This window comes from Nicotiana sylvestris, chromosome 6, assembly GCF_000393655.2.
Source record: "Nicotiana sylvestris chromosome 6, ASM39365v2, whole genome shotgun sequence".
Classification (NCBI taxonomy): Eukaryota; Viridiplantae; Streptophyta; class Magnoliopsida; order Solanales; family Solanaceae; genus Nicotiana; species Nicotiana sylvestris.
In genome coordinates, this window is record NC_091062.1 from 198064950 (window position 1) to 198125897 (window position 60948).

A 60948-nucleotide genomic window follows, 5' to 3' on the forward strand; every position below is an offset into this window, starting at 1 on the left:
TGAGACCACAGAAACGAACACGTAGAAGCCATAGTTTGAGGGTGTTGTAGAGAGGATTTGAGAGAAGGGGATTCAGAGGCGGTGTATGGTGGAAAATGGTAGGGTTTAGGGGGTCATTTGGGATTAATTAAGGTAAGGGGTCTGGTGGCCGTTGATCATTTTGATCAACGGCCTGGATTGAAAGGGTAAGTGGGGCGGTTTAAAGAATAGGGTTTGGGTTGGTTTAGATTGTAATTGGGTCGGGGTAATTGGTCTTCAAATTGGATTCAATTGGGGTTCAAAATCAGGCTATAACTGAAATAAAATGGGGCTAACATTTAAATAGCCAATTTTCCTATTTGATTTATAAAAAATAATAAAATAGCTTTTTTAAATAAATTAAAGGTACTAAAATAATTTATGGTCCATAATTATCAAATTAAAAATACTGGACTTAATTTTTATAGATATAAACACAATTAAATCTAAAGGAGGCTAGAATTGCAATTATATGCAATTTAGCCTTAAAAATACTAAATCAATTATAAAAAATATGCAAAAAATATATTATCTATATTTTAGTATAAATATAAGAATCCAATAAATGAATCACCAAAAATTATAATTTTGGAAATATTACTGGGTTTGTTATGAGTAAAACAAGGGAATAAATTGGTTTTAAAATCTTTAAAAATTATGAAAAAAATAATAATAACACAATTGGACATACTTATATATGCCTACATATAATGTTTTGAAAGTATTTTTCATATAAAAAATATACAGGAAAAATTGGGTATTAACAACTGCTCATCTTTACCCGGGAAGGATGAAAGAGTTGTCGGGTAAAGATATGATGGCCAATTTTGACCGAGCGAAACGGTTTGAAGAGGTTTAGGCCGCGCCCTAGCTTCTGGGCTACCTACATATCCCTGGTTTTATAAAAATCAGGCCATATGTAGTTCGGGATCCGTCGGCGGTGTATGCCGATGGAGCCTTTCGAGAACGGACGCAATATCTGGGACGGGGGAATGGTTAAGGTTTGATATGGCTCCGGGAACTGGAGCGGGATCGCTCCTGCCGAGATGGTCGTTTCTCGCCGGTTTACCTATAAATAAGCAATACAAGCATATATTGTGCGTAAGTTTAAATATGATGCAATTTCCTATCGGACCATGAAGGTTGTCTTTGGACGGTTAGGATGACGTCCTTAGACCATGGTGTCCTGGGCCATGAAACGTATAATAAAGGATTCACAGGCCATGAAATGATGCTCTCGGGCTATGAGGATGATGCCTCCGAACCATGATGCCTTTGAATAATGATATGCAAAATATTAAAAGGGGTCATCAGGCCATGACATGGTGTTCTCGGGCTATGAAAATGGTGCCTCCGAACGATGATGCCTTTGGATAATTTGGCGATCTTTCAGCCCATGAGATACAGTATTTGGCGATCTTTCAGCCCATGCAAATGCAGTAGGTGGCGATCTTTCAGCCATGCAAATGTAGATGAAGTGGCGATCTTTCAGCCATACAGATGTAGATAAAGTGGTGATCTTTCAGCCATGAAAATATAGATAAAGTGGCGATCTTTCAGCCATGCAAATGTGGATGAATTGGAGATCTTTTAACCATGCAAATGTAGATGAAGTGGCGATCTTTCAACCATGCAATGCAGTAGGTGGCGATCTTTCAGCCATGCAAATGTAGATAAGGTGGCGATCTTTCAGCCATGCGAATGTAAATGAGGTGGCGATCTTTCAGCCATGCAAATATAGATAAGGTGGCGATCTTTCAGCCATGCGAATGTATGAGGTGGCGATCTTTCAGCCATGCAATGCAGATGAGGTGGCGATCTTTCAGCCATGCAATGCAGTAGGTGGCAATCTTTTAGCCATACAAATGTAGATAAGGTGGCGATCTTTCAGCCATGCAAATGTAAATAAGGTGGTGATCTTTTAGCCATGCAATGCAGATGGAGATAGATTTTAGTCTCGGAAGGCAGAATGGTAGCCTTATGCAATGCAGAAATGTAGATGGAGACAGTGTTTAGTCTAAGAAGGTAGAATGGTAGCCTTATGTAATGCAGAAATGCAGATGGAGACAGTGTTTAGTCTCAGAAGGCAGAATAGTAGCCTTATGCAATGCAAAAATGCAGATGGAGACAGTGTTTAGTCTCGGAAGGCAGAATGGTAGCCTTATGCAAGAAATAAAATAGCAAACAGTAACAGAGCTCTCTTAGCTGATAGTGGATTGCAATATTGTGATTGCTGGGGACATTGTGACATATGGAACGTCACCGGTATGTATGGATGGAAAATATAAGTAAGTGCGACAATTCTGAGGGTTGTATTCCTGAACGATGTTTGTCTCGTGAGTGTATAGTATGTCTGATGCTTTCGTAATCCAAGTGCCTACATCCAAAGAAAAGTCGTGATTTTTGTAAAGGGGGAGGGTTAGTTCGTATCCCCACTGGCTCTGTTTGACCTGCTCGGCTTTGATCTGGTGATAATATATGTGTCATTGGGGTAGCGTTGCTAAACAAGGCGATTTCAGTAATAAACATGCATGATTTTGTAAAAAGTATGACATAAGTATGTAATTAAGAAACAACTTTTAGATAAACCGACACTCGTGACGTGGTTCAAGACATTGTAACCTCTCTTGCTACGGAATTTTGAGGGGCCTCCTTAAAATTCTGCCCCAGTTTAATGGGTTGATATTTTTGACTATTGCTTGCGATGATTGGCTGGAATTGCTTCGGAATTTTTAGGGTCCTCCTCAAAATTCTGCCCCAGTTTCCAATCGCGGGGGGGGGGAGATGAAATTTTATTGAATTATGATTGAACCCATAGGGCTGCCTACGTATCCTCTCTTAAACGGGAATCAGGTCAAGCGTAGTTCAGTTTACATCATATAAGGGAAGCATAAAGATTACACATAGTAACGCTTGACTGCATCTGAATTAATCAGCTTTTGGCCAAACTTCTCCGTCCATTTCTACAAGTATGAGGGCTCCTCCTGTCAGAACCCAGTGAACCATGTATGGAACCTGCCAGTTTGGAGAGAATTTCCCCTTGGCTTCATCTTGATGCGGAAAAATTCTCTTTAACACCAGATGCCCCAGTGTGAACTATGTTGGCTTGACTCTTTTGTTGAAGGCTCTAGACATTCTGTTATGATAGAATTGACCGTGGCAAACTGCATTCATTCTCTTTCCATCTATAAGGACTAGTTGCTCATAACAAATTTTTACCCACTCTGCGTCGTCGAGCTCAGATTCTTGTATGATCCTTAGGGAAGGAATTTCTACCTCAGTTTTTTGCCCCAGTTTTTGATTGCGAGGGGGGAAGTGAAAATTTTATTGAATTGTGACCGAACCCATAGGGCTGCCTACGTATCCCCTCTTAAAAGAGAATTAGGTCAGTCGTAGTTCAATTTACATCATATAAAGGAAGCATAAAGATTACACATAGTAACGCTTGACTGCATCTGAATTAATCGGCTTTGGCCAAACGTCTTCGTCCATTTCTGCAAGTATGAGGGCTCCTCCTATCAGAACCCGGTGAACCATGTATGGACCCTGCCAGTTGGGAGAGAACTTCCCTTTGGCTTCATCTTGATGTGGAAAATTTTTCTTTAACACCAGATGCCCAGGTGTGAACTGTCTTGGCTTGACTCTTTTGTTGAAGGCTTTGGACATTCTGTTCTGATAGAGTTGACCATGGCAAACTGCATTCATTCTCTTTCCATCTATAAGGGCTAGTTGCTCATAACGACTTTTCGCCTATTCTGCGTCGTCGAGCTCAGCTTCTTGTATGATCCTTAGGGAAGGAATTTCTACCTCGGCAGGAATGACGGCTTCCGTACCATAGACCAGCATATAGGGGGTTGCCCCGGTTGATGTGCGGACTATGGTGTCAATACCCTAATATAGCAAATGATAACTTCTCGTGCCACTATTTATGCTTCTCTATCATTTTCCTCAATATCTTCTTGATATTCTTGTTGGCGGCTTTCACAGCTCCATTCATTTGAGGCCCGTAGGCTGTGGAATTCTTCTATCTGATCTTGAAAGTTTCACACATAGCTTTCATCAAGTCACTATTGAGGTTGGAGTCATTATCAGTAATGATCGACTCTGGAATCCCGAATCAACAAACAATGCGGTCACGGACAAAGTCTGCCACAACTTTCTTAGTTACTGCTCTGTAAGATGCTGCTTCTACCCACTTGGTGAAATAGTCGATGGCTACTAAGATAAACATGTGTCCATTGGAGGCGACAGGCTCGATTGGTCCAATAATGTCCATTCCCCAAGCGGCGAATGGCCACGGTGAGCTTGTTACATTAAGCTCATTTGGAGGTACCTTTATCATGCCTGCATGTATCTGACAGCGGTGGCATTTCCGGACATACTGGATGCAGTCCGTTTCCATAGTCATCCAAAAGTAACCAGCCCGGAGTATCTTCTTTGCTAAGATAAAATCGTTCATATGTGGACCGCAGGTCCCAGCATGAAACACTTCTAGTAGCTTGTATGCTTCCTTTGCATCGACACACCTTAGTAATCCTAAATCAGGAGTCCTCCTATACAGGATTCCTCCGCTGTGAAAGAAGTTGTTGGAAAATCTCCGAAGTGTGCGTTTCTAAGTAGGATTTTCAAGTTCTGGGTATTCGCCTTTTGCCAAATATTCCTTGATATCATAAAACCAAGGCTTTTCATCTGCTTTTTCTTCGACGTAGGCACAATAAGCTGGCTGATCGTGGATCTTTACTGGAATGGGATCAATGAAGTTTTTGTCTAGATGTTGTATCATAGATGACAAGGTAGCCAATGCATCAGTGAACTCATTATAGACTCTAGGAACATGTTGGAACTCCGTTTTTGTGAACCTCTTCCTCAATTCATGTACATGATGCAGATACGGGAGTATCTTGGAGTTCTTGGTCGCCCATTCTTCTCGGACCTGATGTATGAGTAGGTCTAAATCTCTGATCACTAACAACTCTTGAATGTTCCTATCAATGGCCATCTTGAGCCCTAGGATGCAAGCTTCGTATTCAGCCATGTTGTTGGTACACGGGAACCTGAGTTTTGCAGACGCCGAATAATGCTAACCGGTTTATGATACCAGGACTGCTCCTATGCCGACTCCTTTGAAATTTGTTGCTCCATCGAAAAACAATTTCCAACCATCATAGGATTCTGCAATGTCCTCTCCTATGAACGATACCTCTTCATCAGGAAAATATGTTTTCAGGGGTTCGTATTCTCCATCCACGGGATTTTTAGCAAGGTGATCTGCCAATGTCTGTCCTTTGATCACTTTCTGCATTATGTAAACAATGTCGAACTCACTCAACAGGATTTGCCACTTGGATAGCTTTCCAGTGGGCATGGGCTTCTGAAAGATATACTTCAAAGGATCCATCCTTGATATGAGATATGTAGTATAGGCACAAAAGTAATGCCTCAGTTTCTAAGCTACCCAAGTCAAGGCACAACAGGTGCGCTCTAACAGAGAATACCGGGCCTCATACGGGGTGGACTTCTTACTGAGGTAATAAATGGCCTGCTCCTTCCTCCATGTTTCATCATGCTGCCCCAGAACGCAACTGAAAGCTCCATCCAATTCTGCAAGGTAGAGGAATAAGGGTCTACCTGGCTCAGGCGGGACTAAGACTGGTGGTGTTGACATGTATTCCTTGATTTTGTCGAAAGCCTTTTGGTAGTCATCAGTCCATTTGATAGTGGCGTCCTTCTTCAACATCTTAAAGATCGATTCACAGATAATTGTAGATTGTGCTATGAACCGGCTGATGTAGTTAAGCCTTCCCAAGAAACTCATCATATCCTTCTTGTTCTTTGGCGGTGGCAATTCTTGAATAGCTTTGACTTTTGATGGATCCAGCTCTATTCCTCGCGCGACTCACAATAAACCCAAGTAATTTTCCAGCAGAAACCCCAAATGCGCACTTTGCAGGATTCAGTTTTAGGTTGTACCTTCGCAGTCTATTGAAGAACTTCCTCAAATCTTCCATGTGATTGGTGGCTCTCTTGGACTTAATGATGACATAGTCTACATATACCTCAATCTCCTTGTGTATCATATCGTGGAAAATGGTGGTCATGGCCCTCATGTAGGTGGCCCCTACATTTTTCAACCCAAACTGTATCATCTTGTAACAATACATTCCACACGGCGTAATAAAAGTCGTTTTCTCAACATCTTCTTCATCCATCCAGATCTGATGATAACTAGCGAAATAATCTACAAATGATTGCAACTCGTGCTTGGCGTAATTGTCGATCAGGATGTGTATGTTTGGTAAAGGAAAATCGTCTTTTGGACTGGCCCGATTGAGATCCCGATAGTCGACACAGACTCTGACCTTCCCATCCTTTTTTGGCACTGGTACAATGTTGGCTAACCATGTCGGGTATTCTACTACCCTGAGAACCTTAGCTTTGACCTGCTTAGTGACTTCTTCCTTGATTTAGACTCATATCAGGCTTGAACTTTCTGAGCTTTTGCTTTACCGGAGGATATGTTGGATCGGTTGGAAATTTGTGAGCCACAATAGAGGTACTCAGACCAGTCATATCATCATACGACCAGGCGAATATGTCCCCATATTCTCTTAGAAATTCTCTGTATTCCTTCTTCTCTAACGGCGATAAGTGAGCGCTGATTCGTGTTTCTTTGATATTTTCTGCATCTCCCAAGTTAACAACTTCTGTCCCATTCAAGTTGGACTTAGGTCTGTTCTCAAAATTCTCAACTTCCTTAACAATCTCTTCTGGTATATCATCTTCCTCTGAATCTATGTCTGTTTGTTGCGTTGTCTCATCGCATGTCACAGTCATTGGTTCATTAAGATAAATAATAGTAATGTTGTATAGGTAAAGTAAGGAGGAAAAATAATAATGAGCGTCGAATCATAAGAAAAGTTAAAATGCTTTAATAAATTGCGTAACTGTTTTGGAACATTGGAGATCTCTGCGGGAATTAAAATGCAAAAGAAAATCATTTAGTAAATAAAACAGTGCATGATGCCTGTTTTAGCCTTGCTACCCCGAGGCTCGTCGGGCTATGGTTGTCCGGATGGTCCAGTTATTGAGGCGTGCCTCTCTGCTTACAGCCTTTATGGAAAGGCCTTCCTCCCCCTCCTCCTCGAGAACAACATAACAGTCCATGTCATTGTCTTCTAAGAATAAGTTCTTTATCGTTGCCAGTGCTTCTTCTTCATCTGACCCATAAATAATATCGGCCAATTGGAAGGTTTGCTCCAGATGTGGTATTGACTGCTCCAGTGGATAGTAAGAATCGCGCCATGGTGGCGACCAGTTGTTGAATTCTTCCCAGGTGTACTCTTATCCCAGACCGAAAATGGTGCCATGTTTCTTGAGTTTCATGGGCTTAGTGATTCCTTGGAGGTTCTTGCCGAGCCCCTTACCAAGTTCGTACCCACTCCAATTCAGTATACTTTCGATCTTGTTATCCCACTATTTGTTTTTGTCAACAGCATTTACCCGTTCAATGTGATGGTAGGTCACTCCACCCAGCTTCTTTCTTCCTTCGATTGACGGAATGGTCTGGCGATTGTATATAGAGTTGTTACCGTCCTCGTGAATGATCACTTCTTGATGATTCCATTCAAATTTTACTGCTTGATATAGTGTCGATGCTACGGCCCCAGCGGCATGGATCCATGGCCGACCTAACAGCAGATTGTAAGATGCTGGCACGTCTATCACCTGGAAATCAACGCCAAAACATGTTGGCCCCATTTGTAAGCATAGACTAACCTCTCCAATGGTGGACCTTTGAGAACCATCAAAAGCTTTCATATTGATGGCTCTGTCTTTTATCTCGTGTAGTCCCTTACCCAACTTCTTGAGTGTTACTAGTGGCAAATGTTGAGACTTGGACCCCCCTCGATCAGGATCCTGGTGATGAAGTAGTCCTCGCATTGCATAGTGATGTGTAGTGCTTTGTTGTATCCCAACCCTTCAGGTGGTAGCTCGTCCTCGTGAAAAGTGATCTTATGGCTCTCCAACACTTGTCCTAACATGTTAGACATTTCTCTGCCAGTGATGTTGCTTGGTACGTATGCCTCACTTAGTACCTTTAGCAGAGCATTTTTGTGTGCCTTAGAGTTTTGTTGTAAAGCAAGAATAGAGATTTGCGCCGATGTTTTGTTCAACTGGTCGATGACCGAGTATTCCTTGGCATGTATCTTTCTCTAAAGATCGTCTAGACCTGTCTTAATAATGGGTGGCCGGTTAGAGGCCTGCTTGCTTGAGTCGGCTAGGTGTTTCGGGGTATAAACCCTAATAATTCTCATCATACCCTGTGCGACAACGGTCTCTTCGAACCTGACCTTGCCTTTCCTCCTGCCTCGGCTATATAGTCCTAGGGTACAACCTTTGTATGGAATGGTGTCATGGTCGACATCACCACTGGGATCGGCGTGATTCTCCTTACTTTGAACAGGGCATGTGCCTTGGGCGACAAGACTGCAACTTCAAACGGTGTGGGTACATTTGCCGGAGACACAAATTCAACCTCAATTGGCGTTGGTGCCTTTGTGGATGACATTGCTTCAAATTCAAGCAGCATATACATATTTACCTCAGCGTCCCCAGATGGCTGAATCTGGACTATGATCGGACTAAGAGTAACTATTGACTTCTTTGGGTGATCTCCTTCCGCAAGAAATAGAAGTTTCTTTCAGTCTATATTTTCAAAGAGAGACGTAGAAGTCAAAAAGAAAGACTTTCAGTAACACTTATTCCAACAACACTGAAATGGATATCGTATAACCCGATTGATCCCTCGGGATCCCAATCATCGTCTATTTCAATCATGTGAACGTCTCCACCCTTATGGTCTGGCAGGGGGTTATTGCGGACATTCGTAGTGGGTTCTTTTGCCACAATAATCTTGTTATCGATTAAAGCCTGGATCTTGTCCTTCAAAGAACGACATTCGTCGATGGTGTGTCCCTTCATGCCGGAATGGTATGCACAGGATTTGTTCGGGTTAACCCACTGAGAAGGGTTCTCAGGAGTTGCAGTAGGGATAGGGGTGACATAACCAGCAGCCTTGAGTCCTTCGTACAATTTGTCAATAGGTTCAGTAATGGCTATGTATTGTTTTGGGGGTCGTGATCAAAATTTGGTCGAGGTCTAAGGAAGTTTTAGCGTGTAGAAGGTGATTGATAGTGGGATGGTTGAGTATTGTAGGTTTGGTAGACATGTGCGGGTTGAGAATATCTGGGTGAAGTAGGCTGATATGTGGGAGGTGGAGACGATTGATAGTGGGTGGTGGAGTCTGGTAAGAGGGTGAGGGTGCTTGGTAGTTCGGTGTAGGCTGATATGTGAGTGGAGGCATTGGGTAGGTTTGGTATTTGATAGGAGATTTGGTTCTCTGCGTAACCATTACGGCTCCTACGTCTCTTTTCTTGGACACTCTACCTAACTGTAAAGGCTTATTTGTAGCTTGCAAAGCCTCGAAGTTCGTAACCATACCGCTTTTGATGCCCTCTTCAATCTTTTCTCCCAGATTGATAATGTCAGAAAATTTGTGGCTCTCGATCATTATTAGTCGTTCATAATACTGCGGGTCTTGAGCCCGGACAAAGAATTTGTTCATCTATTCCTCTTCTAAGGTAGGTCTGACCTTAGCAGCTTCGGACCTCCAGCGAGTAGCATAATCGCGAAATGTTTCTGTGGGCTTCTTCTTGAGATTCTGAATATAGAACACATCCAGCGCATTCTTTGTGTTGAACCTGAACCTGTCCATAAAGTCAGACGCCATGCTTACCCAGTTTGACCATTTCTTTGGATCTTGGCTAATATAACAAGACAAAACATCTCGCTTTAAACTCCTCATGAACAGCTTCATGCGGATTCTTTCGTCTTTCCCTACTCCGACCAGCTTGTCACAGTACGTTCTAAAATGGACCCTTGGATCCCCTGTACCATCAAATATCTCGAACTTAGGAGGTTTGCACCCCTCGGGGAATTCGACATCGGGTTGTATGCAAAGATCTTCATAGTTCAGCCCCTCAATTCCCTTGCTTCCTTCAACGCCTTGAATCCGGCTAGTCAATTTCTTAAGTTCCTCAGCCAGGTTCCTGATGAGCAAATCCTTATCATCAGACTCGAGTGTGCTTAAGATAAGTTGGGTGGAGTGTGGCATGGTCTCCACGTAGATGGGGGTGTTATGGTGGGAGTGGAAGTGGTCATTTGTGGAGTTTTTCAGTTCTGGGATGAGTAAGAGGGTGTTGTTTGAGGTATGTCAGGTTTTGCAGTGATGGTGAGGAGCGGGATGGTTCTATTGCTTTGGGATATTTTGTGGAGGTGTAGGGTTCTAAGAATTTGGGAAATTGATATCTGGAGTGGTGAGGGAAAATGACAGATTTGCCAGATTCCGAACCTGATCAAGTTCTTCTTGGAATTTCAGCAGTTTTGTTCAAGTTGGGATGTATTTTCCTTAGGAACCTGAGTACCATGACCATGAGTGGCCTCTACCCATTCAGTTGAATTCTCCTTTCTGACATTGTTCAAATCTTCTATCTTCCCTTTGTTCTTGTTTTTGACAGGACTAAGAGGAGGAGTGGGTGGAGGGCCCCTGGATCTCGTGGAATATGATGATGTTGCCAGAGTGCACGAACTAACCTTTGGGGAAGGGGAATAATAAAACAAAAAGATAACAAGTTAGTGAGGTTTATAAAAAGTATTGCAATATTTAAACACATAGTGCGAAAATGTAAATCGTGTCCTAATTTGGGGACCTCCTTGTGCCCGAGGTAGGCCTAGCGACAAATTAATTTGGAGAACTCAGAATGCTAAATGCCTCATTTTATTGATAGAAAATAAGACGAATCCCAAATCAACACTAAATAAACAAGAAATGAAAATCACTAATGGCCATTGACCTTATTACATTTTATAAAACGAAAAGAAAAGCTCTTATCTACTTGGTCCCAGAAGGACCTTCCTCAGGTTGAATGCTCTCGTTGATCAAATCCTCTAGTTCGCGTAGGTTCACCAGTAAAAGTGCCTTTGCCAGGTGTTCTCCTTCGTTTCCTTCAGCGTTCTGGTAGTCGGTGACTCTCTTCCTCACTTATCCTTCTAATTCCAGCAGACTGTATTCCAGATATTCCAACTTTTTGCTAGCTCTGGCGGCCCTCTCTTTCCACTCATTGATTTGGTCATCTGATGGAAGACTCCTCCACCAGTCTAGCAAGAGTGGGGGCGTGCTAACCATACTGAAACTGGGGACCTCATTCTTCATTTTCTGCAAGACAAATAAGGTTAGGCCCTTACCCCCACCAGACTCGACTATTTAACATCAACAATTAGCATAAAGCATTTAGTTCTCCAAATAAATGCACAGAACGTGATGTGTCCATTTGGGTTTTAGGGAAACCCAGTGGACTTTGGACAAGGCTATCTTAAAGGATCATTATGTGGACAACATAACTGACCCAACTAGGTTTGACCATGATGCATGCATAATTCGAAGAGAGTAAGGTTTCTATGGGGTTTTAGACTCGTACCTTTGAGCGACAACTCAAGGGGGAAAGGCACGGAACCGTCGACTACACCGTTGATCGACTGGTTTTACCTCAAATATTCCTCTTTCCGAATTTAGGGGGTAATAATATAGGAAGAGCGCAACCACTCATTATAAGCGTTGCTATGGTATTTGTTTGGCACGAGTAGAGTATGATGTTGAGAATGATTATGCAATAATTAAAAGCATGTTGGCACATATTTGCACGTTAAGAAAGCAGTAAATACAATAGTTTCATAATTTAAAGCAGTAATAAAGGAAAGAAACAAAAGACAAGTCAGTCACGCCCCCTTTTTCTCGCGAAATCGGGTTTATGACATTTGGTATAGGATAACTCGTTCCTTTTGGGAACTGGGTTTTGCATTTTGAAGAGTCGCCACCTAATGATTTAAGGTGCATTAGGACACCAATAGGGTTCAATTCTAAGTTTCGTTGGAATAACCAGAGATAAGGTAAGGGCTTGAAATTATCCCAAGGGGAAGGTGTTAAGCACCCCTCATGATCCACTAGTGTGGTTTCCGGCCAGACAGTTTATTGTGAATTTAGCAAATAAACAAGTATGGGCTAAAATATTAGAGGATTTAAATTTAAACACATAAAAGAGAGAACAATTAAAAAAGAGTTTTAAAAAAAGAGTTTGCAAATAAAGGGAAAGGGGGTCCTAGGATTATATTTAATATGAATCACACCAATGCAATACCCGGTATGACACTCCTCAAAAAAAGGGATACATGTGGTATTAACGCACCGGTCATCATATCCATATCTACCCTTCCCACCCCGTTAAGGTATTAAAGTGCGGATTGGTCTCGATTACTATTGCATGCTATTTACCCGTCCCATTCCTATCAGTCCTGGAGGAGCTTAGGACTACTATTCTTAAAGGGGAGGGATATTAGGCTGATTTTTTGGTTTCAAAAGGGTAAAAATCTAAGGCGACATACAAAACACATATACTGCATGTTGGGGAAGCATATAAACAGGTAAAGGCCCATGTACACCTCTTCAAACAAAATACATAAATAGCATGACTTGCACATACTTTTTTTAGGTCTGATTAAAATACCAAAGACGAGGGTAGTTTGATTATCGAGGCAGATCAGTTTATTACATAAGTTAGATAAGAAGTCTGAATCAGGCATGTCTGCTGGTTGTTGCAATTAACAAAGAGGACTCAATTTTATGGTTATTACTCTAAGGCTTGCCTAAGTGTTTTAGATGAGGTCCTATAGACATGATATCTAATTGATTCAGAATATGGCGAAACAGTAACAACTTAAAGCGAATTGTTTAAGATCCTATAGGCATGCTTGCTAAACCTCGTTAAATAGAGAAGGAAAGTTGTTTAAAACTGGTTCAAAATCGAACTAATTTTAAATTAAACTAGTTTTAGATTCTGTAGGTGATGGTATCTAATATTGTTGATTTTAATCCCTAGAGGCATGATATCTAACATTGAATGGTGAATAGAAAACGAACCATAATTTTTCTTGGGAATCCCTATAGGCATGATTTCTATATGTTATACTGATTTCAACCTTATGAGCATGATACTTACTTATATCCATTTAGAACTTAAAGCATGATATCTAAGTGGCATGCAGAATATAAATAAGTCCTATATGCAGGTTATCTACGTGTGAAGTTGATCATGAAGAAATTAAGATAAATCCTATAGACATGGTGTCTAAAATGCAGAATTGGACATGTAGAAATTTAAGAAAAACAGTCCTACAGGTATGATTTCTACCCTTGAGCATACATGATCACCCAACACTTTTCACTAGCCAACCCCAAGTGTTTATTACAAATTATTACAGACCAGAAGTAATGAATTACACCAGAAAAGTACAAAGAAAAGTTACAACCAGGGGAAGCCTGATTCTTGACTTCCTCTCTGAGTTATAGAATAAACCACCTCAAATGCCATTGATCCAAAGCTTTTCTCAGGCTTGAGTGTGTCAAAGTTCCCTAAGGGTCTCAAGAGAACTCCGGGCAGTGCTCACACCCAAGTTACATAACCAGAATAGAGATGAGTGGAGTGTGGAAATGCCAACCCTTATATGTCCAAGTTCAGAGGGAGCTCATGGGTCCCAAGGCAGGGCTAACATAAGGGGGCAGAATTTTAAATTCTAAGAAGATAGTGAATGTGCAAGAACGGAGTTTTAGATATTGAGGGAATAAAGGAGAGGGGAAAGGGTGATTAGGGAACAGCCACTAGCATCTCACAGAGTTTATTACTTCATATAAGGGGGGTCAGGGGTTAGAAATCCCTTACAAGGAGCCTATACACTTAGGCAGGGGTTAGCTTTGGGCATGCACAACAATGGGAAGTGCTGACATGCCTGTAAACTAATCAGGACACACAATATATAAGAGAAACATGGAGGTTATGATCCCAGGGGAATCAGGCTTGGGTCATGAACAACAACGTCCAATACTGTCAGGCCCCAAACTAACCACAATTATTAAACACATTGGGGTAGGGGTTTAAGATTCACAAGTCATGATTTCTGAACAGGAAAATGGGATATTATAGCATGCTTAATAATGGTACTGGGTTAAATACAAACAGTAGACAAACAAGGATGCAAGAAACAATAAATAAGCATGTTGTTGTTGGCGTAGAAGCTTAATTAGAACATACTAGTAGGAAATGCGAATGCAGAAAAAAATAAGCAAGTTTCCCACAGCCTAGCCTTGGCTTTCAGCCGGCTAGGTAAGGCAGCAATACAAGTAGTAATAGAGAAAAGAGAGATTTGGTGGGGTGTGTGTCTGAACTCAAGTGTTTTTATGCCTTGTGTTCGTGTGTTTGAAATAAAAGAAGTGCAGGGCATTTATAGCTTTCTGAAAACGGGTAAGAGAGAAGTAATAAGCTGCAAACATGGAAACAATCACAATTTAGAATCAATTATACAAGTGATTGCCTTTATAAGGGATCACTTGCTTAACGGGCAGTGACAGGTTCAAATAAGGAAAGAAATCAATTTGTAAGCGGGCTGACAGTTGCCGTAAAAGAAGTAGTAAAACATTAAGTAAGCAATCAAGTCTAGGTACAGAAATATTCTAATTTCAGAAAGTCTTCATTAAGGCAAGGCAGAATTTCACTAATTTCTTCATTAAATTAATTTCAAAGAAATCAATTAACTTTAACAGGCGAGTGAAATCAGAATTTCACAAAGGAAAAATTTGAAATCAGTCACAAGTTTGGAGATCAATCAAAGAAGGAAACTCAACATATAAATAGAGTGCATAAACACTATACATACGAGGCCAAGCCTATTGGCAAAAGGAAATAGCATGCAATAGTAGCACAAAAATCAGTAGATGGCAACATTCGAAGCATGATAGTCCAGTAGGTCAAGTCGCATTAAATCAGTAGTGAAGAAAACATAGAATATCAAAAGCATGTGAATATCTCACAGTAGCAGGTGAGGAAAACCCCTTTAAAAAAACATTAGGGTTTCGAGCATAATCAAGTTTTAGAGAGGATAGAAACCCAGAATCAGAAAAATCACACAAAGGGATAAGAGGTTTCGAAATAAAGAACTTCAAATTGAGTCAAGTACTTAAACGAACAGTCTCAGACCCAAAGCCATAAGATTTTCAACAATAGATGAGTTTCAAAAGAGGATAAACAAACAAATCGGACAAAACTCAAGCAAACAAGCATTCATCTAATAAACAGTCAAAAGAAATTAGGGCTTTTAACATGCAAACTTAGGTAGAAGAACGATAGGAGCAAACATAGCAAAACATGTCAAAAAAATCAGAGAAACGTTTTGAAATAAGTCAACAAGAAAACCCTAATCAGAAAAGATAAAGAGTTTTGAAAACAGAGTTTTAAAAGAAACTTCGAGAAAAACGCTTAGAAGTTCAAAACAAACATAGATCTGAAGCATATCTAAAAGAAGTCGAAAGAACCTTAGAAATTAGGGTTTCAGAAGAACCCCAAGTGATGAGAAAGGCCTTGAAAACCATCGATCTAAGCAGAAAAGTCAAAAGTCTGACTCGAATAGCCATGGCTGGCTGGAGATAGGTCAGAGACGACCAGAGAACAGTCATCGAGCAAAAACCGGACAAAAACCCCTTCAGGATCTGGTCATGAGACCACAGAAACGAACACGTAGAAGTCATGGGAGGATGATACAGGTCTCCGATGACCTTGGAAGGCCATGGATTAGGGCGGATTAGGGTGGCAGTGGCTAGGGTTTGAGGGTGTTGTAGAGAGGATTTGAGAGAGGAGGGGATTCAGAGGTGATGTATGGTGGAAAATGGTAGGGTTTAGGGGGTCGTATGGGATTAATTAAGGTAAGGGGGTCTGGTGGCCGTTGATCATTTTGATCAACGGCCTGGATTGAACGGGTAAGTGGGGCGGTTTAAAGAATATGGTTTGGGTCGGTTCAGATTGTAATTGGGTCGGGGTAATTGGGCTTCAAATTGGGTTCAATTGGGGTTCAAAATTAGGCTATAATTGAAATAAAATGGGGCTAACATTTAAATAGCCAATTTTCCTATTTAATTTATAAAAAATAATAAAATAGTTTATGTAAATAAATTAAAGGTACTAAAATGATTTATGGTATATAATTATCAAATTAAAAATACTGGACTTAATTTTTGTAGATATAAACACAATTAAATCTAAAGGAGGCTAGAATTTCAATTATATGCAATTTAACCTTAAAAATACTAAATCAATTATAAAAATATGCAAAAAATATATTAGCTATATTTTAGTATAAATATGAGAATCCAATAAATGAATCACCAAAAATGATAATTTTGGAAATATTATTGGGTTTTTTATGAGTAAAATAGGGGAATAAATTGGTTTTAAAATCTTTAAAAATTACGAAAAAAAATAATAACACAATTGGACATGCTTATATATGCCTACACATGTTGTTTTGAAAGTATTTTGCATATAAAAAATATACAGGAAAAATTGGGTATCAACAGTCGGTTCAACCGGTCCTAACCGGTCCCAAACGGTCCTAAACGGGCCCAACGTCTAATTTTTTAAAAAAATCTCAAATCAAAATCTGACCGTTGGTGCTTTAAAATATAGTCGTTATGGCTGCCAAAATAGCCGTTGGCTATTTATAAAATAGTCATTTAGCCCTCTCAACTTTGTTTTAACCCCAAACTTTTTATAATTACACTTTTTCCCTATCTTCAACTATAAATACCCCTCATTCTTTCATTTTTCTTCACCAAATCATCAATCTCTCTCTAATTTTCTTCTAAAATTGGTTACTTTGTTGTTGCAACTTGTGTGAAAATTTGTGAAGTTGGTGAATTGAAGTATTCAAGTCTTCAACGATAATTAGTTTCAACAAGTTGTTCGTCAATTCGGTAAACTCATTCCAACTCTTTAGTTTTAATAATATATTTTTGTTTGTTTTATTTAATTACTTTGTATAATTATAATTAAGATGACGTATTCTTTAAAAAAAATATTTAGTAAAAATAAGGGAAAATCCAAGAATGGTGAATCTAGTGGCTAATCTATTCCTCCTCTAATTCCCCGGGCTCCCCTACCCAAACCCCATACCCGCCCTCCACCTGCTCCTATTCTTGATAGTGATAATACTTTATTACAATTTATGGATAGTCAATATGTGCATAATATTGGTGGTGGTGAACGCTTAGATGATGAATATATGAACAATTTTTATGGTAATCCAACTATAGATAAAGAAGATGAGCAGGAAATAGATTTAGATGAAATGCAACCGGATGATGATACATCCACTAGTCATGTTACTCAAGTTAACCCAACTAATCCAAATGATGCCCCGGATGACCCCCGGTTACTACCCCTACTTTTTCTAGACAACTTTCTAAACGGACCGAAACATCTCTTGTTTGACTATTTTTTATTCAAATAAGAAAAAAAATAAAGCTAAGTGTAATGACTGCGATTATCTTACTATTACAAGTTATTGGATTGATGAGGAGTGGATAATGCAAAAACGCATTATTACTTATAGAATAATTAATTCACGTCACACAAGGCAGTTTATTTCTAGCACGGTTATGGATATTTGTAGATATTTTTGCATTAGTGATAAAATAATGTCAATTTCAATGGATAATGCTACTAGTAACACTAATTTTGTAGCCTTGCTTACCATTACACTACATTTAGTAACATTTTTCATGTTAGATGTAGTTGTCGTATTTACCATTTAATTGTGGGTGATGGTATGAAAATTTAACTGTTGAAATTGAAAAGGTTAAAATGGCTCTTAATTGGCTTTTTTATTCAAACCGTAGAAGTAGACTTAGGGAATATTTTAAAAGATGCGATGAATTTGGCCTAAGAGAAAGAAAGATTTCTAAACCTTGTCCAACTAGATGGAATTACATGTATGAAAGTTTAGTTGTTGCATATGAATATAGAAACCTAATAAACTCAACGTTTAATGCTCATGTAAGTGGTGATGATGAGCACCTTACAAATGTGGATTGGGCTAATGTTAAAATGCTTGTAGATTTTTTAGAAAGATTTCATGTTGCTACAACTAAATTTTCTGGGCAATATTATCCTACTATTTCGAACTGTTTAGTTTATCTTGCAGATCTTGCATATTTGTTTGCTTATTTTTCAGAGGGTGAAGAAATTTATGAAGTAGCTATTGATTCCATGAGAAAGAAATTTAAAAAATATTTTTTTTCCTATTCCCCCTATTTATGGTATTGTTGCCTTGTTAAATCCTACTATGAAATTAGGTGGTCCTCAATATTGGTATCGATCTATTTATAATGGTTTAGCACTTGCACCTGAGGAGCTGTCTACACTTTCGGACGTACAAGCCTCAATTAAAATAAATGCCTCTAACTATTTATAATGCTTATCAAATTGCACTAGATAATGCTAGACCAGATATTCCAACTCTTCTTCTTCTAGTTCTCAACCATCTAAAAGAACTGCAGGAGTAAGAGCACTTACTGCTTGGACCGAGTTCAGGGGTTCTCAAGGTTGTACCACTACTGATTGTTCACAACTAAATGAGCTTGAAGTTTATTTGTCATAGGGACTTGAGGAAGTGAATCCCGACGGCTCATTTAATCTTTTGGAATGGTGGAAGGACAAAGAAAAACACTTTCTGGTCCTTTCAAGGATGGCCCGAGATATTTTAACCATTCAAGCTTCAACAGTGGCATCAGAGAACGCTTTCAGTCAAGCAAGACTACAACTCGGTGATTATATAGAGTCTATGAGGATGAGCTTGGAAAAATCAGTACTTTTCAGAGATTGGATCCGTTCGGAATGAAAAAATTTTGGACTTGCTGAATCACAACCAGAGGTAGACGAAGCTTACGAAGAAATGCTAGTTGAACTTGCGGAGGAAGCAGCTTCGCCCGGAAGCGGTGATGAACAAGCTTCTTTTCCGCCACCACCAACGAAAATTCCTCCGAACCTTGATGGATTTATAAAATTTGTAAGAGATACCATGTAAAATTAATATGTAACTTGTATTTTGGTACATCTTGATTAGTTTCTTTTTCTTCTCAATGGTGGTATCAGCACCTTGGTTGTGCTCATTCTAATGGGGGGGGGGTGGAAGCTAAGAAAGATTGGACCATATTTTCTTAATGTTATAATAATAAAAATTATAACACATTCCTTTGAATATCTTTTTACAATATTTTGTATTTTAAATTTGAATTAAAAAATTTTAAGTCTCAATTATATAATATAATTTACAAGAAAATGTCTTAGATAAAAATTTTAAATAAATAAATAGCCCCATATATATATATATATATATATATATATATATATATATATATATATATATATAGATAAATAGATAGATAGATAGATAGATATAGATATAGTATATATAATATATATAATCTATATAATTTACAAGAACTTGTCTTAGATAAAAAAATTTAAAAGAAAATAGTCAAGGCCCACTTAGGCTCGTTTAGGACCGACCCACATAGCTCGGGACCATTAGTACACGGTCCCGGTCTGGGTTACACCCAAAAGCCCATGAAGCCCGGGTCCGTTTAAGCCCGGCCCACGAAGACCAGGCTCGTTTAAGTCCGGCCCGACTCACGAAGCCCGTTTGGGACCGGGCCCGGACCGTTTCCAATACGTCTAGTAAAGGATGATGTACAGTGCGTATTTGCTAATTTTATCTTACGTGACAGTTGCGTTGCAATATTTGGTGGTGGATTGATGAATTTCCCATAATTTTTTTTTTTGCACGTATTACTTTTTTTAACGCATAATATAATGATAGTTTATGTATTTTTTGTTATTGTTGTTGTTGTTGTTCCCCACTAGTGAAATTTCACTAGGTGGTTGTTGTTATTGTTGGTGTACATATTTTTTGACTTTGTTGAATGCAATAGAGCCTTAGTTCAATGATTATTAACGCAATTAACTTAGTTGGATTTGATTTAGGATCAATATGAATAAAGATAGAAACCTTGCTAATTTTTCGTTTAGTTACAAACGATAGTCCTAAAATTTGTTTTAAATTACTTTTTTCTGAAAAAAGGGAATTTTTGAAAGAATGTCTAACCTCTAAGAGTTCTATTAATTTTGTATGAAGTCTTTGTCCACCGTGCTGGAATAGCTCAGTTGGTTAGAGCGTGTGGCTGTTAACCACAAGGTCGGAGGTTCAAGCCCTCCTTCTAGCGTGCAATTTTTCTTTTTACCACAAATTTTGCCTCTTTTGTTTAATCTAATAGTAAAAGCACATATGGTACGTCCTATGCACGCTTTAACTTTTCATAATTATTAATATTAGTACTCACGCGGATGCGCGGACATTAATCATGTCAAATATTTAAGTTATTTGGATTGTATCTAAATAATCTTAAAATTTGCACTTTCTCAGTAAATATAGATAATCATTGGATATTAACTACATAAAAAAAATTAACCATTTCTTCTATTTTTTTTTATACCATTCTTGCCGGTGTCATTGGATCCTAAAAATAGTCAGGAAGCAAAATAATAACTCATATTTATGGCAAAACAATCAAATGTTGAGATAATGAATGACTCTTTGGATAAGACTTAACTCTTTTACTACTACTTGAACTCTTATTTGGTGTGTTTATATCTCTTAAAAAATATTTCTTTCTTAAAATTTCAGTTTCTAAAGCATTATTTTTCAATAATAATTATTTTTATAATAATGTAATTGAAAATATTATTCTTAATTCAAAACTCATTTTAGTTGGCTATCTAAAAATATAAAAAATTCTTTAGCTAGTGATTTTTTTTACTCTATTTTGATATTTGACACTAACCATGTTAAATATTTGAGTTATTTGAATTATATATAAATAACCTTAACATTTAAACCTTCTAAATAATTATAGATAATCGTCGGATATTAATTAAGAAACACTACATGAAAAAAGACTAACATTTTCTCAATTCTCATAGTGATAATTTATTTTTTGCACCATTCTCATAGGTGTCATTGGAACCTAAAATAGCCACAAAATGAAATAATAGCTCATATTTATGGTAGAGCACAAAGGTGGACATGATATAAACGATTCTTTGATTATAATGTGACTCTTATACTACACTTAAACTCTTATTTGGTATGATTTTATCTTTCCAAAAATATTTCTATTTTGAAATTTCAATTTCTACAACTTTATAGATATATATTATAATAATGATTATCTTTATAATGATGCAAGTGAAGAAATTGGCCTTAAATTATTCACTTTAATCGGCTATCTAAAAATATAAATAATTTTTTGGCCGGATTTATTTCAGTATGACTCAACTTTAAGTTTATTGATATCTCTAGCCCCAAAATTTGAATTTTTAATACCCTATATATACAAAAATTTTGTTCTTTGATCATTAAATGTTAAATTAATTGATTATTATTATAAAACATTGCATATATTGTCTTAAAAGTGTCAAGTAGTTTATTTTTCGACATCATACTTGACTTAACCTCAATGCAAACTACTTAAATTGCATTCCAATTCAAATTCGAAAATCATATCAGTTTGTTAGATTTTTAAAAAATGACACATAATGTAAATTAAAAAAAATATTCTAAGATATCTTTATCTTATAATCTATGTATTTGAGTTGAAAAAAATATATTTAAAATCGATGAGATTAACTTTCAAATTTTTTATACTCAACAAAGATGAAACATAAGAAGAAATTTGTTGTCATCTTTTATTTCTGGTTTTTAGATCTTTATAACATTTTTTTCAATATTTATTTTTTTATCTTATTTTTTATGTCGTTATTTCTTTTGTTACAAAAAAATAATTTATTTCACTATAAAGGGATGAGTTTTAATAAAAATTGTCTACATATGAACTTTAATTATATTTTTAGTCTTTTCTTGAAACTATTTCATATTTCTCTTTTGGCTTTATCTAATCAGCCTAAATAGGTGTTCACCCGACCACTTAAATTAAAAAATTGAATAGCATGTAATTTATATATAATCCATATATAATATATGTATAATCATGTGTTGTCGGTATATTTTCTATTTATATTAGCTATAAAAGTAAACAATAAATATGGCCGGATATTATGTAAACATTCCATAAGATTTCAATTTTTTGAGTTTATCCATGATATAAATTCTATTATAATAATTTTAAAACTCTCTACTAATGTTCAAAATGTCTTATCTTTTTATTATCTTTGAATTAAAAAAATTAAAGAGTTTTTTCGAAATAATTTGTTTACATTTAAAAAAAAATATTTCACGTCACATCAATTTTTTTCTTTATATATACTCTTTATTACACTTAAAAGTCACTATAAAAACTATCAATTTGAAACCAGTTTCTCTCTTGTTCAGTTTGAAAAAAAAATAAATCACATAATCTAATGATTCAAAACTAATACTCTTCAACGAAAAAAATATTATACCCTTGCAATATTGGCTTGACTGCAGCTAAACGAAGGGGTTTTAGCTTATAGCCTTCAATTTCTTGAATGTGCTAAATTGAAATTAACGATAGCAATTGTATAGCCAAAGTTTTGTTATTTGTTTGATGTCCATTTATGCAAATTGACTCTTCAAACAAATATTATTCAAGAAGAAAAAAGAAATAATTTTTTTTAATACTGACTGATTTTGTGATGTTTCTTTCTCTAGCATGTATGTTTACTTTATTATATATGTAAGTAAACTTTTATTGATTTTGTAAACTCTTTTTTATTATTTAGATAAACATAGACGTGTACCCTATATATTACATTTATTTTAAAATAATTTCGATTTATTCAAATCTAGCTACAATGTTTCAAAGAAGTATACTTATATGATTTTAAATGTGAAAGAGTTTTATAGTTATATGGAGTAATTAGTTTTTTGCTAGAGGCGAAGTAGTATTTAAATAATTAAAAAAAATAACAAAAGTTTCTAACATGATTGGATATGATCATTAACCGAATTAAGTATGATAACATGATAAAAAAGATAAATTTTATTTTTAATTTAAATTCAAATTTTAGAACTTTATCTATAAATTCAAAATTATTTTTAATTCAAATTTCGTATATATATATATAACTAAAATAGTCAAATATAGAATAAAGTTACCATATACTATTGACATTTATTAGCTTGCCACTTGGCTTAACCATAATGTTAACTTTCTTGCTTTAATATATATAATATAGATAGATAAATCCTCTCTTCTATTACCTTTTTTCTCTCTCTCTTTTGGTTTTAAGTGAATGTTTTAAAAATTGAATTTGCAGTTACTCTCTGTGTAAACTTTCTTGAGCTCAATATATTTGAACTAAGGGTAAATTTATATTATTTTTATACAAATATTATTTTTATAATATTTTTACCCTTAGTAAAATTGAATTTTCAGTTACCCTTATATTATTTTTATAATATTTGTATAAAAATAATATAAATTTACCCTTAGTTCAAATATATTGAGCTCAAGAAAGTTTACACAGAGAGTAACTGAAAATTCAATTTTTAAAACATTCACTTAAAACCAAAAGAGAGAGAGAAAAAAGGTAATAGAAGAGAGGATTTATCTATCTATATTATATATATTAAAGCAAGAAAGTTATCATATATAATTGACATTATGGTTAAGCCGAGTGGCAAGCTAATAAATGTCAATAGTATATGGTAACTTTATTCTATATTTGACTATTTTAGTTATATATATATATACGAAATTTGAATTAAAAATAATTTTGAATTTATAGATAAAGTTCTAAAATTCAAATTTAAATTAAAAATAAAATTTATCTTTTTTATCATGTTATCATACTTAATTCGGTTAATGATCATATGCAATCATGTTAGAAACTTTTGTTATTTTTTCTAATTATTTAAATACTACTTCGCCTCTAGCAACAAAAAAAATACTCCATATAACTACAAAGCCCTTTCACATTTAAAATTCTATAAGTATAGTTCTTTGAAATACTATAGCTAAATTTGAGTAAAACGAAATTATTTTAAAATAAATGTAATATATAGGGTACACGTCTATGTTTATCCAAATAACAAAAAAGAATTTACAAAACCAAATAAAAGTTTACTTACATATATAATAAAGTAAACATACATGCTAGAGAAAGAAACATCACAAAATCAGTCAATATTAAAAAAAATTACTTCTTTTTTCTTCTTGAAGAATATTTGTTTGAAGAGTCAATTTGCATAAATGGACATCAAACAAATAACAAAACTTTGGTTATACAATTGCTATTATTAATTTCAATTTAGCACATTCAAGGAATTGAAGGGTATAAGCTGAAACCCCTTCATTTAGCTATAGTCAAGCCAATATTGCAAGGGTATAATATTTTTTTCGTTGAAGAATATTAGTTTTGAATTATTAGATTATGTGAAAGGTTTTTTTTTTTCAAACTCAACAAGAGAGAAATTTGTTTCTAATTGATAGTTTCTATAGCGACTTTTAAGTGTAACAAAGAGTATATATAAAGAAGAAATTGGTATGACGTGATATTTTTTTTTTAAAATGTAAACAAATTATTTCGAATTTTTTTTTTATGTTTTTTAATTCAAAGATAATAAAAAGATAAGATATTTTTGAACCTTTGTAGAGAGTTTTAAAATTATTACTATAATAGAAGTTATATCATGGATAAACTCAAAAAATCGAAATCTTATGGAATATTTACATAATATCCGGCCATATTTATTGTTTACTTTTTATAGCTAATATAAATAGATGATATACCGACAACACACGATTATACACATATTATATATAGATTATATATGCCACGACCCATTTTCATAATAGGTCATGATGGCGCCCAACACCATTGACGGGCAAGCCAATGCGGAAAATACTAAATAAACTTTCACTTACCTTTACCCAAAAATAGTTGAAATAATTCTTTAAGTTGAAATAAAAATCAGAAATGATTAATAAAGTCATAATAATCATACAACCCCAAAAGGATACAATCTATTAATGTGTGTGCCAAGACCTGATGTCACGAGTTGTGGGCAACAAGTAGAATATACAAAAGAATCACACTATTCTATTGTGCGAAACAGAATAGACAGCAAAAATACATAAGAAAGACTTCTTCAGGCTGCTAAACGGTATGGGAGGGAAGCAGCTCACCGTAAAAGTCTCGAGTCCGCTCAGGGATGCGCACCAGACTGATAATCAGACACACCTGCCTTAGATCATGTACAATTAAGTACAGAAGTGTAGTATGGGTACATAAACAATATGTACCCAGTAAGTATCCCGTCTAATCTCGAAGAAGTAGAGACGAGAGGTCGACTTGATACTTACTAGGGTCGAATGATATGAGAAGAATTTATAATAAGCATGAATAGCACAATTTATTAACGTTTTATGGTAATGAGTAACAGTCCTTTTTCCAAATAATGTCATGGTATCCATTTACATTTTCAAGGCATATATGAAGTTCAGTCCACCGAGAAATACTAAGTAAAGCAAGCGCAGATAACACCGAGGGATGTACGGCCCGATCCAACATAAAAGTAAAGTGTGCACTGCCGAGGGTCGAACGGCTTGAACCATAGATGCATCTATTACCCCGCTTGCGAATCACACGTGCGATGCGGTCAAATATAAATAAGCTCATCAACAAGAAGACAATAATATATATATATATATATATATATATATATATATATATATATATATATATATATATCGCAGGGGTAGTTATTCACAGGAATATCCAAATTCTCTTTTAAAAGACCAAACAGGATAAGGTTCCTCCACTAGTCTCATTTACCTTAACCAAAATAATTTATACGAATCCGAATGTATCATCAAGTTACAAGAATGTCACGTGGATCATGCTTTTGGGTCCTAGACTACCCGGACTTAACATAGTAGTAGCTACGCACGGACTCTCGTCACCTAATGTGTACGTAGCCCCCGCATATAATAGCAATTAATTCAATTATTACACCTATGAGGACAATTTCCTCTTACAAGGTTACAAAGGAGACTCACCTTGATCCAAAGTGCATTTCCACTACCAGGAACGAGTAAGCAATTTCCCAACCTTTAACACAAGTTTCCTGAAATCCGACCTTGGGCCCACGTGCCCGGATTCCGAAATTTCTTTAAGGAAGTTGTTCTCTATAACCTAAGGATCGATAATATATGATTTCTAATTTATTCCATAGCAAATTTCGTGGTTAAATCTAACTTTTACTAAAACCCTAGGTTTTTGCTCTAACCCCATGATTTTACCTTAATACTAGTGTTTAATCTACCCAAGACAAAATTATTAAACTAGAAATAGGTAGAACACACTTACCTCAAGATGCTAGGTGAAGATCTTCTCTCAAAAGCTCTAAAATCATCAATGGAAGAGTGAAAAAGTGATAAAAATGACTTAGAACCCGTATTAAATGAACCTTACTGCCTCAGCGATTTCGGCATCTGCGGTCTGGGGACCACATCTGCAAGAAGAGGACCGCATCTGCGAAAGGGGATAAAATGGCTGGGACTGCTTCTGCGGTTTTGAGGCCACATCTGCGGAGCCGCTTTTACGGTTCCTGGCCTGCCCTGCCCTGGGCCGCATCTGCGATGAAAGGACTGCTTCTGCGGTCTCGCACCTGCGGTCCACCAATCGCAGGTGTGGTTATGACAGAAGCAGCAGCTTCAACTCTTCTAAAAAATTTCCACTTCACTCGAGCCTCATCCGATTGATGCTCGGGCTCCCGGGCCCCGTCTGAACATACCGACAAGTCTGAAATCACGAGACGGACCTACTCGAACCTTCGGAACACCCGAAACAACGCTAAATCTAGGAATCACCCCCTAAAACCAAATGAATCAAACTTATGAATCAAGTTCTTAATTTTCCTCTAACGGGCCAAAACGCCCTTAAACTACTCGGATTGACTCCAAATTTTATAGGCAAGTCTTAAATGATATTTCGGACCTGTACCGGGATTTGGAACCAACATACGAGCCTAATACCTATGAAATCAATCATTAATTAGTTTCTTTAAATCCTTAAAACTTCAGATTAACAATTTCTAATAGAAATTCATTACTCGAGCTAGGGACCTTGGAATTCGATTCTGGGCATACGCTCAGATCTCATATTTTCCCGCGGATCTTCCGGGACCGTCAAATCACAAATCCGGGTCCGTTTGCTCAAAATGTTGACCAAAGTCAAACTTAGTCTTTTAAGACAATTCTAAGGAATCAAATGGACATATTTTACTCCAAACTCTTCCAAATCCCGAACTAACCGTCCCCGCAAGTCGAAAATTATCTAAAGCAAGCACGGGAAGTTTTATTTAAGGGAACGAGGTTCTAAAAGGCAAAACGACCGGGCGAGTCGTTACATTCTCCAGCTCTTAAACAAATGTTCATCCTCGAACGAACATAGAAAAGTACCTGAGCTGCTGAATAAATGTTGATATCTGCTCTGCACGTCCTCCTCGGACTCCTAGGTCGCCTCCTCGACTGGTTGGCCCCTCCACTGGACCCTACCGCAGAAATCCTCTTGGACCTCAACTGGTGATCATGTCTATCAATAATGGCAACTGGCTCCTCCTCATAACCTAAACTCTCATCCAGCTGAATAGTACTGAAGTCTAACACATGGGACAAGTTGGCATGATACTTCCGAAGCATCGATACATGAAAAACCGGGTGAACCCCCGATAGGCTGGGGGGTAAAGTAAGCTCATAGGCAACCTCCCCAACTCGCCTCAACAACTCAAAGGGACCAATAAACCTTGGGCTCAATTTGCCCTTCTTCCCGAACCTCATAATGCCTTTCATTGGTGAAACTTTCAAGAGAACCTTCTCGCCAACCATGAATGATACATTACGCGCCTTCTAATCCGCGTAACTCTTCTATCTAGACTGAGTTGTGCGAAGCCTCTCCTGGATCAACTTCACCTTGTCCAAGGCATCCTGTACCGTATAACTTAGCCTCACCAGGCTCAAACCACCCGATAGGAGAACAACAACGGCGACCATATAAAGCCTCGTATGGAGCCATCTCTATGCTGGACTGATAGCTGTTGTTGTATGCAAATTCTGCCAAGGGCAAGAACTGATCCCACTGCCCTCCAAAGTCAATCACACATGCCCTGAGCATGTCTTCCAAAATCTGAACTGTCCGCTCCGACTGCCCGTCGGTCTGAGGATGGAATGTTGTGATGAGCTCTACACGGGTCCCCAACTCACTCTGAACCGTTCTCCAGAAATGGGAGGTGCATTGAGGGCCTCTATCTGATATGATGGAAATAGGCACACCGTGCAACCAAACTATCTCCCGAATGTAAATCCGAGCATACCTCTCTGCTGTGTAAGTAGTCGCTACTGGGATGAAGTGGGCCGACTTGGTCAACCTATCAACAATGACCCATACTAAATCAAACTTTCGCAAGGTCCGCGGCAACCCAACTACGAAATCCATGGTGATGCGCTCCCACTTCCACTCTGGTATAGGCATCTACTGAAGTAGGCCACCCGGTCTCTGGTGTTCATACTTGACCTCCTAGCAATTCAATCACCTGGCTACATACTCCACTATGTCTTTCTTCATCCTTCGACACCAATAATGCTGCCTCAAGTCACGGTACATCTTCGTAGCACCCAGATGAATGGAATACCGCAAACTGTGCACCTCCTCTAAAATCCTCTCCCTTAGACCATCAATATTAGGAACACATAAACGACCCTGGAGTCGTAAAACACCATCCTCGCCAATAGAAACCCCTTTGGCACCTCCCTGAAGTACCGTCTCTCTGAGAACCGCCAAATGTGGATCATCGAACTATCAGGCCTTGATCTGCCCCAATAATGAAGACTGGCAACCACACATGCAAGAACTCGGCTGGGCTTTGAAATGTCCAACCTCACAAGTCTATTATCCAAGGACTGAATGTCCAAAGCTAGTGGCCTCTCCGCTATTTGGAATGAATGCCAAGCTACCAATACTCTCCGCCTTCCTACTCAAGGCATCCGCGACCATATTTTCCTTGCCCGGATGATAAAGAATGGTGATGTCATAATCCTTCAGTAACTCAAGCCACCTGCGCTGCCTCAAATTAAGATCCCTCTGCTTGAATATATGTTGCAAGCTGTGATGATCATTATAGACCTCACATGACACCCCATACAGATAATGCCTCCACATCTTAAGGGCATGAACAATCGCGACCAACTCTAGATCGTGCACAGTATAATTCTTCTCATGAACCTTCAGCTGACACGAAGCATATGCAATAACTCGCCCCTCCTGCATCATTATACATCCCAAGCCAACGCGTGAAGCGTCACAATATACCGTATACATCCCCGAGCCGGAAGGTAATACAAGAAATGGTGTTATAGTCAAAGCTGTCTTGAGCTTCTGAAAGCTCTCCTCACAATCATCAGACTAACGGAAAGGAGCACCCTTCTGGGTCAATCTAGTCAAAGGTGATGCAATAGATGAAAAGCCCTGCACGAATCGTCTGTAGTAACCTGCTAACCCCAGGAAACTCCTAATCTCGGTCACTGAGGTAGTGCGTGGCCAACTCTGAACTACCTCGATCTTCTTGGGATCCACCTTAATACCCTCTCCTAACACAATATGCCCCAAGAATGCCACCGACTCTAGCCAAAATTCACACTTAGAGAACTTAGCATATAACTTCTACTCTCGCAAGGTCTAAAGCACTACTCTCAAATGCTGCTCGTGCTCCCCCAAGCTACATGAGTATATCAAGATGTCGTCAATGAAGAAGATGACAAATGAATCAATATAAGGCCTGAACACCTTGTTCATCAAGTCCATAAATGCTGTCGGGGCATTAGTCAAGCCAAAGGACATCACCAAAAACTCATAATGGCCATATCTAGTCCAGAATGTAGTCTTCGGAACATCCGAGTCCCGAATCTGCAGCTAATGGTACCCTGAACTCAAGTCTATCTTAGAGAACACCCTAGCACCCTGCAACTGGTCAAACAAATCATCGATACGAGGCAACGAATACTTGTTCTTGATGGTGACTTTGTTCAATGGGAGCTTGGAGAAGTAGTGGGGACGCAAACACTATGGGGTCGACAACGGCGGACTATATAAGGAAGGCGGCGAGAGAGGTGTTAGGGGTATCTTCAGGCCGCACCGGTGGCCACAAAGGAGACTGGTGGTGGAATGCAGTTGTACAAGGTAAAACGGAAGCTAAGAAGGTGGCTTACCTGCGGTTAGTGGGGAGCACTGGAGAGGAGGAGAAGAGAGCGAACATTGCGAGATATAAGGTAGCTAGGAAGGAGGCAAAGATAGCAGTGACAGAGGCAAAAACGACAACTTTTGCTCGTTTGTATGAGGAACTAGGGAACAAAGGCGGGGAGAAGAAGTTACTCCGACTCGCTAAGGTGAGAGAGAGGACGGCCCGGGATTTGGACCAAGTGAGGTGCATAAAAGATGAGGACGGCAAAGTTTTGTTGGGGGATGACCAGATAAAGAGGAGATGGCAGACCTACTTTCATAAACTTCTAAGTGAGGAAGGGGATCAGGATATTGTACTAGATGAATTGAGGAACGCCGAAAGCCCCCATGTACTAAGTGATTGTCGGGACATTGAGGTCGATGAGGTCATGGAGGCAATGCGTAAGATGAGAAGGGGCAGAGCTACCGGACCAGATGAAATTCCGGTTGAGCTTTGGAGGTGTGTGGGTAGAGCAGGCTTGGAATGACTTACTAAGTTGCTTAATGTTATATCCAAGACTAATAGGATGCCCGAAGAGTGGAGGTGGAGTACAATGGTCCCGTTGTATAAGAACAAAGGCGATATCCAGATCTGTAACAACTATAGGGGTATTAAATTACTAAGTCATACCATGAAAGTCTGGGAGAGAGTGGTAGAAATGAGAGTGCGAAGGACGGTGTCTATTTCAGACAACCAGTTCGGGTTCATGCCGGGGCGATCTACCACAGAAGCTATCCACCTTATTAGGAGGATGGTGGAACAATACAGGGATAAGAAGAAGGATCTCCACATGGTGTTTATCGATCTAGAGAAAGCGTACGACAGGGTTCCTAGGGAGGTCTTATGGAGATGCTTAGAGGCTAAAGGGGTCCCGGTTGCCTACATTAGGGCGATTAAGGACATGTATGATGGAGCTAAGACTCGGGTTAGGACAGCAGGAGGCGATTCAGATTATTTTCCGGTTATTACGGGGTTGCACCAAGGGTCTGCTTTCAGCCCTTTCCTATTTGCCCTGGTGATGGATGCTATAACGCATCATATTCAGGGGGAGGTGCCATGGTGCATGCTATTCGCTGATGACATAGTCCTAATCGACGAGACACGATGCAGCGTCAGCGAGAGGTTAGAGGTTTGGAGACATACCCTTGAGTCCAAAGGTTTCAGGTTGAGCAGGACGAAGACGGAATACCTTGAGTGCAAATTTGGGGCAGAGCCGACGGAAGCGGGAGTGGAAGTGAGGCTTGATTCTCAAGTCATCCCTAAGAGGGGTAGTTTCAAGTACCTGGGGTCGTTTATTCAGGGGTCCGGGGAGATCGACGAGGATGTCACACACCGTATAGGGGTGGGGTGGATGAAATGGAGGTTAGCGACGGGAGTCCTGTGTGACAAGAAAGTGCCACTGTTACTGAAAGGTAAATTTTATAGGGCAGTGGTTAGGCCTGCTATGTTGTATGGGACCGAGTGTTGGCCGGTGAAGATCTCACACATCCAGAGGATGAAAGTTGCAGAGATGAGGATGTTGAGGTGGATGTGCGGGCATACAAGGAAGGATAAGATTAGAAATGAAGATATTCGAGAGAAGGTGGGGGTGGCCCCCATGGAGGACAAGATGCGGGAAGCAAGACTCAGATGGTTCGGGCACATTCAAAGGAGGAACACTGATGCACCGGTGAGAAGGTGTGAACGACTGGCGGTGGTGGGTACGAGGAGAGGTAGAGGGAGACCTAAGAAGTATTGGGGAGAGGTGATCAGGCAGGATATGACGCGACTTAGGGTTACTGAGGACATGGCCCTAAACAGGGAATTGTGGAGATCGAGCATTAAGGTTATGGGTTAGGGAAATTGTGATGTCTTTTTTTACAACGCACTAGAGTGAGACTAGCCAGTTAGGAATTAGTCTTAGAATGCTATTGATCAACTACTGATGATGGGCTTTATCTTCTGTGTATTAATACCTTACATCTTTCGCGTATTTCCTATATCTCTTATATTGTTGTTACTTTGTTGTTATGATATTTATGTTATGTTATGGAATTTATGGTATTTTATGTTGTTTTATTATGAGTATATTGATAGTACTAATATAGTGTCTCTTGTTGCCTTTTCGAGCCGAGGGTCTCTTGGAAACAGCCTCTTTGCCCCTCGGGGTAGAGGTAAGGTCTGCGTACATATTACCCTCCCCAGACCCCACTTGTGGGATTACACTGGGTTGTTGTTGTTGTTGTTGATGGTGACTTTGTTCAACTGGCGGTAATCAATGCACATCCGCATAGTCCCATCCTTCTTCTTCACAAATAACACCGGTGCACCCCAATGTGATACACAGGGCCTAACAAACCCCTTCGCTAATAACTCCTCAAGCCGCTCCTTCAACTCTTTCAACTCTTTAGGAGCCATATGGTACGGTGGAATAGATATAGACTGGGTCCCAAGAGCCAAATCAATACAGAAATCAATATCACGATCCGGTGGCATGCCCGGAAGATCAGAAGGAAATATATCAGCGAACTCCCAAACTACTGGAACTGAATCAATCATCGGAGACTCTGCGGTGGTATCCCGAACATAAGCTAGATAAGCCAAATACCCCTTCTCGACCATATGCCGAACCTTCAGGAAGGAAATAACCCAACTAGGTGTATCAATTGTGGACCCCTTCCACTCCAACCTCGGAAAGTTTGGCATCACTAGTGAAACAGTCTTAGCATGGCAATCTAGGATGGCGTGATATGGAGATAACCAATCCATGCCTAGGATGACCTCAAAATCGATCATATCAAGCAACATGAGATTTTCTCTAGTCTCAAAACCACAGAATGTGACCACACAAGACTGGTAGATCCGATTCACAACCACAGAATCACCGACAAGAGTGGACATATGAACAGGAGTGCCCAAAGGCTCACTAGAAATAACCAAAAAATGAGCAAACAAATATGATACATATGAATAAGTAGACCTTGGGTCAAATAATACCGAAGCATCTCTACCGCCGACGGAGATAATACCTGTGATGACGGTATCTGAGGCCAATGCATCTGGCCTGGCCGGAAGGGCATAGAATCTGGCTGGAGCGTCGGTTGGCTGGCCTCCACCTGACTGAGCAATAGCTGGCTGACCTCTCCCTATCTGTCCTCCACCTCTAGGACGACCCCTACCAGCCTGCCCTCCACCTTCAGGTGCCGGGGCGGCCAGTGCTGAATTCATAGGTTGCTGACCCTGCTGCACTACCTTGCCCCGAAGTTTGGGGCATGTCCTCTTCATGTGACCTAGATCTCAACACTCGTAGCATACCCTCGGTACCATAGCCTGCTGCCCTGAAGTTTGAGCCTACTGACCCGAATACCCACTGGAAGAACCCTAGATGACTGGGGGGCGATATGAACTGTTTGGCATGGCACTGAAGTGAGCACTGGAAGAACCCTGATAACCAGAATACCCGTCGAAGGAACCCTGAACAGCTGGTGGGCGGTAAGAACTTTCCGGCATCGCACTGAAATAAGGCCTCACTAGAGCACCTCTAGGAGGGGGTGGTGGTACCGAATACGGGGGTCTGTTGGGCTGACCCCTCCCGAAGTGACCTCTACCCCTAGCTGGGTCACCTCTGAACTCTCCAGAAAATCTAGCCCTCTTATCCTACTGCATCGACTCTCTACCCCTCAATTATGCGAGCAATCTCTACTACTAGCTGATACTCAGTACCCATCTCCACCTCTCGAGCCATGCCAGCTCGAATAGTGGGGTGTAACCCCGCAACGAACCTCCGCACTCTCTCTGCATCTGTGGAAAGTATCATGAGTGCATGGCGAGACAACTCAGAGAACCTCGCGTCATAATCGGTCACCGACATCTGACCTTGCTCAAGATGCTCAAACTGATACTGCAGCTCTTCCCTCTCAGAGGGAGGAATGTACCTATCCAAGAATAACTGTGTGAACTGACCCCAAGTGAGGGGAGGAGAACCTGCTGGCCTGCCAAGAACATAGGACTGCCACCACCTACGGGCTCTGCCCTCCAGCTGAAAAGTAGTGAAGTCAACTCCATGCAACTCCAATATCCTCATGTTGTGCAGTATGTCTCTGTACCTGTCAATGAAGTCCTGGGCATCCTCATGTCGCTCACCCCCGAAGATAGGAGGGTTAAGCCTAGTCCATCTATCCAATAACTCATGCGTATCGCCATCCACAGCTGGCCTGGTTTGGGGTGCCACTGCAGCAACTGGCTGAGCCCCATCTATGGGTAGTTCATCCGGAGTCTGATACACTATGGCTGCGTGATCGGGAGCCTGAGCAGTATGGGTCTGTGCTCCCTCTCTCGCTTGTGATGTAGCCGAATCTGCTGGATATAAACCAGCCTGAGTCATAGAATCTATGAACTGTAGCATACGACCCATGACCTCCTGGAATCCCGGTGTTGTCATAAAGTCTGTCGGGGTAGGCTCAGCTGCGGGCACCTCGCCCTGCTCCTCGATAATAGGATCTCCCGCAGGATCTATTGGTGGTACTACTGAAATAGCTCTGGGATGCCCTTGTCCCCTACCACGGGCCGGTGCCCTCCCCCGGCCTCTGCCTCGGCCTCTAAGAATGGGGGGAGCAGCTCCACCCGGGTCTGGAACATCAGCCGTGCGTGTCCTCACCATCTGTGAGAGAATAGAAGAGGGAAATTTAGTATACCAACCACTGCACGATAGTAAATGAATAAAGAGTAGTTTTCGTAATACCCTATAGCATCTCAAAGATAAATACAGACGTCTCCGTACAGATCTACAAGACTCTATTAGGATTGCCCATGACTTGTGAGACCTACATGAACCTAGTGCTCCGATACCATATCGTTATGACCCATTTCCATAATAAGTCATGATGGCGTCCAACACCATTGTCGGGCAAGCCAACGCGGAAAATACTAAATAAACTTTCACTTACCTTTACCCAAAAATAGTTGAAATAATTCTTTAAGTTGGAATAAAAATCAGAAATGATTAATAAAGTCATAATAATCATACAACCTCAAAAGGATACAGTCTACTAATGTGTGTGCCAAAACCTGGTGTCACAAGCTATGGGCAACTAGTAGAATATACAAAAGAATCACACTATCTTACTGTTCGAAACAGAATAGACAGCAAAAATACATAAGAAAGACTTCTTCAGGCTGCTGAACGGCATGGGAGGGAAGCAACTCACCGTAAAAGTCTCGAGTCCGCTCAGGGATGCGCACCAGACTGATAGCCAGATACACCTGCCTCACATCTTGTACAATTAAGTACAGAAGTGTAGTATGAGTACATAAACAATATGTACCCAGTAAGTATCCCGTCTAATCTCGAATAAATAGAGACAAGAGGCCGACTTGATACTTACTAGGGTCGAATAATATAAGAAGAATTTATAATAAGCATGAATATCACAATTTATTAACGTTTTATGGCAATGAGTAACAGTCCTTTTTCCAAATAATGTCATAGTATTCATTTACATTTTCAAGGCATATATGAAGTTCAGTCCGCCGAGAAATACTAAGTAAAGCATGCGCAAATAACACCGAGGGACGTACGACCCGATCCAACATAAAAGTAAAGTGTGCATTGCCGAGGGTCGAACGGCTCGAACCATAGATGCATTATTCACAGGAATATCTAAATTCTCTTTTAAAAGACCAAGCAGGACAAGGTTCCTCCACTAGTCTCATTTACCTTAACCAAAATAATTTATACGAATCCGAATTTATCATCAAGTTACAAGAATGTCACGCAGAGCTTGCTTTTGGGTCCTAGACTACCCGGACTTAACATAGTAGTAGCTACGCACAGACTCTCGTCACCTAATGCGTACGTAGCCCCCGCATATAATAGCAATTAATTCCATTATTACACTTATGGGGACAATTCCCTCTTACAAGGTTAGAAAGGTGACTCACATCGCTCCAAAGTGCACTTCCACTACCAGAAACGAGTCCAAGCCCTCAATTCGGAGCCGAACGATCCCAAACTAGTTAAATGAGGTAAGAACTAGTCAATTTTGGTTCGCAAGAACAAATTCCAGCTATTTAAGCAATTTCCCAACCTTTAACACAAGTTTCCTAAAATCCGACCCCGGGCCCACGTGCCCGGATTCCAATATTTTTCGAAGGAAGTTGTTCTCTATAACCTAAGGATCGATAATATATGATTTCTAATTTATTCCATAGCAAATTTCGTGGTTAAATCTAGCTTTTACTAAACCCCTAGATTTTTGCTCTAACCCCATGATTTCACCTTAATACTAGTGTTTAATCTACCCAAGACAAAATCATTAAAATAGAAATAGGTAGAACACACTTACCTCAAGATGCTAGGTGAAGATCTTCTCTCAAAAGCTCTAAAATCGCCAATGGAAGAGTGAAAAAGTGATAAAAATGACTTAGAACCTGTATTAAATGAACCTCACTGCCTCAGCGATTTCCGCATCTGCGGTCTGGGGACCGCATCTGCGAGAAGAGGACCGCATATGCGAAAGGGGCTAAAATGGCTAGGACTGCTTCTACGGTCTTGAGGCTGCATCTACGGAGCCGCTTCTGCGGTTCCTGGCCTGGCCTGCCCTAGGCCGCATCTGCGATGAAAGGACCGCTTCTACGGTTTCGCACCTGCGGTTCACGAACCGCAGGTGCGGTTATGACAGAAGCAACAACTTCAGCTCTTCTAAAAAATTTCCACTTCACTCGAGCCTCGTCCGATTGTCGCTCGGGGCTCCCAGGCCCCATCTGAACATACCGACAAGTCTGAAATCACAAGACAGACCTATTCGAACCTTCAGAACACCCGAAACAACGCTAAATCTAGGAATCACCTCCTAAAACCAAATGAATCAAACTTATGAATAAGTTCTTAATTTTCCTCTAACGGGCCAAAACGCCCTTAAACTACTCGGATTGACTCCAAATTTTACAGGCAAGTCTTAAATGATATTTCGGACCTGTATCGGGATTCGGAACCAACATACGAGCATGATACCTATGAAATCAATCATTAATTAGTTTCTTTAAATCCTTAAAACTTCAGATTAACAATTTCTAATAAAAATTCATTATTCGGGCTAGGGACCTCAAAATTCGATTCCGGGCATACGCCCAGGTCTCATATTTTCCCACGGATCTTCCGGGACAGTCAAATCACGAATCCGGATCCGTTTGCTCAAAATGTTGACCAAAGTCAAACTTAGTCTTTTAAGACAATTCTAAGGAATCAAATGAGCATATTTCACTCCAAACTCTTCCAAATCCCGAACCAACCGTCCCCGCAAGTCGAAAATTAGCTAAAGCAAGCACGAGAAGTTTTATTTAAGGGAACGAGGTTCTAAAAAGCAAAACAAACGGGCGGGTCGTTACAATATATAAATTACACATCATTCAATTTTTTAATTTAAGTGGTCGGGTGAGCACCTATTTAGGCTGATTAGATGAATCCAAAAGAAAATATGAAATAATTTCAACCAAAGACTAAAAATATAATTAAAGTTCATATGCAGACAATTTTTATTAAAACTCATTTTTTATAGTGAAATAAATTAATCTTTTGTAACAAAAGAAATAATAACATAAAAATAAGATAAAAGAAAATAAATATTGAAAAAAATGTTAGAAAGATCTAAAAACGAGAAATAAAAGATGACAAAAAATTTCTTCTTATGTTTCATCTTTGTTGAGTATAAAAAATTTAAAAGTTAATCTCATCGATTTCAAATATTTTTTTTCAACTCAAATACATACATTATAAGATAATGATATCTTAGAATGTTTTTTTTATTTACATTATGTATCATTTTTAAAAAAATCACTATTACTAACAAACTGATATGATTTTCAAATTTGAATTGGAATGCAATTTGAGTAGTTTGCATTGAGGTTAAGCCAAATATGGTATCGAAAAATAAACTACTTGACAATTTTAAGACAATATATGCAATATTTTATAATAATAATCAACTAATTTAACATTTAATGATTCAAAGAACAAATTTTTTGTATATATAGGGTATTAAAAATTTAAATTTTGGGGCTAGAGATATCGATAAACTTAAAGTGGAGTCATACTAAAATAAATCCAGTCAAAGAATCATTTAAAATTTTAGATAGCCGATTAAATTGAATTATAAATTAAGGATAATATCTTTACTTGCATCATTATAAAGATAATCATTATTATAATATATATAAAGTTTTATAAATTGAAATTTCAAAATAGAAATATTTTTTGAAAGATAAAATCATACCAAATAAGAGTTCAAGTCGTAGTATAAGAGTCACGTTGTAATCAAAGAATCGTTTATATCGTGTCTACTTTTGTGCTTTGCCATAAATATGAGTTATTATTTCACTTTGTGGCTATTTTTAGGTTCCAATGACACCTATGAGAATAGTTCAAAAATAAAATTATCACTACAAGAATTGAGAAAATATTAGTCTGTTTTCATATAGTATTTCTTAATTAATATTTGACGACTATCTATAATTATTTAGAAGGTTTAAATGTTAAAGTCATTTACATATAACTCAAATAACTCAGATATTTAACATGGTTAATGTCAAATATCAAAGCGGAGTAAAAGAAATTCACTAGCTAAAAAATATTTTATATTTTTAGATAACCAACTAAAATGAATTTTGAATTAAGAATAATATTTTCAATTACATTATTATAAAAATAATTATTATTGAAAAATAATGTTTTAGAAACTGAAATTTTAAGAAAGAAATATTTTTAAGAGATATCAACACACCAAATAAGAGTTCAAGTAGTAGTAAAACAGTTCTTATCCAAAGAGTCATTCATTGTCTCAACATTGATTGTTTTGCCATAAATATGAGTTAGATCCAATGACACCGTCAAGAATAGTATCAAAAAAGAAAAATAGAAGAAATGGTTAATTTTTTTTTCCATGTAGTTAATATCTAATGATTATCTATATTTACTGAGAAAGTGTAAATTTTAAGATTATTTATATACAATTCAAATAACTTAAATATTTGACATTATTAATGTCCGCGCATCCGTACGAGTACTAATACTAGTTATATAATACATCTGAATACATAAATTATATTAATTAAAAAAAATATATGAATACATTTATGGCATATAGTGAAACTGTGAATACAATAAAATACATAGAATATAGCGGGATACATTGAAATACAATGAAAAAAAGACAGTGAATACAATGAAATACATGGAATACAACGAGATACATTGAATTACAATAAAAAAAAGACATTGAATACAATGAAATATATGAAAATACATTGAAATATATTAACAGAAAATCAAGTTGTTCAACCCTAATCCGTCGTTCCATTCACCGCCGTGAACCACAGCAGAATAGCGGCCAACAAAATCATCATCAGAAGAAAAAACATTGCATGTGTGCGCCGACAAATCATCCAGGTTCAGTCCGTTGTAGCCTTCACAAGAATTCAAATCAGACCAAATAAATACGACGACGACGAAGACGAGCCATCAGCACTTGAATTTGAATATTATGCGGCGGTTGGCGATAGTGAATTCGCTGGTTCAGATTGGAGCAGTTGAAGATGGCGAATTGATAAAGATGAAACATACTGCTTTCATTATTGAATAGCTATCAAAGCACAGAAAAAAAATAAAAATAGTGTAACTGAATAAGTATTTAGTGACTTAGGGGTAGGAGGTAACAAAAATTAAATATTTATTATAAACATTAAAAAATATTTATAAAATATAATTTTTATAAATGGTATTTATTTAAAATAAATAAAATATTAACCTTTGCTATAGGAGGTAAAAATTCCAAATTTAAACGGTGGCACCATTTTCGTCATTCTCCCATTTTCGTCATTCTCCCAATTACAAGTTACTAAACCCAATGGGCCGTTATTAAATAAACCAAATCCAGCCCACTCAATCTAAACTGTACAGCTGCCTCATCCTTTATACACTTCAAAGCCCTAGGGTTTCTTTTCTTGCTTCCCGCAAACAAAGCTCTTGGCTTCCACACACACACACACCAGCTCTGTAGTTGCCTCTTACTCGCAGGTACTCCTCTCTTAGCCAAAACTTCTTCAGATTTTACGTCAATATTCAATATTTCCATTTTCCTAAGCTCTTAGAAGCACATGATTATGGTATCTCTAGCTTTTTGTTATTGATTCTCTGTTTAAGTTTGAAATAGATGAACAAATTGAGAAATCAATGCTGATTCAGACAAAAATGACGTTTTTCCTCTACCCGTTTTGAGTTTGTGCATTGGATTATCTGTGTAGTGTTGATGTTTTTTTTTTCCCCTTGTATAACTACAACTGTGTTGATGTTAAATGTGGTTCCGTAGAGGAAAATGGATGTAGAGGATTTATATAGCTGACCCCAATTAGTTTGATTAATATGCTGTTTTGTTGATATTATTTAGAAAATGTTTATGGTGTTTTGTGTTGTACATTTAGAAAAGTTGATTATTTGTAAGTTGCTCGTGTTAAGTGGTTCTTGCTGATGCTTTATGGTAATTATTTGGGGTTATTGTTGAATATGTTTAATTGGTGTGATAAACAGATCTGTCAAGATGTACACGTCGAAGCAAAAGATTCACAAAGATAAAGATGCAGAACCTACTGAGTTTGAGGAGTCTGTTGCACAGGTTGCGTTTTGTTCTTACATGATGGCATTTGTTATTTAAAACCTGAATAGGTTCATTGGATATAAAATGTTTAAAGAAAGGCATTAAATTGTTTCTGAACAGGCTTTGTTTGATTTGGAAAACACCAACCAAGAGCTGAAAAGTGAATTGAAGGACCTATACATCAATTCAGCAGCGTATGTGTAGTCAAGTCTATGTTACACCTTTTTAATGGCTGTCTAGTATATGTTGTAGTTAGTCTATACTATATTTTTCATATTGTAGTAACTGGTTCTGTTTCTGGGTTATTGCAGTCAAATTGATGTGTCAGGAAACAGGAAAGCTGTTGTTATCCATGTGCCCTACAGACTGAGGAAAGCTTTCCGCAAGGTTCATGTTCGCCTTGTTAGGGAGTTGGAGAAGAAATTCAGTGGCAAGGTAACTATTGAATTATAATCATTATTTTATGTCTTCATCATTGCCTTTGAGAATGTTCTCAAGGACTGGGTTTAGAGTGTTTAATCTGAAATGCACATGCTATTTTAGTTAATTGATTGTTATCAAACATGGTTGTGATTTGTAATGAATTCATTCTTCATAATTCCCTTTATGATTCGTCAATAACTGATCCCTTCCTCATGGCGCTGCACATTTTGTTTTTCCTGTATTCTGGTTTGGGTGAAATTGTATTTATCAAGGAGGAAAATATTTGACATTGCCTTTTGGGATTGGCATTTGTGAAAATTCACATACTGCTATTTAGACCTAGTAGTATTGACATTATTATAGAGTTCCTGCTTCCGCTCTCCTTTGAATTATAGCTGTGGTACTATACTGATAATGGAACCCAATGTTTGAAGTCCTATTCAGTTGGCCTTGTTCATCTATACTGGGTGCTTTGTGGACCTTTTGTAGGTACCAAGTACCTGTAAAAAAATACATAATAAATAAAAGAGTTAGTATTTGATTAGTTGACATCCAATGCGAGTAAAATAATTAGGCAAATTGTCATCCTCATTCTGAAGCTTGATATGTCACATTGTACTTGCAGTAGTTTATTACGCTAACTATTCTTGTTTCCTTGTTTTACAATGTGGGCTGCTGGTCTTCCTGCCTTTGATGACGTTTTGATTTTTTGTAGGATGTAATTTTTATCGCCACTCGGAGGATAGCTAGACCTCCCAAGAGAGGTTCAGCTGCTCAACGACCCCGCAGCAGAACTCTTACTTCTGTTCATGACGCCATATTGGAGGACTTGGTTGTTCCTGCTGAGATTGTTGGGAAGCGTACTAGGTATCGCATTGATGGCTCCAAGATAATGAAGGTAATATTATGAAGCACTATTGAACGCTCTATCTTCTTGCTCAAATGTTTATGGTTGTGGTAAACTGGAATATTTTTTTGGGTGAAGTAATAGTACTGCTTGTGCATTTTCAATAATGTCAGACAGCTAGTAACTGCAAGTTTTCTTTGTTGGTATCATTTTCTGCGTGATAACTTCTTTGACATTTTCGTTGAAAGGGCAGAAGCTCTATTGTGGTTTTCCTGATTTATTTTCATCCTTTTTTTTTTTGTGGATAGGTGTTCTTGGACCCCAAGGAACGGAACAACACTGAGTACAAGTTGGAGACTTTTTCAGCCGTTTACAGAAAGCTTTCAGGCAAAGATGTTGTGTTTGAGTACCCCATCACTGAGGCTTAAGGAAACAAAATGCTTATCTTCATCTATTTGATGTGAAACTACAGTTTAGTGGTTCCTTCTTTGAAATTTTGACAATTTCATTTTGTTTAGAATGCAGAGAACCATGTGAAATTTCTATTGATTTTCACTTAAAACTGTGTTGCTATGCCATAGGTTTTTCTGGCTTGTTTGTTGAATTTGGTTTTATTTGCTCTCATTCTGTGTCTTTTGTGTGTGTGACCCCTAGTTAGGGAGAGCTTCTCTCTTCAATGTGCCTTGTGTGGCGTGGCTCTATATTACTCGTACCAGTGAATGTCAGATTAGATGCTTACTTCCAATAAGCAAGTAAAGTAACACTCTTAATTCAAGACATGCAGAAGTACTAGAGTAAGTGAGGGAGCCAAATGGTCATGGCCACGTGCAGAAATACAAACAGTAACTACAATCCAGTGGAATTCCACTAGTGGGGTATCGGGAGGGTAGATTATATGCAGACATTATCCCTATCCCAGAGGGATAGAGGCTGTTTCTGTGAGAACCTCGGCTCAAAGACAATAGATTTGTAACGGCAACAAAAATCAGAAAAGCAGTATTAACTTGGTAAAAGACACCAAATAAATGGGAAGGCACAAAAAAAGTGTGAAACACAACAAAAACCGTTAGTAGTCCTATAGAGATAACACTATTAGACTAATCGGCACAAACGAGGAAAAAAAACGCTCGTCTATTCCCAAACTTACAACCCGAATGCTCGACCTCCACACCTTCCTATCAAGGGCCATGTTCTCGGAAATTTGAAGCCGCGTCATGTTATGTCTGATCACCTCGCCCCAATTCTTCTTGGGCCGCCCTCTACCTCTTCTCGTATTTGCCTGAACCAATCGCTCACACCTCCTAACCGGAGCATTTAGGATCCTCCGCACGTGCCCGAATCATCTACACCTCGCTTCCCTCATCTTGTCGTCCAAGGGAGCCACGCCCATCCTCTCCCGAATATCCTCATTCCTAATCTTATCCATCCTAGTATACCCGCACATCCATCTCAACATTCTCATTTCTGCTACTTTCATCTTCTGGATATGTGAAATCTTCACTGGCCAACACTCGGCCCCATACTACATGACCGATCTAATCACCGCAATACAAGTGCAGAAATACCATATAGAGGAAATGTTTTCATTTAAATTTCACTTCTTTGTACGTGCTTTCTTTCTGCTGAGTATTTACCACTTCCTTTGCTACTAGTCTATCATTTTTCTAAATTTGTAATCAATATTTCAAGTTTGTTTTTTCTTCTCTAGCACTTGCTGCGTTAAGGTGATATTAAGGACCCTTAGTTGACGACACAATCACTAGTCACTTCCTTAATATTCTGATTGTTGATGAGTTTAAAGCATATATTATCAATTTCATAAGTCACAACATAAAACACTCACCAGATCGTGTTCCAACATAATGCAATAAATATGGAAATTTGTACAGAGTTTCAAACATAAAATTACAGAATATACAAGAATCTTAATACGTCGTCTTGAGCCAAGGGTCTTTCGAAAATAGCTCCTCTATCCCATCCGGTAGGGGTAAGATCTGCGTACACACTACCTTCCCTAGACTTCACTTATGAAATTTTACTGGGTTATTGTATACAAGAATCTTAATATAGTCTTTACCATAGGGCAGGAAGCAGTTTCTTCTTTTCTTGCTTTTGACAATTGAGACTTCTTTTTTGCTGAATGGTAAATTGGTCTTCAACGCATCTAGCAGGTTTGGCATTTTTAATTTTGTAATATTTGGTCAGATATGTATACGTACTCACTCCAGAACCTATTTGTGAGATTTCACCGAATTTTTATCGTTGTAAATGCTATCTCTATTACTTTAATTATTAGTAATTAATATTGATGTTCCGAAGTTGTTAAGTTGGAAACGATAGGCATACATTAGTTAAGCTCCTAATCTAACTTCTACTGACACGATTGAAAGACACCAATGATTCGTTATTCATGACTAACAGTTATTCCAATACATGGCTATATATTAATATTTAATAGTTAATAACCTAATCCCTGAACTATAACTTTTTGTCAATTAGGTAGCTAAATTATTGGGTGTCCCCAAAATTCCATAAACAATATTGTGCTTTATATTAAAACTCCCTTATTGTTTATTTAGCATAACATGTGTAATAACTCGTTTGAGAGCGCGTAACAACTGAAAAAAGTCATCAAAAGTGCCCACATGACAGAATGTAATGGCTAATTAGCCTAACCTTGTTAATTTTCTTTTATCCTTATTTCCTTTATATCACTTCTCTTCCTTATTTTTTCACCATTTTCCTCATTTTTTCACATTTCTTCTTCATTTTTTACCTTTCTTTTTCAGTTCTCTATATGGATTCCTCCTTGAATTTTTTTCCTCTCTTGTTTCCTCTTAAATGATTTATTTTCTTTTAGTCTTCTTTCATGTTTTACCTATGTTTTTGAAAGAACACCCATTTAAATATTCTTATTAAACCCAAATTATAAAGAATGAAGTTGAATTTCTTGAATTTTATTTATATAATCTAGAATTAGAGAATGTAGTTGCTGGCCGATTGGTTTCTTATTTGCGGAATGTTGATTTGTGTAATCTTATTGTGTAATATTAAACCCAAATTATATGATTTTTTTTTTGTGTGTATTGCAAAGTGATCGTAAATAAGGGCTTATTCAAGTGGAGTCTAGCATAAAGCAGAACCATAATTAAACCAAAAAGTAACACATTACATTTGATCTTTTTTGGACCAAAATTCCTAGAATTAATTAAACATTACGAGAGTAATACATGATGAGTAAATTACATCAAAACCTAGTATAAGCCATAAGTTAATATGGTTATATAGATACACCACTAAGAATTCAACATGAGGTTTTAATATATAAGAGAATATAGTTCAAGGGGGTTTTAGGAATACCAAGTAGTTTAAGTAGGTAATTAACATAAATGTAATATTTTAGGAGGATTTTAGGCTGAGTTAAATAGCCACTTGTAGTGCCACATGACATATTTATTTTTAGATAATTAGGAGCATGTACTAGACGCACATCTAAAAATACAAAGATGGGGCTTTAATATGAAGAGCAAAATAGTTCATGGTGTTTTGGGGACGCACGATAGTTTGAATATGTAACTGACAAAAAATTAATAGTTTAAGGGAGTTTTAGGGTATTAACTCATTAATTCACATCGCAATTGCACCAAAACAATAGATGCATGACTTATATTCTTTACATAAGATTCATCACTTGTCTATACTTAACTACTCCATCCGTTTCAATTTATATGAACTTATTTGACTGGACACGAGATTTAAGAAAAAAAGAGAAGACTTTTGAACTTGTGGTGTAACATGATGCACATATATTTTGTGGGTGGCTATAAATCATTACATAAAGGTAAATTGTTTCCAAATAAGGAAAGAGGTCATTTTTTTTTGACACGGACTAAAAAGAAAATAAATTCACATAGATTAAAATAAAGGGAGTATTAATTTTACCTAATTTTTCTTTTAGCCATAGTAAATTAATATAATTTGATAACACTGAAACCTTTCTCAATAAATAAACCTATGGCAAGTAGAGGTGGATTTACAACCTTTAAGTTTTTTAGCATTGAACATATTGTCTTTTTAAAGTTATGGGTTCATATTGCTATTTATTACTCCCTCCGTTTCAAATTAGATGATGTACTTTCCTTTTTAGTTTGTTCCAAAATAAATGACACATTTCTAAATTTGGAAATAATTCAACTTTAACCTTTTCATTTTACCCATTTTACCCTTAATGAGAAGCTTTTACAACCACACAAATGTCATGACCCCATAAAGCTTTTACTCTTAAGCTTTTAAGACCATAAGTTTCAAAAGTATTCTTTTTTTTCTCTTAAACTTCGTGCCGAGTCAAACTACCTCATCCAAATTAAAACCGAAGAAATACAATATTATTAAATTTTTACACATAAATTTATACTACACGTCAAAAATACTGAATTCAGTTAAATTCGGTGCCGATACATTGCATCCGCCTCATATGGCAAGATTGCAGATTTATTCAAATGGCATGAAAGGCTTACTAACAAAAGAAAGCAGAAGCAATCTATCTCCAAAGCAAGTTACGTTGCAACTACCGAGGGTGGGTAAGCAAGTTGCTAGCTGCTGTTGTTTAGTTTTTTGTTTATCAACAAATTTTGTGAGGCTTCCCTTATTATTTTTTGCAGACTTTTTGTCTCAACCCCAAGAGGTTTAAACAAATATACTGGGAGAAAACCAAGAAATTATTATACTATCATTTATAGGATATATATATATATATATATATATATATTTTATTTCAGCTCTGAGATGGAACTATTTTTAGATATGACATGATGTTTCTTACGCGGTGAAATTACGGACAAAAACTAAGGCTGGCAGTTGGCACTCTGCAGAGGATTCAAATTCCGGAGCTCCGAGATTTACTACTTTTTTTTGCCCGTGATACACTTGTTCTTTTCTTCTCTTGGAATTTTCCTCTTTTATCTTATTTAAAGAGTTTCTATTATGAAAATATTATATTATGGATGTTCATTTAATATTTTGCTATAGATAATTATTTACTATTTAATACTCCAATGAAGTTTATCTACAAGCAGCTGACGCATGCAGGTTGCAAGCATCAATGAAATGATTTGCAACAACTTTTTATTAAACAAGCAGGTTGCGAGCAGCTAATGCAGGCAACTTACAGGCAGCTCATTAAAAGCTTCGCAGCTGCTTCCTGAAAAGCCTTGCAGCTGCTTCCTGAAAAGTCTCGCAACTGCTTCTTGAAAAACCTATAAAAATAGAGGAGATTTCAGTTTATTACGTGCGCAGTCCGAGCGTGTATAAGGAAAGCCATTATGTGAAAATCTGTGAACAATGATGAATTTTGCTTTTAAAATAAATTTAGGTTGACTTCGGTCAACATTTTGGGTAAATGGACCCGGACTCGTGATTTGACGGTCCCGGAGGGCCCGTAGGCAAATATGGGACTTAGGCGTATGCCCGGAATCGAATTTTGAGGTCCTAAGTCCGAGAAATGAATTTTTAAAGAAAATTGTTTTCTGGAATATATATGAGTTTTTGGAAATGAAATATGTTTGAATTTGATGGTATCATGCTCGTATTTTAGTTCAGCCCGGTACAGGTCTTATATGGGATTTAAGTTGAGTTTGTAAAATTTGGTAAGAAACGAACTTGAAATGATGTGAATCGGACCTTCGGTTGTTAAAATTTGAACTTAAGAGTTCATGAGATTTTTCTTTGATTTTGATGCTAAATCCATAGTTATTGATGTTATTTTGATGATTTGATCGCACGAGCAAGTCCGTATGATGTTTTTGGACTTGCGTGCATGTTTGGTTTGGAGCCCCGAGGGCTCGGTTGAGTTTTGAATAGGCCACGGAGTGAAATTTGAATTTAGGAAATTGCTGGTATGTTGCAGGTCTGCAGGCTTCGTAAATGCGAAGCCTGGCTCGCAAATGCGAAGAATGATCGCAAATGCGAAGAAGGCCTGAGTAGGCCCTGATCGCAAATGCGACCATCTGATCGCAAATGCAGAGGGCCATAGTCGCAAATGCGAAGCCCTCAGAAATTTTGGGTGGTCGCACATGCGATAGTATCTTCGCAAATGTGAAGAAAGCAGACTTCTAAAGGGTTCGCAATTGCGAACCCTGGTCAGCAATTGCGACATCTGCAACCTGCTAAATCATAACTTAGACGCATTTTCAGCCATTTTTCAAACCTTTTTAAAACCTAAACACCTTTGGGCGATTTTTCAAAGACAAGTACTCTTCCAAATCGATTGTAAGTCATCTCTAACTCGTTTCCATTAATCTTTAACATCTTTTCACATGATTTCAACTCAAAATCAAGGATTTTCATGGGGGAAATTGGGTGTTTTGGGGTAGAACTTAGGTTTTTCAAATTTTGGGGATTTGGACCTCGATTTGAGGTCCGATTTCAAAAACAAATTATATATTGGGTTCGTGGGTGAATGGGTAATCGGATTTTGGTTCGAACCTCGGGTTTTGACTATGTGGGCCCAGGGTCGATTTTTGACCTTTGGGAAAAACTTTAGAAAACCTATTTTCATGCATTTGAATTGATTCATTTTGCATTTATTGATATAGTTAAGTAGCTTGTGGCTAGACACAAGCGAATTGTTGGTGGACACAAGAGGTAAAGCAGTTGTTGATGCTTGAATTGTGTTCGTAGCATCGAGGTAAGTGCTTGGTCTAACCTTATCTTGAGGGATTAGGAGTTGTGTCCTATTTGCTATGTGTTAGTTGTTGAGTACGACGTATAATTACGATGACGAGTATCTATACGTTGGTGTCAAGCATGCCTGTGAGTCTTATACTATGATTAATGTGACCCCGTTTTGTATTGTTCATGCCTTATGTGATGATTTCTATTGTTGAACAAGGCTTGTGGAAGTAATATTGGTATTTGAACATTGAAGAGCGTTGGCTCAAGTTGTAAAATGATTTGTTGAAGTATTATTGGCAATTGAACATTTTAGAGCATTGACACAAGTTGTGAATTGAGTTATGAAGTAAATGCGAAAAGAGAAGAGGATTTTGATATCGTTTTCCCTTGCCGGGATACTATTGTTGTACTATTATTCCCTTGTCGGAATTTTATTGATTCCCTTGCCCTTATTGCTTTGTGATTGTTGTTTGGGTAAGGACGAAGGGTGATTGTTGCTTTGTGATTGTTAAAGCACGAAGGGTGATGCCGTGCATGATATTTGTGAGAGAGTGTTAATGCACAAAAGGTGATGCCGTGCCGCACGATGTACCATTCCGTGCCTTTATATGAGTGATAATGCACGAAGGATCATTCCGTGCCATGATTATGTGAGGTAAAAGCACGAAGGGTGATGCCGTGCCGATTATATTGATTCTTATGGTGAGGACGAGAGGAAAAATACGAAGGGTAATGCCATGCACTTGCCCTTGATTTTCCTGATTCTTGCTGATAATTGAGTTATGGTGTTCTTTACGTTTATTTACTTATTTTCTGTTGTTATTTGATCTTATTGTGATGTTATTGATCCCCTTGCCCAAATTGTTTTGTGATTGTTGCTTGAGTGAGGAAGAGTGTAAAACACGAAGGGTGATGCCGTGCATGATATTTGTGAGAAAGTGTTAAAGCATGAAATATGATGTCGTGCATGTTATTTGTGAGAGAGTGTTAAAGCACGAAGGGTGATGCCGTGCACTTGTCTTTGATTTCCTGATTTTTATTGATAACCGAGTTATGTTTTCTCTACATTTAACTGTTGGTTTCTATTGATACTTGTTGTACCGGCAACATGTTTCCCCCTCCTATATTTAATTGTGAAGTTTTGCCTTTATTTTCCATTGTATATGATTTAATTACACAAGTTTATTTGGTAGTCTGGTCCTAGCCTCATCACTACTTCGCCGAGGTTAGGCTAGGCACTTACCAGCATATGGGGTCGGTTGTGCTGATACTACACTCAGCACTGTGTGTGCAGATCCCGGTGCTGCAGCTTTTGGACCACTATGAGATTGCTGCCTTCAGTCTAACAGGCGACCCGAGGTAGTCCTGTTGGTGTCCGCAGGCTCTGGCGTCTCTTTCTATCTTTTCATTCTGTTTCTTTCATGTATTCTAGAGACATCATTGTATTAATCTTTCAGACCTTTATTTGTAGTAGTCCTAGACAGTCTGTGAATTTGTGACACCAGTTCTAGGTAGTTTATGTTTAATGAATTGTATTGGTAATATTTAAATAGTTATACTTTGTTCTTCCGCTTATTAAATTTCGCTGTTTATATATGTTGGTTCTTAATTGCTAAAGGATTAAAAATGTGGAGAAGGTAAATAATTCATCTGGTTGTCTTGCCTAGCTTTCACTAGTAGGCGCCATCACGATTCCCGAGGGTGGAAAATTCGGGTCGTGACAAGTTGGTATCAGAGCTCTAGATTACTTATGTCTCACAATTCACGGACAAGCTTAGTAGAGTCTGAGGGATCGCTACAGAGACGTTTGTATTTATCCCCAGAGGCTACAGAGTTAGGAAAATTTCACTTCTATTCTTCTTTATCGTGCAATTTTGTTCTCTCAATGCTAAATTGAAACCTCTACTCTTATCTTTTCGCGATTGGGGAGGTCACGTACCGCTTCTTCAACTGAGCAGCAACACAGACCAGTGATAGATCAGCTACATTTTCTGAGGCTTTGTGGAGGTTGGATAGGTTTCACCAAGCTCTCCACTACCAATTACAGCGGTGCATCTTCTGAGGATCCCCAGGATTATTTAGACAGCTGTCATGAGGTTCTCAGGAACATGAGGATAGTGAAGACCAATGGGGTCGACTTTCCTGCTTTTCGTTTGTCTAGATCTGCCATGACTTGGTGGAGATATTATTGTTTGGCTAGACCATCTAGGTCACCAGCTTTGACTTGAGATCAGTTTTCTCAACTATTTCTGGAGAAGTTTCTTCCTATCACTCAGAGGGAGAGCTATCAGAGGCAGTTTGAGCGTCTCCAACAGGGTTCTATGACTGTTACTCAGTACGAGACCAGGTTTATTGATTTGGCCCGTCATACTCTTCTTATACTTCCCACTGAGAGAGAGAGAGAGAGAGAGAGTGGGGAGGTTCATTGAGGGACTCATTCAGCCTATTCGATTGCAGATGGCTAAGGAGATGGGGAGTGAGATTTATTTTCAGGATGCGGCCATTATGGCCAGGAGAGTTGAGATGGTTCTACCACAGGGGGTGGTCAGGGGGTCTGACAAGAGGCCTCGTCATTCGGGCAGATTCAGTGGTGCCTCATTTGGAGGAAGAGATTCTTTTGGTAGGGGCCATCCTCCCAGGCAGTTTCATTCAGCACTTCAGGCTTCTCACGGTGCTCCAGGTGGCCGTGGTTCTCGTATGCAGTATTCTGATCAGTTGCCCTACAGTGTACCGCCAACTCCTATCAGTGCACCTCCGCTCCATAGCTTTCAGAATGGTTATCAGGCCGTCAGGGTCATCAGTTTCAGCCGCCGAGGACTTGTTATACATGTGGCGATACGAGGCATATTGCTAGTTTTTTCCCTTGGGCACCGAGTAGCTCTCAGCATCAGGGTTCCCGTGCCATAGTTCAGGCAGCGAGTGTTGCATCGCCCGCCCAGCCAGCTAGAGGTGGAGGTAGAGGTGCTAGAGGTAGAGGTAGAGGTATTAGAGGTGGAGGTCAGACCGCTAGAGGTGGAGGCCAGCCAGCAGCAGGCCGTCCCAGAGATTTAGTTCAGAGTGGTGTGGCCCAGCCCGGATGTTATGCTCTTCCAGCTAGGTCTGAGGCTGAGGCTTCCGATACAGTTATCACAGGTAGTGTTCTGGTTTGTAGTAGAGATGCTTCAATTTTATTTTATCCAGGGTCCACATACTCCTATGTGTCATCTTATTTTGCACCGTATCTAGTCATGCCTAGTGATTCTTTGAGTGTTCTTGTATATGTGTCTACACCGGTGGGTTATTCTATTGTGGTAGTCATGTTCATCGTTCATGTACAGTTGTGATTGGGGGTCTTGAGACTCGAGTAGATTTGTTACTGTTGGACATGGTTGATTTTGATGTCATATTGGGGATTGACTGGTTATAACCTTACCACGCTATCTTAGACTGTCATGCCAAGACTGTGACCTTAGCCTTATCGGGGCTGTCTCATTTAGAGTGGAGAGGGACTCCTGGTCACTCTACCCATAGTGTTATCTCAGGTATGAAAGCTCGGCTAATGGTCGAGAAGGGGTGTTTGGCCTATTTGGCACATGTTCGTGATTCTAGTGCTTAGGTTCCTTCTATGGATTCTGTGCATGTTGTTCGTACGTTTCCTAAGGGTTTTACTTCAAACCTGCCGGGTATGCCACCCGATAGGGATATTGACTTCTGCATTGATTTGGCCCCGACACTCAGCCCATTTCTATTCCGCCATATCATATGTCCCCGCATGAGTTGAAAGAATTGAAGGAGCAGTTGCAAGGCTTGCTTGATAAAGGCTTCATTATACCTAGTGTCTCGCCTTGGGGCACCAGTATTGTGTGACGACCCAGCCAGTCGTCTCATGAGTTACCGCTCCATTTCCCCCATTTCAGCTTCCTTACGCTTCGTTATCCGTGTTTTATGTGATCGAGTTTATTAGTTCGAGTTCGGAGAAGACTTGGTAGAAATGAGCACTTAGTCTATTTTAAGAAGGCTTAAGTTGGAAAAGTCAACCGGATATTGACTTATGTGTTAGAAGGCTCGGAAATGAGTTCCGATGGTTCGGTTAGCTTCAAGAGGTGATTTGTGACTTAGGAGCATGATCAGAATGAGTTTTGGAGTTGTAGAGAAGATTTAGGCTTGAATTGGCGAAATTGATATTTTGGAAAATTACGGTTGATAGGCGAGTTTGATATAGGGGTCGGAATGGAATTCCGAGAGTTACAATAGCTTCATTGTGTCATTTTGGATGTGTGTGCAAAATTTCAGGTCATTCGGACGAGATTTGATAGACCTTTTGATCGAAAGCATAATTCAAGAGTTCTTGGAGTTCTTAAGCTGGAATTCGATGTAATTTGATGGTTTTGATGTTGTCTGAGGTGTTTTGAGGATTGGAACGAGTTTTGGGGATGTTTTAGGATGCGTTGGTGCTTTTGGTTGAGGTCCCGGGGGCCTCGGGGTGATTTCGGATGGCTAACGGGAAATTTGGAGTTGAAAAATATAACAGAAAAATGCAGCAGCTGTAGCAGGTCCAAGAGGACTGCAGGGGTGCGACCGCGGTAGGCTTCGCGTGAACCGCGCGGTGATGCGGACCGCACAAAGATGGAATGCGGCCGCATGAAGATTGGCGCGGACCTCACAAAGTTGTGGTGAGGCCGCATGAATGGGTTTGACAGCTTCTCTGAAATTCACTGACGCTGACCTTGTGACCATAGCGTGCGGCCGCATGGAGAGGGATGCGGGCCGCATGAAGTGGGACGCGGCCGCATGAGTTTGACCTGAAGGGTACTCTATATAAATACGAGGTTTTGGGTTTTATTTGATATTTTGACCTAGAGAGCTCGGATTTTGGCGATTTTTCGAAGGCTTTTCAAGAAATTCATCGGGGTAAGTGATTTTAACTCAGATTTGGCTAGAATACATGAATCTATCATTAAATTCATCATTTAATTCGTGATTTGAGATGGAATTTGGGAAGAAAATTGTGAAACCTTTCAAAAATGTAAAATGATGATTTGAAGGACCAAATGGTATCGGAATTGGATAATTTTGGTATGGTTAGACTCGTGAGGGTATGAGGATTTTGAAAATAATTTTACCCGATTCCGAGACATGGGCCCAGGGCTCGGGTTTTGCTAATTTCGAGATTTTTGATATTTTTCGAATGTTTTCGCTTGGGCTTTGTTCCCTTAGCATATTGTGACGTATTCGTTTTGATTTTGGATAGATCGACGCGTGTGGAGGCAAATTCGAGTGGCAAAGGCATCGCGAGCTAGAGAATTAGCCAGTTCGAGGTGAGTAATGGTTGTAAATGATGTCCCGAGGGTTTGAAACCCCGGATTGCACATCGTAGTGCTATATTGAGGCAAGATACACGCTGGATGATGAGCGTGGGGTCTTTCACTACTGGGGATTGTGACTTGGTCCATCCCGATTGATGACTTTACTGAATATTTGACTGAAATTCATTTGTTATCATTATGATTTGGGCTGATTGCCATATTTGGGTTTCGTGCCAACTATTTGAACCCTTCGAGGATTTTTATCACTGTTTCCTCACTACTTGACTTATTATTTGAACTCAGTCCTGTTGATATCTACTATTTTACAAACTTATCCACTTTTACACAGATTTGAAACTTAAATGATATTTCTATATCATGTTTTGGGCTGAGAACTACTGTTTTACTAATGTCCAAGGGGCTTATGATGATTTCTGGACTGAGTGAGGCCGAGGGCCATATGTGAGGATATGCTGAGTGATATGAGGCTGAGGGCCTGAGATACTATTTATGCCATGCGGTGGCTTGAGTTATGTGAGGATATGCTGAGTGATGATGCCACGAGGTGGCTTGATATAGCGCTTGGGCCGTAAGGGGCCCCTCCGGAGTCTGCACACCCAAAATGAGCACGAGTACCCATGTGATTTGAAACAGTGGTAACAATGACACTGTATGATGCAATTTGGTTAGGTAACAATGGCTGACCATTATGCTGAGTGATTGTGAGGTAGCCCGAGGGGCTGATACTGTACTGAGAGTAAGCCCGAGGGGTTGATACTATGCTGAGCGATTGATACTGTGCCCGAGGGGCGGATTTTTACTTGTTAATTACCTGTTAAATTACCTGTTTTACTTGTTTTAAAAAGGAATATCATTTGATTTCTTCACTGATTTACTGCTTTAAGTGATTTTACTGCTTGATATGGAATTGCTTTGTGTCTTTACGTGTTTTCATACTTTCAGTCATTATTTGTAATTATTACTCACTGAGTCGGAGTACTCACATTACTCCCTGCGCCATGTGTGCAGATTCAGGTATAGCAGAGGCCGCACCTGAGCGCTGATTCCTTCCAGGCTAGGCAGTGATTTGGAGCTACGAGGTAGTTGTTGACGTCTGCAGCCCCTTGTTTCTCTTATCCTCTATCATTTATGTTTTCTTCAGACTGTTGTATCGTATTCCGTACTTTGTAGACCTATAGCAGATTCTGTAGTAGCTCATGACTTGTGACACCCCGGTTTGGGCTGTGTCGGGATGGTTCCTGCTGTTATTATCGTTAAATTCCGCAATTTATGAATATTATATTATATGTTACTACTGTTTATGATGATTAACTGTTTAAAAGTTATGTTTCATTTTGGTCTGGCTGGCCTTGTCTCTGCGAGAGGCGCCATCACGGCCGGGTTCGGGGATTGGGTCGTGACATATTGTTTGTTAAGAAGAAGGACGAATCGATGAGAATGTGTATAGATTACTAGCAGTTGGACAAGGTTACAATCAAGAACAAGTATCCATCACCGAGGATTGATGATTTGTTTGATCAGCTTCAGAGTGCCAAGGTATTTCGAAGATTGACTTGATCTGGATACCATCAGTTGAGGATTAGGTCATCCGATGTCCTTAAGACAACTTTCCGCACTCGGTACAGGCATTATGAGTTCTTGGTGATGTTATTTGGGTTGACAAATGCCCCAACAACTTTTATGGATCTGATGAACCGAGTGTTCAAGCCTTACTTGGATTCGTTTGTGATAGTCTTCATTGATGATATTTTGATCTATTCCCGCAGTCGGGAAGAGCATGAGCAACATCTGAGAGTTGTTCTTTAGACTTTGAGAGATAGTCAATTGTATGCCAAATTTTCGAAGTGTGAGTTCTGGTTGAGTTTAGTTTCCTTCTAGGGTCACGTTGTTTCACCAAAGGTTATTCAAGTAGATTCGAAGAAGATTGAGGCAGTCAAGAACTGGCCTAGACCCGCATCGGCTACATAGATCTGGAGTTTCTTGGGTTTGACAGGCTATTATCGTTAGTTTGTAGAGGGGTTTTCATCTATTGCAGCCCCAATGGCCAGGTTGACCCAGAAAGGTGCCTAGTTCAGGTGGTCGGACGTGTGTGAGGAGAGCTTTCAGAAGCTCAAGATAGCTTTGACTACGGTGCCAGTGTTGGTTTTGCCCACAGGTTCAGGGCCATATACAGTTTATTGTGATGCATCTCGTATTGTACTTGGTGCGGTGTTGATGCAGGATGGCAAGGTCATTGCTTATGCTTCGCGACAATTAAAGATTCATGAGAAGAATTATCTAGTTCATGATTTGGAGTTAGCTGCCATTGTTCACACATTGAAGATTTGGAGGCATTATCTGTATGGCGTGTCATGTGAGGTGTTCACGGATCATAAGAGTTTGCAATACTTGTTCAAGCAGAATGAGCTAAATTTGAGGCAGAGAAGGTGGTTGGAGTTATTGAAAGACTATGATATCACCATTTTATATCATTCGGGGAAGGCTAATGTGGTGGTCGATGCTTTGATTAAGAAGTCAGCCAGTATGGGCAGTATTGCGTATATTCCAGTCGTTGAGATACCGCTTGCTTTGGATGTTCAGGCTTTGGCCAATCAGTTCGCGAGGTTGGATGTTTCTGAGCCCAGCCGTGTGTTAGCTTGCACAGTCTCTCATTCTTCTTTATTGAATCATATCCGAGATCGGTAGTATGATGATCCTCATTTGTGTTTCCTTAGGGACACGGTGCAACACAGAGGTGCCAAGTAGGTTACATTAAGAGATGATGGAGTTTTGAGGCTGCACGGTCAAGTTTTGTGCCTAATGTGGATGGGCTCCAAGAGTTGATTTTAGAGGAGGCCCATAGTTCCCGGTACTCTATTCATCCAGGCGCCGCTAAGATGTATCAGTATTTGCGGCAGTATTATTGGTGGATGAGGATGAAGAAGGATATTTTTGCATATGTGGCTCAGTGTTTGAATTGTCAGCAGGTTAAGTACGAGCATCAGAGACCTGGTGGTTTGTTCCAAAAGATTGAGATTCCTGAGTGGAAATGGGAGCATATTACTATGGACTTCATTGTTGGAATCCCACGGACTCAAAGGAAGTTCGATGCAGTGTGGGTTATTGTTGATAGGCTGACCAAGTCAGCACATTTCATTCCTGTGTCAGTCTCCTATTCTTTCGAAAGGTTAGCTGAGATCTATATCCGGAAGATTGTTCGTCTTCATGGTGTGCCCGTGTCTTTCATTTTATACTGAGGTATGCAATTTACCTCACATTTCTGGAGAGCACTTCAGCGTGAGTTGGGCACACCGGTCAAGTTGAGCACAACATTTCATCCTCAGACGGACGGGCAGTCCGAGCGCACTATTCAAATTTTGGAGGATATGTTCCGAGCTTGTGTCATTGACTTTGGAGGCTCGTGGGATCAATTATTGCCTTTAGCGGAGTTTTCCTATAACAACAACTACCAGTCGAGTATCCAGATGGATCCTTATGAGGCTTTATATGGTAGGCGGTGTCGGTCGCCGGTTGGATGGTTTGAACCGGGAGAGGCTCGATTATTGGGTACTGATCTAGTACAAGATGCCTTGTACAAAGTTAGGATCATTCAGGATAGGCTTTGTATAACTCAGTCCAGGTAAAAGAGTTATGTCGATCATAAGGTTTGTGATGTGGCATTCATGGTCGGCGAGCGGGTGTTGCTTCGAGTGTGGCCTATGAAGGGCATGATGAGATTTGGGAAGAGGGGCAAGCTTAGCCCTAAGTTCATTGGTCCTTTTGAGATTCTTGATCGAGTGGGAGAGGTGGCTTACAAACTTGCGTTGCCGCCGAGTTTATGAACCATGCATCCAGTGTTTCACGTGTCCATGCTTCGGAAGTATCATAGTGATCCATCCCACGTGTTAGATTTCAGCACTGTCTAGTTGGACAAGGACTTGTACTATGAGGAGGAGCCGTTATCCATTCTAGACCGGCAGGTTCGTCAGTTAAGATCAAAGAGTTTTCCTTCTGTTCATGTTCAGTGGAGAGGTCAGCCTGTTAAGGCAGCGACCTCGGAGTCCGAGTCCGATATGCGGAGCCGTTATCCCCATCTTGTCTCCGACTCAGGTACTTCTTTCTCATGTCCGTTCGAGATGAACAATTGTTTTAGAGGTGGAGAATGTGACGACCCAAAAGGTCATCACTTGTTTTACAAGTCGATTTTGTATCCCGAGGCCTTAAAAGCTCCTTTTTGTCTCACCTCGATTTGCATGCACAGTCCGAGCGTGTATCCGGAAAGCCATTATGTGAAAATCTGTGAAAAATCTGTGAAAAATGATAAATTTTGCTTTTAAAATGAATTTAGGTTGACTTCGATCAATATTTTGGGTAAACGGACCCGGACTCGTGATTTGATAATCCCTGAGGGTCCGTAGGAAAATATGGGACTTGGGCATATGCCCGAAATTGAATTCCGAGGTCCTAAGCCTGAGAAATGAATTTTTAAAGAAAATTATTTTCTGGAATATATATGAGTTTTTGGAAATGAAATATGTTTGAATTTGATGGTGTCGGGCCCGTATTTTGGTTTCGGGGCCCGGCACAGGTCTTATATGGGATTTAAGTTGAGCCTGTAAAATTTGGTAAGAAACGGACTTGAAATGATGTGAATCGGACCTCCGGTTGTAAAATTTGAACTTAAGATCATGGTTTTTTCTTTGATTTTGATGCTAAATTCAAAATTATTGATGTTATTTTGATGATTTGATCGCACGAGCAAGCCGTATGATATTTTTGGACTTGCGTACATATTTGGTTTGGAGCGCCGAGGGCTCAGTTGAGTTTTGGATAGGCCACAGAGTGAAATTTGTACTTAGAAAATTGCTGGTATGTTGCAGGTCTGCAGGCTTCGCGGCTCGCAAATGCGAAGAAGGCCTGGGCAGGCCCTGATCGCAAATGCGACAATCTGATCGCAAATGCGGAGGGCCATAGTCGCAAATGCGACGTATGCCTCGCAAATGCGAAGCCCTCAGAAATTTTGGGTGGTCGCAAATGTGATAATATCTTCGCAAATGCGAAGAAAGCAGACTTCTAAAGGGTTCCCAATTGCGAACCCTGGTCGCAATTGCAATATCTGCAACCTGCTAAATCATAACTTAGACGCATTTCAACCATTTTTCAAACCTTTTCAAAACCTAAATACCTTTGGGCGATTTTTCAAAGACAAGTACTCTTCCAAATTGATTGTAAGTTATTTCTAACTCGTTTTCATTAATCTTTAACATCTTTTCACATGATTTTAACTCAAAATCAAGGATTTTCATGGAGGAAATTGGGTGTTTTGGGGTAGAACTTAGGTTTTTTAATTTTTGGGGATTTGGACCTCGATTTGAGGTCCGATTTAAAAATAAATTATATATTTGGATACGTGGGTGAAGGGGTAATCGGGTTTTGGTTCGAACCTCGGGTTTTGACCATGTGGGCTCGAGGTCGATTTTTGACTTTTGGTAAAAACTTTAGAAAGCCTAGTTTCATGCATCAAAATTGATTCATTTAGCATTTATTGATATAATTAAGTAACTTGTGTCTAGATACAAGCAAATTGGTGATGGAGACAAGAGGTAAAGCGGTAGTTGAGGCTTGAATTGTGTTCGTGACATCGAGGTAAGTGTTTGGTCTAACCTTAGCTTGAGGGATTAGGAGTTGTGTCCTATTTGCTATGTGTTAGTTATTGAGTACGACGTATAGGCATGGTGACGAGTATCTATACGTTGGTATCAAACATGCCCGTGAGTCTTATACTATGATTAATGTGACTCCGTTTGTATTGTTCATGCCTTATATGATGATTTCTATTGTTGAACAAGGCTTGTGGAAGTAATATTGGTATTTGAACATTGAAGAGCGTTGGCTCAAGTTGTAAAATGTTATTAGCAATTGAACATTTTAGAGTATTGGCTCAAGTTGTGACGTAAATGTGAAAAGAGAAAAGGATTTCGATATCGTTTTCCCTTGCCAGGATATTATTGTTGTACTATTATTCCCTTCCCGGGATTTTATTATGATTTTATTGATTCCCCTGCCCTTATTGCTTTGTGATTGTTGTTTGGGTAAGGAAGAGTGTTAAAGCACGTAGGGTGATGCCGTGCATGATATTTATGAGAGAGTGTTAATGCATGAAGGGTGATGCCGTGCCGCACGATGTACCATTCCGTGCCTTTATATGAGTGACAATGCATGGAGGATCATTCCGTGCCATGATTATGTAAGATAAAAGCACGAAGGGTGATGCCGTACCAATTATATTGATTCTTATGGTGAGGACGAGAGTAAAAGCACGAAGGGTGATGCCGTGCACTTGTCCTTGATTTTCCTGATTCTTGCTGATAATTGAGTTATGGTGTTCTTTACGTTAATTTACTGATTTTCTGTTGTTATTTGATCTTATTGTGATGTTATTGATCCCCTTGCCCACATTGCTTTGTGATTGTTGCTTGAGTGAGGAAGAGTGTAAAGCACGAAGGGTGATGCATTGCATGATATTTGTGAGAGAATGTTAAAACACGAAGGGTGATGCCATGCATGTTATTTGTGAGAGAGTGTTAAAACACGACGGGTGATGCCGTGCACTTGTCTTTGATTTCCTGATTTTTATTGATAACTGAGTTATGTTTTCTCTACATTTAACTGTTGGTTTTCTATTGATACTTGTTGTACCTCGCAACATGTTTCCCCCTCCTATCTTTAATTGTGAAGTTCTGCCTTTATTTTTCGCTGTATATGATTTAACTACACAGGTTTATTTGGTAGTCTGGTCCTAGCTTCGTCACTACTTCACCGA

The 60948-nt window shown here is 38.9% G+C and overlaps 2 protein-coding genes and 1 non-coding gene across 3 annotated transcripts; all 3 read left to right on the forward strand.

Moving 5' to 3' along the window:
- The first annotated feature begins 20165 nt into the window (after window positions 1-20165).
- Window positions 20166-20239, forward strand: TRNAN-GUU (transfer RNA asparagine (anticodon GUU)). The gene has a single exon. It is a non-coding gene; the product is annotated as a tRNA-Asn (tRNA).
- A 9843-nt stretch (window positions 20240-30082) lies between these two features.
- Window positions 30083-33770, forward strand: LOC138871907 (uncharacterized). Its single transcript, XM_070149830.1, has 2 exons — window positions 30083-30439; window positions 33708-33770. Exons 1-2 carry the CDS (start codon window positions 30083-30085, stop codon window positions 33768-33770), a joined length of 420 nt encoding a protein of 139 aa, XP_070005931.1.
- A 6431-nt stretch (window positions 33771-40201) lies between these two features.
- LOC104214813 (small ribosomal subunit protein eS7-like) lies at window positions 40202-42772 on the forward strand. The gene is made up of 6 exons (XM_009764534.2): window positions 40202-40321; window positions 40832-40916; window positions 41019-41092; window positions 41210-41333; window positions 42037-42219; window positions 42477-42772. Exons 2-6 carry the CDS (start codon window positions 40842-40844, stop codon window positions 42594-42596), a joined length of 576 nt encoding a protein of 191 aa, XP_009762836.1. The 5' UTR covers window positions 40202-40321; window positions 40832-40841; the 3' UTR covers window positions 42597-42772.
- The last annotated feature ends 18176 nt before the right edge of the window (window positions 42773-60948 follow it).

What these genes read in the sequence shown, in the direction of transcription:
- LOC138871907 (XM_070149830.1), top strand. Translation starts at nt 30,083, where the DNA reads ATGGGAGCTTGGAGAAGTAGTGGGGACGCAAACACTATGGGGTCGACA. An exon ending in AGTTACTCCGACTCGCTAAG is followed by an intron (nt 30,440 to 33,707) that starts GTGAGAGAGAGG and finishes CCTGATAACCAG; the next exon opens with AATACCCGTCGAAGGAACCC.
- LOC104214813 (XM_009764534.2), top strand. Translation starts at nt 40,842, where the DNA reads ATGTACACGTCGAAGCAAAAGATTCACAAAGATAAAGATGCAGAACCT. An exon ending in CTATACATCAATTCAGCAGC is followed by an intron (nt 41,093 to 41,209) that starts GTATGTGTAGTC and finishes GGGTTATTGCAG; the next exon opens with TCAAATTGATGTGTCAGGAA. An exon ending in ATGGCTCCAAGATAATGAAG is followed by an intron (nt 42,220 to 42,476) that starts GTAATATTATGA and finishes TTTTGTGGATAG; the next exon opens with GTGTTCTTGGACCCCAAGGA.